Source organism: Candoia aspera, chromosome 6 (assembly GCF_035149785.1).
Source record: "Candoia aspera isolate rCanAsp1 chromosome 6, rCanAsp1.hap2, whole genome shotgun sequence".
Lineage (NCBI taxonomy): Eukaryota > Metazoa > Chordata > Lepidosauria > Squamata > Boidae > Candoia > Candoia aspera.
In genome coordinates this window covers 41,595,807-41,661,127 of record NC_086158.1, presented here as the reverse complement: position 1 = coordinate 41,661,127, position 65,321 = coordinate 41,595,807, and the positions used below count along the sequence as shown (strand labels likewise).

Genomic DNA, 65,321 nt, shown 5'->3' with positions numbered 1-65,321 from the left:
GTTTAAAAAGGACAAAACAGTTTGGAAAACAAGCAGAAAGAGAGAGAGGCTGCTCCATTCTTCTTAGCATTCTCAGCACAGCTGGCCCCAGGGCATTCACTAGAGTTGACAGTAGATTGCGGTATTTGTCATTTTCTTTGATTTTGTGATCTTAACATTTGTTTACCTCTTCATAAGTAACTCTGCTCTAAATAAGTGAAAAGAAAATAATACATAATATTTTTAAAAACCCACTATTTACAGTATTTAATTAAAATATAACTGACCTTTTTATTTTTTTAAAAAAATATTTATTAATCATTTAAATAAAAGGGGGCAGGATCCAGAAGTTGACACTACAACATTATGCCAAGAAACATCTATCTGAATAACTAAAGCAGCATACACATTTTTAATATTGTAATTTTTAAACAAACCAATGATAAATCAGTGACAAAATAGAGTAAGGACCAGAATGAGAAATGTTATTGCATTATTATTCTCTTTTCCTGACACAATCTTTTATTGTGTTATTCATGGTACTGTACTGATTTGGCAATTTGCATCTTGTGTAAAGTGTGGAAGATGCAATTTCATGAAATACACTTGTTATTGTGAAAAAAAATGGAAAAGTAAATCATGAAAATACATAGGAACATTCAGAGGAGCCACTGCTATGTATTGGGAAAGATGGCTAGTATTACCCATAAATACTAAATGCATTAAACAGAGGCAAATATGCATACATCCTATGGATACATAATATTTACTTGGCCGTGCCAGCTCTCATTCTCTCCACTTAGTAAAGTTTATAATTCCTCGGATTACTGAATGTTGTGAATTTCCCAATTTTCAGGATGTTCACTGAAAACTTTCCTTTATGAGCTCCAGTTTTGCTGCATTAGATGGGCTAAATGAAACTGGTTCTAGGTTCTGCATATGGTTGGCTGATCAAAATATGATGGATTAGTTCTTCCACCTGCAAACACCACAAATACACAAGCATTTTGAGTCGTGTTCCCCTGTATCTCCTATCCATGTACTATCTCACAAAGCTGAGCGTATCAAGGTCAGGATATAACCTGGCATTCCACTGTACAGTTTAATCAGCTGGAACCATTTGGAAGACTTTAGGCTAAAGATTGCACACCAATACTGAATATTACCCACTGGTAACAACCAATGTTTAATTTAACCTTAAAACGTAGAACGTGCACATAATCCACAGAATGAAGTATGAACTAAAAAGCTGCAAACAGGACCGAGTCCAACCTATCCCTTTCCACTGTTCCCACAAGCACTGTTTGGCCAAACAAGAATCTGGCACATTGACTATCCTTTTAAAGAACAGGATTGCTTTTCATCCCCTTGTGGTGATAGAAGGCAAATTAACTTGCATTTTCAGCAAGGCTGCAGGGATAGAAAATTCAGGATGGTTCTTATACATTTTTTGTGTATTGCTCTCAAGATGTCCAATTTTCCATTCCTCGTATTTTGACCTCATAGAGCAATTGAGGAACAACTTTCCAATTAAAAATCTTTCTTTGCTGGGTATTTTTCATCTTTGAAAAACAGGATTGTAAGGCTACCTCTGTCCCCAACTGCAAAGCCCCTGGCCAAGCTAGTCATGTTCTCCTCCCTGCCTCTCCCTGCCCCCCACCCCAACCTCTCACCCCAACCTGGATATTTCGCCTTTTCTGTTTTTCTCCCCTGACCTCCCTGACAGCAGCAACTGTAGCCAACCCTCAGAGGGGTCTATGCTTGGTCCGGGTGTGGCAGTGATGGCGTGCTCTTGGGGCCAGGGTTCTCTAGCAAGTGTGGAAGTAAGGGAAGTAAGGAGAAAGGAGCAGGGAAGGCAGTGGGAGAAGAGAAGAGAGGCAGGCAGCAGAGAAAGAATCCTCTTCCCTAATCCTCACTTTTCTGACAGCAGCAGCTAACCACAATCCCATCCTGATTGCTGTGGCAGCAGCAGTTCTCAGATGGACAAACTTTCCTCCCATCTCGAGGATGGAAGGAAAGGACATTGACATGTGCAGAGATTTCCTCTATGCGACCTTAAGAAACTCAACTAGGGATAACAATATAAAATTTTAATGCTGCAATCGTTTTTTTTTTGTTTTTATTTAATTTAAAAACTTGAGAAATTCTCCTTGAAGCTTAATTAGCATCAGTGCAGTCAATTGCAAGGATAATGAATAAACCTCAATCCCTGAATATTTAGGGGGATTTATGTGTTTATTTGTATAAGCACACCAGCATGGTGTACTGTGACAGTTAAGGTGTGGGACTTGGTGGAGAAACCAAGATTAAAGCTTGCTCTCAGCCATGGCAAGTTACTGGGTCAGTCATGCTGTCAACTCATCCTACTTCAAAAGTTTCTGTTTTGCTGATAAAAATTGGAAATCTCTATGTACGCTGTTCAGACTGGTGGAGGAAAAGTGGGATATACATTAGAGACATATATTAGATGTTGCCCCTCCAAGTCCTGCTGTGCTGCCTCATCATGGTGGGGTGGGGGTGTTCCTGGGATGGATGAGAAAAGGACATAGGGAGTGTATGCCAAGAGTATATACTCCCAGCAGGGTCACCCAGGGCGTGAAGGTCATCTCAGCTGCCCAGCTAAAGCAAGCAGGCATATATTGGGCAGCAGCGATATAGGAAGATGTTGGAGACAGATGATCACTTTAGTGACAATGGCAAAGTCACCAATTCATACTGTGCTGGAGAAGGCAATGGTAAACCACTCCTGTATTTTTATGAAGAAAACCACATAGATAGAAAATATAAAACAATTGATGATGTAGTGCCAGATGATGGGCCCCTCAGTTTGGATGGCACTCAACTTGCTAGTTTTTCAGAGTATTAATGGTGTTTATGACGTGGCTAGATTAAAGCCTTCAGGTCATTTAGTTGCTGATGTTGCAATACAGGAAAAGAAAATCCAAAGCTGCAAAGATAGAATTACGTGGAACGTGGAACATAGGAACGTGAGACATAAGAAACATGAACATAGGAAAGCTCAACACAGTGAAGGATGAAATGAAATGACTACAAATTGACATCTTAGGCATCAGCAAATTGAGATGGACTGGGATCAGACACTTTCAGTCAGAAGATCACACCATTAATTACTAAGGACATGAAAAACAAAGAAGAAATGGTGTTGCTTTTGCAGTTAGGAAGGGTACGGGAAGAACATTACTTGGTGTGAGGAATGCCTAAGACCAAATAAAAGACTCAGACTCCAAAGCAAGTTTAAGTTCTGGCTTTTATTTAGAATAGAATGCACACCAGTAGAAAGCTGAGAGTGAGGGAAGCGTGCCCAAAGTTGAATTAAATAGTCTCGCGCCAAACAGCGCTCCACCCCCACACTCCCCGGGTGTGCCCCACGAGTTCCACAGAGTGACAGGCCATCAATGGGTGGGAGGTCGTCCAGCCCCATTCGCCTCAGGCATTTCCCCGTTTATCCTTTTGCGGAGTAATGGTCCATTGCGATTTAGGCTTTGGTATTCCTCGAAAGCGCCTGGACGCGCCCTTCCAAACCTCGCCCTGCTCATTTCCTTGATAATGGTGTCAATGGTCGATTACCGGGCGATGAGAACTTGTAGATTTCCCAAACCCATTATTTTCTTTGTCCTGTTTATCGCCCGTCCCTCTCCAGTCATTGACAAGCCTCTGCGCTTTGTCATGCGAGCCGTTGCGATGTCGCAAACATCGCAACGGCGATCATGACACTTGGCTACAATGCAATTAATGACCAAATAATATTGATTAGACTTTGTGGACAACCCTTTAATATGACAATCATTCAAGTTTATGCTCCAACCACTGATGCAGAAAAAGAGGAGGTTGATGACTTCTATGATCAAGTTCAATTTGAAATCAGCAGAACATGCAAGCAAGATGTGCTGCTTGTGATTGGTGACTGGAATGACAAAGTTGGAAACATGAAAGAGGAAAATGTAGTTGGATTGTATGGCTTAGGAAACTGAAATGGAGCAGGAGACTGACTTATTAATTTCTGCCACTCCAATGAGTTCTTCATAGCTAACATTGTTTTCAAACAACCAAAATGATGCCTCTATACATGGACATCATCAGATGGAGTACATAGAAATCAAATTGATTATATTATTAAAGGAGGTGGAGGAGCTCAATTATAGTATCAGAGACACAGCCAGGTGCTGACTGTGGAACAGATCACGAACTGCTCATGTGCAAGCTCCAAGTTAAGCTAAAGAAGAAGAAGAAAGCCAGTGAGTTTCCACAATATGATCTTGAACATATGCCCACCATTTTCAGGGAGAACATCAGGAATCGCTTTGAAGTCTTGAACCTCATTGATAGAGAACCAGAGAAACTGTGGAATGAACTTAAAGAAGTTGTTAAGGATGAATGTGAAAAGAGACTGCCAAACATGAAGAAAAGGAAAGCAAACTGGATGTCAGGGAACAAACCATGGAAATTGCCAAGAAGAGAAAGAAGCCAAACCCAAGAAAGACAAAAATCTCAGAAAGGAATTTAACAAAGAGTTTCAGAGATCTGTTAGAAGAGACAAGAAGCAGTATTACAACAACATCTATAAAGACACTGAAGATGGAAACAAACATGGAAGAACAAGGAAAGTCTTTCAAAAGATCTCTGAACTCAGAAGGAGTTTCCAACCTCAAATTGGTATGCAAAAGGAAGTCAGTGGACAGATAGTAACCGATTCAAAGAGGTCAAAGGAAGATGGAATGAGTATACTGAAAGTATACAGTAGAGATATCAACATCCAAGATACCTTAGAAGATATTCCTTACTTACCAGAACCTCTAGTACTAGAAGATGAAATTCAATCAGCACTCCAGTCATTACCAAGTTGGAAAACTACAGAAATTGATGGAACACTCACTGAAATATGGTGAGCAACAGAAGAAAAATCAGTCAAGGTTCTAACCAAGCTATGCCAGCAAATCTGGAGAATGACACAGTGGCCAACCAATTGGAAGAGGTCAATCTACATTCCAATACCAAAAAAAGGAGACTTAACAGATTATGCAAACTATGGTACAATAGCCTTAATTTCACAGGCCAGCAAAATAATGCTTAGGGTCATCCGATGCAGATTACAGCCCTACATGGAAAAAGAGATGCGCGAAGCTTAATTTTTTTGTTAATTATGCTATCAATCCATAATAACTGCTGCATGTAGACTGCAACTATTTGTTTGGCCCAGGCTATGACAGATATATCGGGGATAGCTTTGATGGTGTGATCAGTGAGCTAGAGCCAGACATCCTGAAGAGTGAGGTTGAATGGGCCTTAAGAAGCATTGCTAATAACAAGGCAGCAGGAGACGACGGCATCCCAGGTGAACTGTTCAAAATCTTGCAAGATGATGCTGTCAAGGTAATGCATGCTATATGCCAGCAAATTTGGAAAACACAAGAATGGCCATCAGACTGGAAAAAATCAACTTATATCCCCATACCAAAAAAGGGAAACACTAAAGAATGCTCAAACTATCGAACAGTGGCACTCATTTCACATGCCAGTAAGGCAATGCTCAAGATCCTGCAAGGTAGACTTCAGCAATTCATGGAGCGAGAATTGCCAGATCTACAAGCTGGGTTTAGAAAAGGCAGAGGAACTAGGGACCAAATTGCCAATATCTGATGGATAATGGAAAAAGCCAGGGAGTTTCAGAAAAACATCTATTTCTGTTTTATTGACTATTCTAAAGCCTTTGACTGTGTGGACCAGAACAAATTGTGGCAAGTTCTTAGCGGTATGGGGATGCCAGGAGGCATCTTGTGTGCCTCCTGAAGAATCTGTATAACGACCAAGTAGCAACAGTAAGAACAGACCACGGAACAACGGACTGGTTTAAGATTGGGAAAGGAGTACGGCAGGGCTGTATACTCTCACCCTACCTATTCCACTTGTATGCAGAACACATCATGCGACATGCTGGGCTTGAGGAATCCAAGGCTGGAGTTAAAATTGCTGGAGGAAACATTAACTCCGTGAAGCGCCGAGCAGCACCACGACTGCAACAGAAAACAAATTTCCCCGCCGGCCCCGGTTCCGCCCCGGAGACCGCTATAACTGACTCCGCCCCTGCAGTCGTTGCTCGGACTTGTGCGCCGTCGTTAAGGGGCGTGGCGACGACGAGGGGCGGGAGTAGACAGTTAAGTTCCGCCTCTCATTGCCAGCCTCCGCTGCGAGTGGGATGGAGGTGATGGCGCCTGCGGCCGTCCTGGGAAACGCGTCGGAAGTTCCCAAGCCCGCCTTGGCGAGGAGCCCCGAGAAGCCTGATGGTCGTGCCGGGACCATGAAATTGACCCGTAAAGCGGTTCTGTCTCGAGCGAAGGCTACGAACCTCGGAGGGGTCCGCAAGCTGAATTGCTGGTGAGGAGGGCAACCGGTGGCCTTTTATATTAACTGCAGTTCCCGGCATTCTTCACTATTGGCCGTGGCGGCTGGGGTGCTGGTCGCTGTAGTTCAGCAGGGTTTGGAGATCTTCTGCTCCTCGCTTTTATTTGCTCAGTTTTCTTCGGAATGAGCACCAACAGGTTGAGATTTTCTACCAAGAGGTATAGTGGTGGAAAAAGCGTGCCTTGCAGAATTATTATAAAGGCTTTGGCCAGCAAAAAGCGAATTCCTGAAAGTTCACCAGGATGGGTAACAATCGTTATAGACTGTCTTCTGATTTCTAAATCCAGAGTTGTTGAAAAGTGAAAGAATGTATTCAGTCCTAGTAACGTTGAAAGCCACTATATAAATATTGATGACTAGTAATTAAAATGGTTACTATATCCCAATTCAGTATCTTTATTTTCTGTTTTGCAGTATTAAAAATGACATTTCATTATCTGGTCAGTCATTCATTTTTTCATCCTCTTTTATACATTTCAGTACATAGCCTATATTCCTCCACCTCTTCCCTTTTTGTTGCATCAGTTGATCAAGTGTGTAGCATAAAAAGGATGGTAAAACTTGACTTTTGTTTGAATGTCCAAGATGGAGCTATGGCCAAAAAAATTACTTTTGGCTCACATATCCCTTTCAAAACAAGTAGAGTCACAACATTATCTTGAAGTCATCTGGACCTGTCTGACATGCTGTACATGGAACTGTTCTAAATCTATTCAGAACTCAGCCAAATACAGCCTGATTAATATATGCTGTTCTGTACCTAGAGCATTGCTCGGCTGTTCGTTTTGAGTTCCATGGTTGCAGATTTGATGCTCAAACACAAAGCTTTTAGTGTTGTGTACTTGAAGCAGTTCTTCCTAATTATCTTCCTGAGTCCTGCAGACTGTTTATAAGAATTTTCTGGCTCCTTGTTGATCTGTTTTTTTTTTCATACTTTGAAAAAAAAGTATGGCATACATGTCTTATTTCTATATCTTTCTGTATTTTTCTTCTTTCTCTCGTTTTTCTTAACAATAACAGTGCCTTCACCTCCTTCTAAAAATACAGTTCTAAAGTTATCCAGAAATATCTTATACTCATCTCCCACCCGCCATCTGTTTTGTTTTCTTCTGTCTGGAATATCTTACAGTCCAAATTGTGTTGTATTGGCTTGTTACTGAAAAATCTTGGCATCCCCTTTTCTATACCCAATTTAAAATGCAGGATGATTACTCTATCTTTCTGTATACAAAGAAAGTGTACAATAGTCCTGGGAACTGCAGCCACTGTTTTTCTATAGCCTTCCACCTTACAATATGAATACTACCGATGGTTTCAGTGGTCACTACTGCTCACCGTTAGTTTGCATAATCAAAGCCTCTCTCTCTCTCCTCTTCCTGGACCTCAATGCTACCTTGTAAACTCATTCAGAGTAGAGACCTGTGCTATTCATTCATTCCAAACTATAGGATCCCTAGGGATAAGGACTAGAATGGCTGCTGTACTGTGATTATAGCTCTGTTGTCTGTAGATCCTTTTTCTGTTTAACCTCTTCCCAGAAATTTGGGCTTCACCTTAAAATATTGGGGCTGGGGAAATAGCTTTCTCCCATTAGGATGCACAAATTTGTGGGCCTAGCTACAGTCTGATTACATGTAGTTTGACTTGAACATAAATAGGGAGGCTTTTCCAGAATTGGGAATTTCACAGGCTTTCCAATTACATGGAGTAGTATCTGTGCACATACAGGCATAGGAATATTGCAGAGATGTTGACAAAATGTATATAGCAGGTCATGAGTAGGCCATACTGCCTTTCACAGGCTCACTAAAAGCATAAAGGGCATTTGTAGAGGACTTCAATTGTTCTTTCATTTATGGCTCTCCTTTTCTTTGGGTGAGTGTTGCTTTACTTAATATACTATTTTATATATGTCTGTTAAATATGTTTTTCTTTTTTAGGGGAAGCCGTATCTCAGATGTAAGTACCATTCCTAATTTTCTAATACGTAAGAAATGGGAATAATTATTACAGTATTGGTTCTCTCTCATAGTCTTTTCCCAGTAGGGGATCATGTGTGGTTCTTAGCTGTTCCCTGATTTGAGTGAAACCAAAAGATACTAAATCCAGGGAAGAAGCAAAAACTCATCAGTTGGTACTTTGCTTCTTTCTTACTGGAAAAGTAGATATTAGAAGGCTGAGGAGCTGGCGGTAGTGTAATTTTGAGCCACCTTTAAGTACAAGTACCTCATGCTGAAACTGCCAGTGAGAAGAGATCAAAGGATTGACTCATCATTTGGAGGTGTTATGTCACTGTGATTTGCCTTGCCTGATTTTGACAGAGGGTTGCTTTGTTTGCAGGAAGTTCAAGCCCTAGAATATCAAGGTAAAAAGATGTCTGCTATTCTAGGGAATACAGTTGCCTGAAATTCTGAAAAACAGCACCTAGTAATAGTGTAGGTAACTTTAAAATAGAAAAACCTCTTGATTCAGCTGACTCCTGTAGTTCTGGCAATCCGTCAAATAGTTGGATTCTGTGCATTTTGGCCTCAGTCTACAAAAGAGTCTGTTGTAATACAGTGCTTCTGTTACAGATGCTTAAATACAGTATTTCTAATGGGCTTATTAGCTCAGTCAATTAATTACATACATTTGTTTCTCCTCTCTGCAAGATGGAAGTTTTGCTAATATTTATCTGTTTCTTCTTTTTAATCATCTAGATATCAATCTGCCATGAGCTTCCCAATGTTGAGGTGGTCACATTCAGGTGTGTGTTAGAGCAGTGGCTGCCTAACAAAAAGCCAAGGAAAATCAGTGGTCTTTCTTTATGGAATCTGAAAGGAAATTCCTACTGGCTCTTGAGCATTCAGGCAATGTGCCTCTCAAATCATTGTGTTCTTATGTTTCATTTTTATTTTTAAATTCTAGTTTTTAGCAAATTTAGAACTTCCTTAGCAGTATCTATTCCTGGCTGTTCAGTGGGAACCAGTGTAGCAATATTATTTCATTATTGGATCATGCATGTGCAGTCTCATATTTCTGCGTGATGTGCCTAACCTACCACTCCAGCTATACCCTCTTTTCTATGCTTTAAATTATTATTTTTATGTAATAACACCAGATCAGAAGGAAAGAAATTGCAGATCTTTATTCCTCATTAAAATTGCTGGAAGAAACATTAACAATCTCAGATATGCAGATGATACCACTTTGATGGCTGAAAGCGAAGAGGAACTGAGGAGCCTTATGATGAAGGTGAAAGAAGAAAGTGCAAAAGCTGGCTTGCAGCTAAACCTCAAAAAAACCAAGATTATGGCAACCAGCTTGATTGATAACTGGCAAATAGAGGGAGAAAATGTAGAAGCAGTGAAAGACTTTGTATTTCTAGGTGCAAAGATTACTGCAGATGCTGACTGCAGTCAGGAAATCAGAAGACGCTTAATCCTGGGGAGAAGAGCAATGACAAATCTCGATAAAATAGTTAAGAGCAGAGACATCACACTGACAACAAAGGCCCGCATAGTTAAAGCAATGGTGTTCCCTGTAGTAACATACGGCTGCGAGAGCTGGACCATAAGGAAGGCTGAGAGAAGGAAGATTGATGCTTTTGAACTGTGGTGTTGGAGGAAAATTCTGAGAGTGCCTTGGACTGCAAGAAGATCCAACCAGTCCATCCTCCAGGAAATAAAGCCAGACTGCTCACTTGAGGGAATGATATTAAAGGCAAAACTGAAATACTTTGGCCACATAATGAGAAGACAGGACACCCTGGAGAAGATGCTGATGCTAGGGAGAGTGGAAGGCAAAAGGAAGAGGGGCCGACCAAGGGCAAGATGGATGGATGATATTCTAGAGGTGACGGACTCGTCCCTGGGGGAGCTGGGGGTGTTGACGACCGACAGGAAGCTCTGGCGTGGGCTGGTCCATGAAGTCACGAAGAGTCGGAAGCGACTAAACGAATAAACAACAAAATTCCTCATTTTATTAATTGTATAAATTAACAATCCATTACTCAAATCATTCTTGAAGACCCTATCTATTTATCTATTTACCTATTTGCTGTCTGTCTGTCTATGTATGTATGTATGTATCATTTTAGGGATTTATTTTTGATCCTCTTGATCTCTCTGTACCTCATGTCATAAGTGCACATTATCATAGCTCTGTACTCCTCCTAGACTTACCTTCTTTTACTTTCTCTTTATTCAGTATATTCTTTGTTTTTTGCCCTATCTCTACTCATAAGTTCAGCAGCAACAGCACACAAGGCTTGCACTCTCTTAGGAACTGAGTAATTTTGAGTATCAGTGGGCAGTCTGATGATGTAGTCTGGTTTCAAAACCTTGAAAAGGTAATGGACAATGTAAATGTAATGATCTGGTTATTTCTCTTTCTCCCCTCTTATTTTTCATGATTTCAGATGTTATACAGAACTATAAGAAAGGGCGACAAACATTTGTGCATCCAGTTGGCTTAGGATTTTTATGTTGCCCAAAGAATTGTAGTTGTTAATGCTGCCTTTGGTTTCCACTTCTTCTCTAGTGCAAATAACATCTCCAGTCTGGAACCTATTAACCAGTGCCAGAAGCTAACTGAGCTTTATCTCAGGAGGAACTGTATTTCAAACCTCCATGAGCTGTTCCACTTGAAAAAACTGCCCTGCCTGAGAATCCTCTGGATGTCTGAGAATCCCTGCTGTGGCTCTGACCTCCATCGCTACAGAATGACAGTGCTGCGTAATCTTCCTAGTCTCTACAAGCTTGACAATAAGAGTGTGTATAGCAGCAAATTCCTTGGCGGGGTGTGTGAGAAGCTTAAGAATTGTGTAGCAGAACGAGAGAGTACTTTGAGTTAATACTTCTTTGAGCTGATGAGGGGGAGGGTATTGATTTATTATTTCATATGAAAACAACTTTGCCAGAAAGAAGTGCACAAAGGCTCAGCAATATTGGCTTTCATGTTATGTAGATACCCCTTTAGCACACTGGTGGGCAACCTATGAGCAATATGCAACCCTCACCAGCATTCCATTTGGGGCCCGCAGAGAAGATGAGGCTGGATTTTTTCAATCTTTCCTTTGGGTGGGGCAGTTTGAGAGGAGGACCAAATGAGCTCCATGGGGCTCACCTTATTTGGAGCTCAAAAGAGAGTTAAATTATATATGTTGGGGTACAGTTAGCTTCAGTTAGCTTACAGTTAAGGCAGTGCTATTCTTATGTTAATAAATTACTATCTACTGTCAAAAATGCATAAACAAACTCCAGAAAGTTCAGAAAAAGTGGCAACAAATTACAGCTCCTGATCCTTTCCCTCTTCTCTAGTATTTTATAAGATTAAGGACCTGCTTATTAACGGAAAATATTTTTTTGTTAAATATATTCTTAGTTTAATATATTCTTAGTTTCAAATATGAGAAATGCAGTTATTAAGTTCCTGTGATCTTATCAATGCACAGAATTAACTGTGTTGGAAGAATGGCATATACTATAGCCACATCTTGTAAAATCAAAGGAGCCTTTCATATGATATGAATAAATATATCAAATATAATATATAGGACTATACCAAACATACTATGGGCTTGGATTTTAATATGATGAATCTGCTTGGAACAATCTACTTTTACTTTTAAAAAAATGTTATTGCTGTAAGCTGCTCAGAGTCCTCTGGGATGGGGCGGGTTATAAGCATCATACGAATAAATAAATAAGTAATATTGCTCCCTTTTTGGCTTTTGTTTGATATGTATAGTGGTGACAGAGGAAGAACTGTCACATGCCCTATTAGAAGGAGAGGAGATAACAACAGCCCCAGTTAAAACAGATGTAGACAGCTGCTGCCAATACTCTAACACTGAGTCCAGCACGACAGAACCTACAACAGAAAACGAACTCACGAACTTCAGCCTTGAGGAGACAAAGTGAGGCGAGCTCTGTTGTTTGTTGTTAGCATTTATTTTCTGGACTTAATTTATATAGAATGTTTGGTGCAACATGTGGTTCAGTCTTACCTGGAGCAAAATTGATTTCTCACTTACGTAAATCAATAAATAAGCATATTAGAAGGGATTCCATGATTTTTAAGTAGGCAGAAACATTACATTTTAATTTTTTGTGCTGTATCTAGGGGTCCCTCTTCAAATATAGTACTTTGCAGGGTGCTATGTTTAGAGAACTCTGCATTAATTCATTCTTTTGCTTATGTTCCTCCTCCTCTGCAGTAAAATCCGTGAGCAGCTTGGTATGAAGCCTGTTGTTCCGAGAGATAAATTTTCATCCCAAGAAGTAGGTGGTAACCAGAAAAAATGGGTGAGCATAAGAGTCTTCCCTGCCCCAGAAATCCAGAGTTCTGTTTATTTTTGGATCATACAATGTGTTGTCTTGCACTAAACAATGGTACAAAACCCAAGTAATAATCAGCTCAATTTTGCTGGCTTGGAATAGTAAAAGTCCTGTGCAGAAGCTGTTTTTATAGGCAGCCCAAGTTGGAGAGACAAAAGCATTTATTAGCCTTTCTTATTCTATGAATATAGGTAGGGGGAAAAAAACAACTCTTTGCTGTTGTGAGGAAATTATTGGTTGGCTGGGATTTCCAGGTTTGTTGTGAATTATGTGTAGCTAGTTGCTCCTAGTAATTTGAGAAAAAAGGGAGCAGAGCAGATCAAATTTCAACAGCTCTCAAAAAGTAACTGATTTTTACTAATTCGTTCACTTTAATCAATAACAATAATAATAATAATAAATATACATATACATATAGTAGTCCAGAAATGCTTCATCTTATAGTGATGCCCTGTGGTTCAGGTTGATTATGTGCTGTTTAATTTTGAAAGCTTAACATTACACTGGATTGCCAAACCAGGCGCTGCTTCATTATAATCTATCATATCTGGCATGTTTACTTTACCATTTTTTCATCACAGTTATGCAAGCTGCAGTGAACAGATGGCCCTGAAAAGTAGCCTGTGAATCTGTCAATGTTCTTATTAAAAGCAAAGTTACCAATGAATACAGCTTTCATTGTGCCAATTATATTTCTTTTGAACAGAATGAATCCAGCAAAAAGCTTGAAAAATAGTAGGTGCAAAGAATATATGTCTTCTAAATGGGTCTTTAGAAAACTCTTGTGGCTGAGTTTTCTCCCCCCCCCAAAAAAAAATACCTGGGACATACAAGAACAGTGCAATGCAGTACTTTGCTGGATTAGACTGAATGCCTGCCTGGCATAAGTTCTTTCCACCATACCAGGCAGATAGTACAAAAGCAGACTTCGTAGAGATAATGTAATTCTTCTCCAAGTTGATAATTAGAAGCACTTTGTCTCTAAACAAGGATATCATTTATTATTATTATTATTATTATTATTATTATAGCTGCCCACTCCAGTGGACTTCAGATCTAGTTTTTCTGTCATTGTGCCATTGCTAAATCTGTCCACTATGTAATTCAGTTCTATTCATAGAATAATTTGCTTAAATATGTGAGAACAGATTGGAGGAAAACATTGAGGTAGTAACGATAAGAGGACTAGGCTGCTTCTGCAGAGAAATTAATTCTATGACCTGCTCTGATTTTGTTTTTGGTCTCCTGGATTAACAGAACAATATCCTCAGTGCCATCATGCTACTCCTGGAAGAGCTGGATTCAGAGGGTTTAGAAGTCCTCCATCAAACAGTTGGAAACAAACTCCAAGCCTTGCAGAAGAAGGAACTCCATGAGGACCGATAGCACATCCTATGGAACTACTTGTAGATCAGCAGAGTTTATTTCACTAGTCCTGCTGGCATCCTTTGTGTGCTGTTGGGCTTCCCATGAGAATGTATGATTGTGTAGAAAAAACAAGCACATCCTGTGTTTCATGTGCTAGAACCATGTTCTACAATAATTTTTCATCTACACTTTATGTGCCTGCATTTATGCAACCAGTACCCCACCTTCCACAAAAGCTGGCAACAGAGATGGCAAATAAGCATGCATAGAGCTACAGAAAGTACTTGTCATTTGGAAGAGGATGTGCTTCACCTCCTGCTAGTACTTTCCATCTAGAATAATCATGCCTAGACTTGTTTTATTCATGGCTTTGTCAGACTAAGCCTGTGATACATCTGACTTGGTTAGCATGATGGCCTTTCCCAATATCCCAATACTGGAGCAAGACTAAGCTTCATGTCCCCTCCTCCTCATTAAATAGTGTTTGACAATCCTGGCCTCAAAGCCAGAATTTCATAAAAAGTTAAAACTAAAAAAGAAAATCATTGAATGTTTAAATTAAAAGCTTGAAGCTAACTCTTTGCTGTCATCATTCCTTCTCTACTAAGTAACTTCAACGTAATGAAAAAATTGTCACTTGCAGTAGATTTTGAATTATAATTCCATCCTAAAGCTCTGAATGTTTCCCTCTGTCTGTGCAGCCTTCTAAAAAAATTTATGTTATTGGAGGGGAGGACACAACATCAATGTGATTCTGTGAGGAAGCAGCATTAGACTGTACTGAACAAAATCCACTACAGTATTATCTGAGATGGTGGGTCCTCTAGCGTCCTTAGTCTGTCAAGCTATATCTAGTGCAGGAGCTTCACTTTGCTGTGAAATAGATAGAATTTTCCTTCCATAATATGAAGATCCTTTGACTAATGGCTGTGGTTACAAATTGTGTGCTTTTTTGCTGATTATTTATAGAACACTGACCCAGATCTGTGTTTATCTCTGGATAGGATTATGTGGCCCTTACTAACTTGGTTTGCAGCAAGTTCCATTTGTAACTTGGGATTTTTTGCTTCTGTTGATCAGCATTTCTGGGGTGATGTTATCACACAAATGAAAATGGCATAAAGCCCAGTTTTCAGTCCTCTAAAAACATTTCTATGAGCTAGGGTGGAGGAAAAAATGGAGCCTGTGCTTTTGGAGTATTGTCCAGCTCCACCTATTTGATTAATAATGCTGACAAAATTATGTGTAAGCTAAGTGACTTGGTGATGTATAGAAAAATACAATGTTCTAGTAACTCTTGAATCTTGATTTTTCAGGAGTGCATCTGGTGTTTCAGTCCTTGGTAATTAATTGGCCAATTAATTGGTATTTTAAGTATGCAAAAAGTGGTTATGCCCTCTGGTTTTTCCACAACTCCAAATGGTATGTGTCCTTTCTAGCAGATGTTTTAAAAACAGTGCTTCCTTCCTGTGATTAGGGCTTCAGGTTGCATAACATGAACTCTTATCCCTGACCATTACAGCTGTGTATCACTTTGTTCTGGAAGCATTATCTTTATCCAAGCCTACATAGGAATCAAGATTTTTGCTCAAACTATGATAAATAACTATGGCCTATCAAAAGAATAGTAGAAATTCAGAGGACATGGAGAAGATATTTGTAAAGTAAAGTTTTAAATAAAAAGGCACCAGCTATATTTGAATAGGTTCCTTATAGATAGCAAGGAATTGTTTAGGGGAAAAAACTGGACAGATACCAACCAACTGCATGTTTCTCAGAAAAGCTGAACTGCTTTCTTTTGAGAACTGGGCTATAGGGGGAATCCAGCATATAATCTTGTAAAAATTGGTTACATTGCATTATCTACTATAGAATTTTCTACTGTCACAATTGTGAAGTGTGATCACCAAAGGTGCTGTCTTACTATATTTAAGACATTGCTGGTGAAACTTAAGTATCTTCATAAAGGTATTATACTACAATGAAAAAAGCCTAATAAAGTCAAACACAAAAAAATGAAAGGAAAAAAATGAAACATGCCACATATCGATAAAGCAAATAGCTTAATCTTCACAAATGTCTCTCAAATCACGAAGTATCAAAATATGTGAAGTAGTTTCTTTAAACTAGGTAGGAGTAAGGAACCAGATCTTGTACGCATAATTTTTCTTGTGATTGAAATCTACCAGTTAGAAAGGAAGCAGATAATGCTGTCTTTATAATGTTGACTATCTTGTTAGTTTCCCCCCCGCTCCCCTTCTCCTCTGGTCCTGTTGTCTTAATCTTAATATTCATAAATGCTTGTGTAAAAGGTAAAGGTAAAGGTTTCCCTTGACGTAAAGTCCAGTCGTGTCCGACTCTAGGGGGTGGTGCTCATCTCCGTTTCAAAGCCTTGGAGCCGGCGTTGTCCATAGGACACTTCCGGGTCATGTGGCCAGCATGACTCACGGAACGCCGTTACCTTCCCGCCGAAGCGGTACCAATTAATCTACTCACATTTGCATGTTTTCGAACTGCTTGGTGTGCAGGAGCTGGGACGAGCAACGGGAGCTCACCCCGCCGCGCGGTTTCGAACCGCCGACCTTCCGATCGACAGCTCAGCGGTTTAACCCTCTTTTACCATGACACAGTTGAATTTATTTTTAATTATTCCTGCTTGTGGATATCTAATTGGCTTGCCTTCTGAAGTTTTGTAATCTGGAAAAATTCACTTACAATTAAAAAATAAGCGAAAGCTTCAACCTATCCTGTACTGGAATACCATCAACTCATGGAAGTTTTTACAAGTGGCACTTAACATATTTTAATACTGAGAAATATTACTTGTGAATAGTCTCAGTGTTTCATTTTTATAGAAGAGGGTAAGTATAGGGACGCGGTGGCGCTGCGGGTTAAACCGCTGAGCTGCTGAGCTTGCTGATCGGAAGGTCAGCGGTTCAAATCCGCGTGACGGGGTGAGCTCCCGTTGCTAGTCCCAGCTCCTGCCAACCTAGCAGTTCGAAAACATGCAAATGTGAGATTAATAGGTACCGCTTCAGCGGGCAGGTAACGGCGTTCCGTGTAGTCACGGCCACATGACCACGGAACTGTCTACAGACAAACGCCGGCTCTTTGGCTTTGAAACGGAGATGAGCACCGCCCCCTAGAGTCGGACACGACTGGACTTAATGTCAAGGGAAACCTTTACTTTTACCTTAAGTTCAGAATCTTAATTAAGCTTTAAAATTTTTCATTTGAGATGGATGATATATGAATTCACCATCTTAAAGAAAATTGGATTATTTCTTTTCAGCCCTATGAACTTTATGTAAACTGTAGGGGGGAGGTTCATTGCTATTAAAAAGCATAGGTGCTCCTAAAAATCTGATCTTTCTCTTGGATGCTTTTCTTAACCTAACAAAACAGCATTTACAGATAAAGGGTGCTGCCCCCCCTAATTTTCTTCATATGTATATTCCACTGTTAGAGCTTAACTTTCAAGCCTTCTGAATTGGATTATGGATGACAGAACCACACTTGCATTTTTGTTCAACCTACTGACAGCATTATGCTAAAATTTTGTACTATTAGCATGTTATTCTAAGGTTAATGAGTATATGCTACTATTATACCTCCCCGACCCCCCATTCCTTTTTATCCAAGAACGAATGAAATCCAGATCTGAAGCAACCATGACATTAGTTACAAATTCAAATTTCCCCATACCAAAACTGGTGCTGAGTTTGGACAACAGAATAAGCCTATGTTCACTCTGAGCTGATTTAAAGAGACACTCATGAGGGGAGTGGGGGTAAGGTGATGCCACATACACACCTCTTAATTCTCAGCAGTGACTTAGCTTGTGCATGTGCAGCCTGTCTGTCAGAAAGCTGCTGGAGCAGGGGCAGCAGTAATAAAAGTTTTTGAGTACAGAATAATTCATGTCTAAAAAGACATGTCATTTCCAAAAAGACGTCTTGATACACATACACTAGATGATAATCACTACAAAGGTGCCAGTGTGATATATTTAGATTGAAATATCAGATGGGGAAGACCAGAGTCTATGCTGCTACTCAGACAATACTCCAGTGGGGAAGACCAGAGTCTACGCTGCTACTCAGACAATACTCCAGTGGGGAAGACCAGAGTCTATGTTGCCACTCAGACATAGTCCAGTTATCTTTTGGGCTAAATGTAGCTTGACATACTTTGTAGAAGTGTTGTGAAGATAAATATGAGAAAAGGCAATGTTGGGGAAATAGTAATTTTAGTTAACATTGAAATGACAGTGTGGACAGCAAAGAAGCCAGGTTGTTTAAGATTGTGAGACTATTATTCATTGAAGAGGTCTGTATAGTTGACATTGTGTCCTAAAGCTGCAGCAGGATGTTTTATGTTGCAAATTGCTTTTTTGTAAAGCAAAGGGCATTACTCGCTAACGTGCTTGATCTAATGTAGAAAGATATCTAGTAAATGTATGGGGTGTTTTGCTGTGTTTATCACAGCACATTCTTTCCCTGAACTACTTACTCTTACACAAGCCCAGCAAAGAAGTCTACCCTAAATCATTTGGCTATTTGCCTAGCACAGAAGTCTCTTGGACTGTGCAGTGATTTCTTTTTCTAATTAAATAAAAATTATGGTATACGAGTTCCTAGATTGTCTTCATGAAGGCATGCCTGAATGCACAGACAACTTTCTCCCAACAAAGCAGGAATGGCACTTGTGGAGACAACCAATGAAAACCTTCAGCGTAACTGTGCTGAGCCTTCCACAGAATGCAACTGCCTTCACTAACACCAGTGTTTTTTGTCAAGGTTCCTTTTGAATGCTTTTTATGGTGCTATTAGATATAACTCTTGTCTGCTGCCCAAGTTTGAGAAATGGTGCACTTTGATAACCTTTGACATTATAAATTCCACTAATAGTTCTAGTGGAGTTTAGTCTTCATTTGTTACAGCATGTACAACTGAACCAACCAGCTATTTTTTTCTCAACACAGAAAACTACTTCAACACCAACTTGCCCAATAACTTTGCTGTAATCTTTGTAGAACTAATTCTAAATCTGTTATAATTTCAGATTTCTTAGTATGAAAGCTTATAATTCAACACTCTCCTGCCTTCTGTCTTTTATTCAACACTACTTAGCAAGGTTATTCTCAGTGGACAATCTGGAATGCATGGAGCTGGAATTTAAAACCTCTTCTTAGCATATCACTTCTTGCAGATCAGAGGCCAGTCCCCAACCAAAAACACAAACAATTTTAGCATACACAGGTTGATTCAGTGGATTTTTAATATCTCTACAGGACAGAAAGCAATGCCACAGACACGCAATATAGGGCACTGAATTCACAGAAATGCATCAGAAGAGCACAGACACAACACAGTCAAGAGCTGTGCTACCATCACAACACCAGCCAGGGATAGTGAATTAAACACACCCAACAGAATGAAGAAGGGGATTCTACGGAAAGTGATGGCATACCAGCAACTCCCGCTGAGTACCCAAACATACTGCCCTTTCCTGGTTGGCATGAACTACCTTGAGGGAGGGATGGGCAGAGAGGAGACCTCTCCTACTGTTTGCTGCTACACTGCAAACAAGATACTTCTGCTGAGTGGGATCTTTGCTGGGTGTCAATAGTGATGGCAACAGGAATTCTTGGTGGTTTTAGAGCATTTTCCCAAGGAGACATTTTGGGAAGCTATTTTCTCCAAATTACTGGAAGCCCCTTTCTGAAAACTTGCATTCTTCGTGGCACCAGGCCAATAAGAATCTAAAACTAGCACATTGTCCATGTGGCAATCAGTACACACTACTTCTAAGTAGTGTAGGATGTTTTAAAAAACCCCATGAAATAGGAACAAATTCTGTCTGGCATTAGCCTGCACTCACCCTCTACTTCACGGGGCAGCAAAGAGGCATGAGAAGGGATAGGTGAACCCTGTCCACACTCCTCAATGGGCAGGGAAGAATGTAAGATCCTGCTGTGGGCATGGAGTAATTCTGCAACCACATGCAGGCTGTCCTCTGGCCACACTCTTGCAGGCTCACAGTGGCATCAGCTTTGCACTCAAAAGGCATGAGAAGGCCAGAGAGGGAGAGAATTATACAGAATTGATCAGAGACAAGGCTAGGGGAAGACTGTAGCTAGAATCCCTTCTCGATGCTGAGTGTGCGTCGGGTGACATGCTCCAGCTTCCCAGACACATATTCAGTCAGACTGATTTGGTAGTGGGCCAGCATCTTCAGCATAAGGCGCAGGTTCAGCCACCACTGCTCGTTAGGAAGCCTGTGCCTGTAGGTAAAAAAAAACAACAACTGGATGAATGCCAGTCTGGCATATGTGGTGTAACAACAAAGCAGCTCTGAGTATATGTATGCCATGTCTCTCTCATAAGTATTCTTAGGATATTTCAGTCATGGGGCACAGCTTCCAGGGAGACCTGTATACTTCCTACCTCTCAAGAAAAAAGTAGATCTATAATAGTCAAGAAGCACCTGGGTTCAATGTATGTAGTAAGTTTATGAGAAGGCCTAAAAAGGGGATGATTAAATGTAGTGTCTACATCTACATCAGCAGACAGAAAAGAAATCCAAATGATTGACCAATGCATGAACAGAGTGTCTGACATCATTCTGTATGCCATAATTTCTACCATATCAGTGTTGAATTCCTCCCTCAGAACTTTGGTGATACCCCACTGCCATTTCACTTACTCAAAATCGGTGACCTTTTTAAGCTCTGTCACAGGACTGAAGGATACAGTCTTCCTCCGCAGGCCAATGACACAAGCAGATTCTGCAGAATTGGCAAATACACGGCCTATAGAAACAGAGTGTTTTTATTTGTAATGCCAGAAAATGATCTCATCGCACAAATGCCTTGTTATTATATGAGGCTATCTGGATATGTTATTCTGGATATTGCAACAACTACAAATGACTGAAGGCTTCCTAAAGTCATTTGTACTGAGAATTTTCAAGGAAAATTATTACATAATTTACCAATTTTCAGGCAAATGCTGAAAAACTAGCTTCATGATAAGCATTCTGATAAGAATTATTGATCAATAGCCTTCGATCATTCTCCTTCATTGCCCTGCTACTCCTCTAATTAGAAACAAACACTGAGAAGCAGGCAGTTGGAAGCATGCAATTTGTTGCTTAATACAGTAGTTTCACCTCCTTCTGCCAATGGTCTCCTGAGCATCTTCTCTTGTTACAGGATGCAGCAGCATCAACAACTTGCATCAACAACTTTCTATCACAGAGATGATAATTCTGACATACCCTTACGGTAAACATCCTTCAGCTTCTCTGACATCCACAGAACAGCTTTCACGCCCAGTTTGGTGCCATAGTTGCGGTCAAAGGGGGTTGGAGCACCTCCCTAGAGAAAGGAAATTGAAAGTAGAGCCAAAAGAGTAGCCATGCCAATCCTGTTGTAAGAGAAGCTGAGCTGGTGTATAGTTGGCTGAGACCATTCAACTCAGAAGCCATTTTGCAGGTATGTTCTGCAAAAGTGGGAAATGGTTAAAAGCAGCAAGGTCTAGGCAGGTGCAAGATAGAAAATATCTATCAATTATAATAGAGCCCTGAACTGAGGAAGCTGTTACCAAATACAGTATATATTTTCTTGATGACAGTGGACACCAACTGTTGATGAATTGAGAGCCAGTTTGGTCTAGTGGCTAAGGTGCTGGGCTAGAAACCAGGAGACTGTGAGTTCTAGTCCCCCCTTAGGCACGAAAAGCCAGCTGGATGACCTTGGGCCAGTCCCTCTCTCTCAGCCCAGTTCACCTCACAGGGTGGTTGTTGTGGGGAAAATAGGAGGAGGAAGGAGGGTTAGGTATGTTCGCTGCCTTGAGTTATTTATAAAAATAATAAAGGCAGGATAGAAAATAAATAAATAAATTGTGGTAGGACTGGGATGAGGGGAGTATGACCCTCCTGGTCCTGCTCGATCTCATAGCAGCCTTCAGTACCATTAATCACAGTATCCTTCTGGACTGCCTATGAAGCCCTGGGATGGGGGTTACTGTTTTTCAGTGGTTTTTCTCCTTCTTAAGTGGGTGGTTCCACTTGATGGTGGTGGATGGAGTGAGAGGTATCTGATAATTATGGTTTATATTGTATTTTAAACCTCATCATATAATTAGCAGTGTAATCCTCTCAGATTCATTTTTCACTGGAATGGCATGTAAGCTTTAGTAAATAAATAAAGACTTCTTTATCATATAGTGTCTGCCATTATTCCCTCCACAAGTTTTAATCAGCTAGCCAATGCCTCAAAATACTAATGCAGTCTCATGGCCTTCCTCTCTACATACCTGTTGGAGATGGCCTAAAACATTGATCCTGCAATCAAATATTCCTTTCCCCTCTGAGGAGTATAGGTTGTACAGGAACTCAGTGGTGTAATGTTCATGGCACTTCTCATTGCTAAAAAAAACCCAGAAAGAATAAAATATTGTGTAATATTTTATTACATAAAATATACTGTATGTAAGCAACCATGACTAACTCTTTTGCAGAAAAAGCAGCACAGAAAAAAACTGTCAGGCAAAGGACATCGTGTACTGACTGTAATGGTAATCATGTGATTGAGGAACACTGCAAACACTGCACAAATGCAGGCATTGGTCGCAAAGTTATTTTTACAGCACTGTTGTAACTTTGAACGGTCACTAAATGAGGCAGTCGGTAAGTGAGGTCTACCTGTAATGTATATCATACAGTATAAGGTAAATGATAGTAAAACAAACCACTGAACATTGACAACGCATTAACCAAACTACACTAGCATTGCACTTGAGAAATCTTCAACTCCCTTTTTCTCTGCAGCCCATTAGAAACCCACAGATCAAACAAATCTCAGATTTGAAAATTATTAATTTCTCTTCAATATTTCAGAGGCTGCAATGACTTCCTTTCTGTTGAATCACTGTTCAGCTACATCGAACTCAGTCCCTTCAAAGAGCTCCTGACTTACAATACATTAAAAAGGGTCCAAAGTTCACACTCAGTGTCATGTTGCAATAAGGATATGCACCTTCTTTGACAATTAGAACATGGCTTTGTTAAAATAATTTCTATGACTTACCGGAGTACCAGGCCTCTCTGAATGTCTGTTTTCATTTTGTCAGTCAAATGTTCAACATTTGCCTGGCAAGATAAAAAATACAATAGTTTTTATTGGCTCAATTTTTGCTGGTAAGAGTAAAAGCAGTTATTTAGACAAAAGGAGGAGGAAATGACATTTCTGAGCTACACAGAACAAGATTAGATTAAAAAATAATAATGCTTTGTTCACATTGGATAGAATGAATAGTTATCAGCGTAACAACTATCTGACAAGTCCAGATCAGCCAAAAAGGTTAAAGTGAGAAATTTAAGAAACCCAGATCCTGTTTGTAACTTTGTTCTGAGAGTCCAGGAGCGTCACCTCTCATGCATCACTAAGAACATCAGCTATAATGACAACTATGGAATTCCTAAATAAATAAATATAGATCCAGTGTTTTTAGTCCTAGGCTTCCATGGCACAAATTCAGAACAAACAATGAAATAATCTAAGTGGGAGAAGCACTGACGTTGGATCATCTTGTTTTTCTATACAATTATTATCTCTAATCACACATTTATCACAAAAACAATATGGTTTCACCCATATATAACTCTCATCTGGATATAAGATGCCTTGTGGGCTTAAATAATATAAATTCCATGATTTTTAATCACAAATTTGAATGGGGTAAGTGCAAGCTTTTTCATTTGCTATGTTGGCACTAAATTAATATGTTAATGTCTGTGTCAGCTAGGGGTTTAACTTGGATGGTCAGTTCCGAGAGGAGTATTAATGAACTAGAGGAAGAATTTAAGAAATATTTTTTTCTTCTCACAGAATGCAATCAACAATTTACTTTTTTCTTTTTTAGCAATGACAGTGGTTTAAATCGGTGCAAAACAGGTACGTTAAATCTTGCATAGGCTTAACCTGCCTGTATGTCAGTTTTCCTATATTGGGAAAATACACACTATACTGCCAAACTGCATGTGTGCATGTATACTGCGTGTACAGCCGAGTTCCAGGAATTGCATAGGGGGAGTCACAAAATGGGGATGGAGGGAGGGGCATATATAGTTCATGAGCAGCCCAGCCTGCCATATGCTATTCTATATTCGCACATAATGTTATCTACACAATACTCAGCAACAACATTTCTATGCATTTTATCTAATCACAGTTTCTTTACCAGCACACCTTTAAGTCATGAATGGTGAAAGGGTCTTCATAGATGTAAGCAGCATCTGCTCCCACTGCAATTCCAGTCACTGTTGATAAGTAGCCACAATAACCCCCCATAGTCTCCACAATGAAGACGCGCCGTTTGGTGCCTGAAGCAGACTGTTTGATGCGGTCACAGCTCTAAAATGGCAAGAAATGAAGGGAAAAAATTACATGTCCAGATATTGGAGGGCATTAAACAGTGACTGTGATTATAGGCTGCCAAGTCATGCAACCACACTGATTCACAATTGCTTAACGGAAGCAATCCTGGCTTGGTTCCCAGCACAGCATGCCCCAAACTCAACAGAAACTGAGACAGATGACCTCAGTTATCATCACTATCCCCAGCAAATGTGGGAGGAAAAAACATTTTGACATCACTAGTTAAGCCTCCAATTCTCAAGGATCACATGTAGTGTAATTAGAAAATGGGCAAATATCACACAACGTATCTCCTCTGAAGTCCTTAGATATGAAGTGTGCTGGAAAATTTTGCAGAAACCAAATTATTCAGAATGGTGAATAAATTTAATGTAGTGAAGTGCTCTGTCATGTATCCCATTTCAATGTTCTGTTAACATTGTAACGTTTCACATGTCAACTTCTTTCCCGTGTTCCTTCACCCTCCAGGGTTTTTCCATACCTCCGCCCTCTGTTGTTTAACAGCGCTGGAATGTATGTTTGGGTTTGCAATCCTGTTCAAGGTTACTTTCCCAGGCGTGTGTAACGGTTCCTAACACCTGGGAGGGGGTGCGTGCTGACGGGCGCTTGGGGCGGAACTGGATTGAAGGCAAGGCTTTTAAAGTTTGTATTTGGCGCGCTTTTGCTCATTCTCAGCTTTCTCTGTATTTGCATACTATTCCTTTAATAAATCAGTTATCTTTAAGCCCGAGCTTGTGAGACTGAGTATTTGGGATTAGGCAACCATTACATAAAGCTGAGAATCAATTTCAATCATCTTCCGCTAGCCCCATCCAAACGTTGGATAAGAGGGAACGCTAGCGATGACCGACCATCCGCCTCACGCGAGTGAAGGGAGCGAGGAAGAGCTAGAGGCGGCAAGGACCCGGCCAGCTCTAACTTCGAGAGCGCAAAGAGCAGCATGTCGGGAGATGCGGGATGTCCAATTGGATGAGTTACTGATATCTATGCAAGAGAGCCTGAGGAGTGAACACAAAACTGTAATGGAGAGGGCAACGGGGAGGGGGTCTCCACAACTATCCTGGGAGCCCGAAATCCCCTTGTCACCGAGGGTGGTGGTAACCAACCAACCCCTTGAAGAGCCGGTCACTCCTGCTCGTATGAAAGCACTCGAGGACAAAATGAATCTAATAGTGACAATCCTGAAGGATCTCCCCAGGGGTGCAGAGCCAAGTCAGGAAGATTGGGAGGAAGAGCCGTCACAAATGGCTTACCCCAGGCACAGCACCCTACCACCCAGGGGAAGAAGCACGACTCGAGCATCCCGTCAGGTGGGGGGGCGAGAGGCAAGACCTCCTAGAGATCGGGCACCCCTGGGGGCTCGGCGTACCCTGACGTTTACGGAGCCGCCACAGCCAGCTGAGCTGGTAAGAAACTTCCCACCGTTTGGAGTGAAGTTCGATGGAGATCCCACTACACTCTCCTTCTTTATCACTAATGCTAAGCATTATATGGAGGATTGGGGCCGAAGCTTTCGTTCGGAACACGGCAAAATCAATTTTATTGCCAATAAACTGAGAGGGAGGGCAGCCGATTGGTATGTGCAACTGTGCCAAACCGAGGCAACAGAGTTAGAGGACTTCGATTACTTTTTGTGGGCGCTTAAACAGCATTTCGAAGACCCTCTAGCCCAAGAGACAGCCAAGAACTCCCTGAGGAAACTCTACCAAGGGTCCCTCACAGTTGCCAATTATGCGCTGGAATTTAAAGCTTTATCAGGGAAGGTGGACGACTGGTCTGAGCCAACTTTAAATGAAATGTTTAAGCAGGGGCTAGAACCAGAAATCCTCCGTTGGGCACTAGGAAGAGACGACCCTAAGACACTATACGGATGGATTCAGTTGGCGGGCAGCGCAGAAAATGCCCTGCAGACCTATGCCCATACTAAAGAGCTTAGACAATCCCGACTTGCCAGAGGAGCGCGCACGACTGGACTTGCTAGCCGCCCCAAACCAAGAGCCTGGGAAGAGGAAAGGGAACGACGATTTTCCAAAGGTCAATGCCTGAGATGTGGAAAAGAAGGGCATCGCGCCACTTCGTGCCCTAGACGCCGTCCAGAAGAACGGCAGACGAAACCTGCAGTGAAGTCGCCTGCTATGCCGCGGAAACTGAAAGCTGCCATCGCCGAATTGGACCCACCAGAACTGCCATTCGGGGAAGAGGAAGAAGAATTGCAATTTGAACAGCCGGCGGGAAAAGCCTACCACCTGCCCTGAAAGGCGCCCTAGGGCAGGTGGAAGAAACCGGGCGTGACCACGATTCGGTGAGTGGAAACTTCCCTACACTGACTGTAAAAGTTAAACTGGGATCAAAAACCAAAACTGTAGAAGTTTGGGCCATGCTCGACTCGGGCTGCTCCCGTTCCCTTATGCACCCTGATGTTGTAGCGGCTCTGGAACTGCCCACGTTTCCTTTGCCAAGACCTATGATCTTCACCCAATTGGATGGAACTATGGCGGGAGGGAAAGCAGTCACTCATTCCACGGGACTGGTTGCCTTGCAGATGGGTTCCCATCGGGAAAAACTGCCATTTGTTGTAGCTCCAGTGGGGGGTCCTCTGGTTATTTTAGGTATGCCCTGGTTTGTACAACAAAACCCTTTCATCAACTGGCTACATAGAACTGTGACTTTTGCGGATGGATTTTACAAAGTACCCGAAAAGGATCTCCTAGACGACATGGAGGGTGGAGGGGTAGCGTACACTACTGTACAAATGCTTCAACCTCTTGAGGGACTACCCAGTCAATATCAGGATCTAGCTGATGTATTTGGGGAAAAGGAAGCAGATCGCTTGCCACCCCACCGAAAAACAGACTGTGCCACTGAATTCTTACCTAATGTAAAGTTACCTCACCCAAAAATATACCCCATGTCTCCCAAAGAGCTCACTACACTAAGGGAGTTCATTGACAAAAACCTGGCTAGGGGTTTCGTTGAACCTGCGAATTCCCCTGTAGGAGCTCCTGTCCTATTCAGACCAAAAAAGGATGGGTCATTGAGGCTTTGTACCGATTTTCGCGGGCTCAATGCGGTCTCAATATTAAATAAATATCCTTTGCCCCTGATCAAAGATATGTTATCACATCTGGCCAGAGGCAAAATCTTCTCAAAACTGGATTTGAGAGAAGCCTATTTTCGTATTCGCATAAGGGAAGGGGATGAGTGGAAAACAGCGTTTAACTGTCCTCTCGGGGCTTTCCAATACAAAGTCCTACCCTTTGGTTTATCGGGGGCACCTGGGGTTTTTATGCAACTAATCAATGAGGTCTTGCATGACCACCTATTTAAGGGAGTACTGGTGTATTTGGATGATGTATTGATTTATACTGAAACCATGTCAGAACATATTCACTTGGTGCGTCAGGTGCTGGCTAAATTGAAAAAAGCAGAATTGTATGCTAAACTGTCTAAATGTGCCTTCCATCAATCACAAATTGATTATCTAGGATATAGAATTTCCGCTAAGGGCATTGAAATGGACCCTGCTAAAGTAGAAGCCATTGTGGCATGGGAGCCTCCTCGTACCAGGAGACAATTACAAAGTTTCCTTGGATTCGCCAATTTCTATTGGGCATTTGCCCAAAATTTTGCTGAAATCGCCCTCCCCCTCACTGAACTGTTGAAAACTAAGGCGCAGGGGGATACGCGGCGTTCAAAAAACCCAGGAGCGCTCCTTAAATGGACACCAACCTGTCAACAGGCGTTCGAAGCGCTCAAACAAATCTTCACCACTGAACCAATTTTACAGCATCCAGACCCTGCCAAACCATTCGTTGTACAAGTAGATGCTTCTGATTTCTCAATCGGAGCACTCCTGCTGCAATCTGACCAATCTGGCGCCTTAAAACCCTGTGCTTACCTCTCCCGCAAGTTCACCGAAACAGAGAGGCGATGGCATGTTTGGGAAAAAGAGGCTTTTGCGGTAAAAACTGCTTTGGAGACTTGGCGACACTTATTAGAAGGGACTTCAAACCCTTTTGAAGTCTGGACTGACCATAAGAACCTGGAGGCACTAAGCACCAGTCGTAAACTCAGCCCCAAACAGCTTCGCTGGGCTGAGTTTTTCAGCCGCTTTGACTTCACCCTTAAATTCATCCCAGGCAAAAAAAAAACTTTTTAGCTGATGCGCTCTCCCGCCGACCCCAAGATGCGGGCCCAGGGCCAACAGTCCAAGGTACCGTCTGGACCGAAAAACAATTGAGTTTGGCAGCGGTGACACGCAGTCAGGCGCGAGCGCATCAAACGCAAACTCCACCCGCCCCGCCTCCCAGCCGCTCGCCGCGCTTGCCGGTTCCATCGGATTTGCAACAAAAGTTGCTCCTCCACCTTAAAACTGACACTTGGTTACAAACAAATAAAAACATTGTAACTTTCACCGACGATTTTGCTTGGCACAACGATCGTCTCTATGTGCCTGAGGCTTTGCGTAAAACAATCCTCCAGCGCTGCCATGATGACAAGCTGGCTGGGCATTTTGGTTATTTAAAAACACTCCACCTCGTGCGGCGGCAATTCTGGTGGCCAACATTGCTCAAAGACCTTAAAGCCTATGTCACAGCATGCCCCGTTTGTGCAGCAACTAAGCGCAAACCAGGCAAACCTCAGGGTCTCCTGCAACCTGTCGCCACCCCATCAGTCCCCTGGCAAGACATATCCATGGACTTTATCGTTGACCTACCCCCCAGTCAACGAAAAACCGTCATTTGGGTGGTCAAAGATTTTTTCTCGAAACAAGCCCATTTCATTCCATGCACTTCTATCCCCACCGCGCAACAACTGGCACGCCTCTTCCTCATTCACGTGTACCGCCTTCACGGTATCCCCGCCCGTTTGGTGAGTGACAGAGGCACACAATTTACGTCACAATTTTGGCGGGCATTTTTAAAACTTCTAGGCACCAAGCAAGCCCTCTCTACCGCGTGGCATCCGGAGACGTACGGATCTACGGAGGCGGTCAACTCTACTCTAGAACAATATCTGAGAGCTTTTGTCAATTACCAACAAGACAACTGGGTCGACTTACTCCCTTTTGCAGAAGTCGCTTATAACAATGCCGTTCATCAGAGCACTGGCCAAGTACCTTTTAAAACTGTCTTTGGTAGAGACTTTGTTCCTATTCCTGAACTTCCCCATCCACAACCCCTGCCAGCCTCACTCACTGACTGGGCTGACTCTCTCAAAGACTCATGGCTCAACATTCAACAAGCTCTCCTCCATTCCCAAGCCACTTACAAACGCCATGCTGATATAAAGCGTTCTCCCGAACCTGCTTTCGCTGTGGGGGATAAAGTCTACTTATCCACCAAATTTATCAAGTCACCACAACCTTCCAAGAAACTTGGCCCTAAGTTTGTGGGTCCTTTTCCCATTGTAGCACAAATTAACCCTGTTACTTTTAATCTTGCTTTACCTCACAACCTCAAACGTTTACATCCTGTTTTCCATTGTAGTTTACTCAAGCCCTACCTGCCTTCGGACCGTTGGCATCCCCAACCCGTGCCACCGCCTCCTCTCATGATTGATAACCATCAGCACTTCGAGGTGACGGATGTCCTGGACTCTCGCCGCCTCCGCTCGACTTTGCAGTACCTCGTCCGATGGAAACATTTCCCTCATCCTGAATGGGTCGCTGCACCTCACGTGCACTCCCCTCTAGTGGCACGCTTTCACTCTGCCTACCCTCATAAACCAGCTCCATAGCAATTTTTTTTGGGGGGGCAATATGTCATGTATCCCATTTCAATGTTCTGTTAACATTGTAACGTTTCACATGTCAACTTCTTTCCCGTGTTCCTTCACCCTCCAGGGTTTTTCCATACCTCCGCCCTCTGTTGTTTAACAGCGCTGGAATGTGTGTTTGGGTTTGCGCTCCTGTTCAAGGTTACTTTCCCAGGCGCGTGTAACGGCTCCTAGCACCTGGGAGGGGTTGCACACTGACGGGTGATTGGGGCAGGACTGGCTTACAGGCAAAGCTTTTAAGTTTGTATTTGGCGCGCTTTTGCTCATTCTCAGCTTTCTCTGTATTTGCATACTATTCCTTTAATAAATCAGTTATCTTTAAGCCCGAGCTTGTGAGACTGAGTATTTGGGATTAGGCAACCATTACATGCTCCAAGATAATCCCTTCAAAGGGGCAGGATGAGTAACCAAATGGGAGTCAAAGTAATTGTAGAGTAATATATATAGAGGCAAAAATTACTGACTCGAAACACTTCACCTGTGTTTAAATCTGTGGTAAATAATTAGTAAAGGAACCTTGGGTTATGGTGTATAACAATGAAAACTCAGAGTCTGAAGTCAACGGCAGCAAAAATGCTTTTATATAAATCAATGATCAAAAACATCTGAGAATTTGTATACTGTTTTGGTCATTCCACTTCAAAATGAAGTTAGAAAACACACATATAACGGCAATCAAAATGACAAATGCCAATGGCAGGCACCCAGGAAGCGTGCCTTCTCTGTAGCAGTGCCTGCCCTCTGGAATGAGGGCCCCCTGAGATGACTCCACCCTGCTGGTGTTTCAGAGGGGCGAGGGTGGCTGTCATCAACATGCATGCCAGACTGTCAGACATCTCCTGGGAGTTCCCTACCTTCACACCTCCTCTACCTGAGTTCCAGGGCATCTGGGTATGGCTAATTCCACAGATAAAAGAGTCCTACCCATGCAGATAGTTTTAATTCCACCACTTGTTCTCATACCTCTGGAATTTGGAGGCAGAAAAAGAAACTCCTCTTTACCAGGAATAAGATTTTAAATGAATAGCTCAAGTTTTCTCCTTTTTACCAAGTTATCAGACCCAAGTGGTTTTTGTAGTACTAGAATATAAACTCAACATTAGGATAATCAAGAAAAGGTTGTTATTTTAATAAAAGCAACAGAGCAAGGATTTGAAAGAATAGGTTAACTGACATAAATTACAGGAGGCAGAGCTTTGAAGATCAAAGTTCAGCACTCAGTATTCTGCAAAGAGTTTGAGCAGAGAAAAAGATACAGAGGCAGAGAATCGGAGCAGATATAACATTATTAAAAACTGAGTGAGCAGCACTGAAGAATCCATTGCATAACTAAAGAAATGTTTCTTGCCAGCTTATCTTACTAGTTTCAGTTCTTTCAGGCCTTTTGGACATTGGGTCTGAATTCTTTGGCTCAGTGCATGAAATTTGTTTTCTTAAGGTGCCTGGTTCTCTCACAGGCACCCAGCCAATACTTACTGAGAACAATGAAACACTTCACTTCCTCTCCTCTTGAATCCACTATTTCCTCTCCCTCTCACTGGAAGAGACAATGGCTGTGATTCGCGAATACTTAAAAGTTTCCCAGATGGCCATTAGGCCACTTACAATTAAGAATCCAGTTTCTTGATCACTACTGTACAAAATTTTTAAAAACTGATAAAGTGGTTGGAAAAAAAGAATTTCATTAGTTTAATATTTTTCCTTTTCTCATAAAACCGTTGGGATTACTGATTGAAATTAATTACAGACATACGACAGAAGTACTTTTCTCTCACAATAAATAACCAACCTATATTATTCACTATCATAAAATAGGACAATAGCCCTTAACTTGACTGGCTTTAAATAGAAATTATAGAAGCAAGCCCGTCAGGCATTTTATAACATTTTTACTACTTTAAGTTTTTTTTTTAAGTTCTTGTTATTTGCACTGGCTGTTTTGTTTATTGTTGTTTTACCTTTTTCCTGGAGATCAACTAGAAATTATTAATAAATGCTAGCTATTATAATTAGTAAACAGTTGATTATCCAAAGATAGGGAGATGAAACATCTGTGAGCGAAATACCCCAAATAACTATACCTTGAATTGTGAGAACTGGGCTTCCTGAGAATAGTTTAACTAGCTCGTACACTTTTGAGGAAATGCCTGAAAATATGCAGTATCGGTTGAAAGGTCATAATCAAATGAAGTCTGGATAGGATATCTACAGATCAAATTTATGAGTACCTTTATCTTCTCAGAATTACTCCATGTTCCTCCTTTTTTTGGCTAGATTCCCAACTTATGGAAAAGAAATGCACTGATGTAAGGAAGTTTACACAACTCATCTGCCAATCTGCCCTAATTCCCTGGAATCTACAGTTGCAATATCCCCAGCTGACCTCCATGGCAGCGTTGACAGCTGTATCAGATCCCAGACTGAAATCAGTGCCAGGAACATTGTTACTGATGGTGGCTGGTATCACACACATGATGATACAAAGCTCATCATACTGCCCACGGGCCTCCACCAACTGCAACACTCCTTCATATGCCTGCAAGAGAGAGAACAAAGTGTGAGTATGAGCCACAGCAATGAATCTAAGCACTGGAGTGCAAGGAGTGTAGGGGAAAGACAACTCTGACTTTGAATAAACCTGCTTTGAATTCTGGGCTTGTATTATGCAGAGGTAAATTTGATATTCTGCTAGAATGACAGCAAAAAGCATGATACAAAAAAAAGATATGCTGATTAGTATGAAGACTGTATAAACACATCAGCTGCCTTATATCATCAAGACCACAGAATTATTTATCTCAGTACTGCCTATATTGTGTACTGAGTGTCTAGTCTTTCACCCTCATCATCTAGTTATCAGGAAATCAACTTCTTGTTTTCTGTTGCCGTTAATCCATCTGTTGGCAGGTATTGCCATTAGAAATCTGCAAAGGTGACTGGAAGGTAAAAGGAAGGCCCATTCCTTACCCTTTCTTCTAAGAAACCCTGCCCAGTATCTGCTGGGAGAAAAAGGGAGGAAAATGTATGACTGATATGTATGTGTACAAGTGCATATGAGAAGAGGTACATATGAATGGGTATATTGGTAGCTGACTCAGCAATCTGTATCTATCTACTGCCTATACTGACTTGCAGAGTTCTAGCCCTACCTGGAAACCAATGGGTATAGCTTGGGTGTTTTGTGTAAAAAACTACATATTCTACCATACAGCTGTAGCCAAAGAGGGATTGTATAGAATAATCTTCTCTTCAATGTTCATTTAATTCCAAGCCTGCATTCTATCAATACACTGTACTAACACGGCAAACATAACTGTTCAGCAATGCCTTTCAGAAAAGGGGGTGGGGTGGGAAGCGGGGAAAGAGATAGTCTTCATTTAATACTGAAATGGCTCAACCAGTTTCTCCACACCTCAAAGCCTCCAATGACCAGCAGGGCTTGGATGTTAAATTTCCGAACATTTTCAGCAATCTTTTCCATGCATGTCTTTGGAAGAGTTCTGGCAAAACAAGAACAAAACAAATTTTAAATGAAGTTCTCTCCCAGTAGCTGTCTCTTTTATTTATAACCTTGTTTGATAGAAGTATGACTGTTTCAGCACCATGAGGAAAAAAGAGGTGTTTAATCTATGAGGCAAACAGAGCTTCTGCTGGCGTATTAGCAGTCTCTCGATAACAGTCCAGATCAAATATATCATATGAACCAATGGCTAGCCTTTGAAAAATCATGTACCCTGCAAGACAGTAGTGGCAGACTTTCACAAGATGGCATGTGCAAGCCACTTTGTCACAATGTACACTGTATATTGTTTCCTGTGGAATGAATGGCTGCATGACCCACAGTGGATACTGTAAAAAAATGTTTAGGAAACCCACTTGCTCCTACTTCAGCTAAGATTACAAGTGTAGTGCATACTCCTGCTATAGTTGCAAAGATTGAAAGACACTCAAATGTTCAAATAAACAAGAGCTTAATGAAAGAGAAATGTAGCCAGCTAGTTCATACAAGAGAGTGGCTAACTCTCATCTCTCTGTGCAGGATCATAAATTCAGTGAAATTATCCAGACATTTCTTATTACTCGTGCTTATGATGTCATTGTACAAATTAAACAAAGCCTGTATAGAAAGGGAGAAAAATATAATATGCCCACTTGTTGCAGCATTTCTGCAATATACATTGTTGATTCAGCAATATACATTTCTGCAAACAGATGAAGCAAAAGCATAAAGTGGATGATCTGCTAAGGCAGGAGTGCAGAAAGTCTGTCCTATGGGCCACGAATAGCTTTCCAGGATCCCTTTTAGGCCCCCAACATTCCCAACAGTGATCAGGGTCCAAAAATCTGACCAGCTTTGTGGGGTGGCTAAGGGGATTAATTGGTGTGTTAAACCTCACAGAAGTTTAAAGCATCCTTTTATCCCTTAAAAACACTACCCCACATAAGGTCCCTTTGGGATCCTGTCCTAGCATACTTTTGGAATGCAGCCCTTGACACATTATGCAGAGCACAAGGCAATCCTTGGGCCACCTTTCTGATAAGGCAACAGCAGTAGCATGGTTCAGACTGAGAATTGCCTGCTAGGTACAGGTGAGGGATTCTTAATGGGTGAAACAGCCCAAAACTCAGCCTATAGCAGGTGTTTGTGTTTAACGCTTATCAAGCAAAATAAACTCCTTCTGCAGACAATATGACTGGTATATTGTGCCTAACAAAACTGGTGGGTTACAGTTCAAACCTGAAGCTTTTGTCCCAGATCCAAGTCTTGGCTGGGTAAGAGCATCCATCACTTCTAGACTTTCAACAAACTCTTCTGGAAGAGTTGGCAGCTTTAACATTTGACATTCCATAATGGAATATCAATATTTATGGGTTAAAATTGTTCCAAAAGGGACAGGAAATAGAAAATGACAACAGAATACCAGAAGTTAGAGATTCCTTCCAAATGTAACAAGGAAGACTTGTTAGTGGATAAAGAGAACCCACTATAGTTGTTCGTTATATATATATATATATATACAGTACATACATACATACAGTAGGCAGACAGAGAGACAGGAGTAAGAAAGGCCCCTACATAACACGGCATACAAAGATTGTCCAAAAATATTTTTACATACTCCAAGGCCATCTATTTCAGAGAGGTGAAAAACAAGACAAAACAAAACTGCCATTGCAAGGCAGTGATCATTACAGCTGAAGAACAATACAGTAAGAATATGCATATGGAAAAACTATGTTTTGAGATGCTTCCCAGTTATTAAGCACAGATTTATGCAAGTAATTGAGCATTTTTTTCCACAAGAGAGCATTTGAAAAACTAAGTACTGAAATTCCATAGCAGAAAGACAGACAGATAAGCTTCTTAATTACAATTGTTCAAAAATAAAATAAATAGCAATAGATTATTCATGGTTTTCATGGAGATAGGAAAAGGTCATATAACTTGTTTTAGGTTGAGGGCAGACTAGATCATTCACATATTCTCTAAGTTTATGGAGAGTTTCAGCTTGACCCCAAATTCTTTTTGTGCTCAATCTATAGTTTCTTCTAAGTTTTTATTGGCTTTGACAGCACTAACCGTTTGGTCCCCAACATGGATCCTCCACGGCCCAACCAGCCTGCAACATCATGCCAACCCAGCTCTCTGATCTGTAAGAGGAAATAATTAGATCTGTTGTGATTTGCTCTATCAACCTCAGATAAATCAACCAACCCACCAGTTTTTCTGCCATACAAACCAGTGGCATATCAATATTTTATTGCATGAGAATTATTAGTACCAATTCTTGAATAGCCTTCAATCTGAAATTTTAAAACTCTAAATGGTGCATAAAGAATTCATAAAGTTCCAAGAAATATTGATGTTTAGTTGTTCTAATGTCACAGAAAGAAGAGATCCAGGAGAAGGAGCAGCCTTTCATCTAATCAGAACAAGACTTACCTGTCCTTTGCTCAAGCCTTCAAAGCCATCATTCACCACATACATTGTGTGACCCTGGCAAATCCCAACCCGAACAGCTGATCGGACTGCTGCATTCATGCCTGCTGCTGGGGCTCCTACATTCAGAATGGCAATGCTGAAATTGCTCTGGTGGAAACAAAAAGAAAATTAGCAAGCCATGCAGATCCTGAAGACATCAAAGCTGTGGATACATTTTTAAGAGGGATTATATTAAGGAGAAAGTGGGTGCGTCTTAAGTGTCTTAAAGAAAGGAGTCTTAAATAAAAATTGGTTCTCTTTCTCAACACCCCCCCAAGTCTTTTTAGGATTGAAGCAGGATTTAGAACAAGCCAGGCTGTCTCAGGTATGCTTTCTTCTCCCCTTTTCCTATAAAGACCTTTAAAGAACGATAGAGGGCAGGTCATCTTAGCTGCAGTTGTCAGTTCTCTGCCTAAATATTAACTAGAGGAGAGTACTACAAGGCTGTTCCAATCAGTGCCTATAATTCACAGAGCATTTTAATCTTTTTTCGACATGTGAATTGAACATTTACTGAAATAAACAAAAACAATGCAAAGCTTGAGTCACCATCAGTTTTGGGAACAGGGGTCTTTAAATCCATACACAGAACATAAATGCTGCATTTCTGCCTACATTTAGGCATACCTAAGTGTCAAGAACATATACACCATTTATACATGGTGTGGAGCATTAGCACCATTCCTCTTACCTCCAAACACAAGCACTCAGATAACTCCCTGCCTCTTCTTCCCTTACCTTTTTCTGAGCTGGTTTCTGGTGCGCAAGTAGCTTATAAATGTTCCAGTTGTTTTCAAAGCTTCTGTAAAATAATTTACAATCATACTAGTCACCATTTGGTTGTATCTTTTTTTCCTTTTTAAATTAGTAATTTATTTGTTAAAACAATAAGGAAGAGAATCAATAGCTACATAAAAGAAAAAAAGAAGAAAGAGACATGGTGTATAAAGAATAAAATATCAATAAATAAACAGGGTTTACAATTATACAATTTAAAATTCATTATTTCATTCATTCATTCATTCATTTTATAGAACTAGGTTCACTGTGTCATCTTAAAAAATAACTGAAAATCTCTATAAAACTCTAAACATTATATTAATATCAATATCACCACTATTTGTTGTTGTTCCAAAAACAGATACACAATTATGTAAAGGAAAAGGGAAAAAATTGAAAAAATAAAATAGAGAAAAAACAATGAAAACATTAAGAAACTACATAGCTCTAAATTGTCTCCAAATGCACCTGACTGATTATTGCATCAAAATATTTATAAATACTGAAACTGTTCTAATTACTCTCTTTACATCAATTCTTTGCCCCTTAAAAACTTTATTCAAAGAGTCTGAGTTTGCCTTGTTGTGTGATACATGATATGGGGAGCAGCATTCTTGCTTAAATTTAATCAAACTTCTGTTCTGGAAATATACCATTAACTTTGCCATTGCTGTGTATTCCCCAAGTTTGGTTTCCATTCTGTTGGCAAAGTGTCTCTTTTAGTTGTTCTATCTCATAGACTTCACCAACCCATGGCTATTTGGTCATGCTATATGGGAATTCTGAAAGATATGATCCCAGGACATCTAAAAGGTACCAGGTTTCAGAAGACCACCAAGCAGCTATCCAAATCCAGACAGTGAGAAAGTATTTCTTTTTATCTCCTTACATCTGGATTCAGGAATGCTTTTAAATTGTGGTAGGTGATAACATAACTGATGAACAGCAGTGGTATGTGTGTGGTGTGCAAAGGGGTTCATACAAAAACCATGAAATATTTATCATGATGTCATAATAAGTATACAAGAAGTAGAATTTGTGTTACAATGTTTGTTTCCTCACTTGACCCTGCCTCCCCATCAATATGTGCATGTGCATGTGTATATGTGTAATTTCTATGTATTTCAGCTTTTCCTTGGAAATCAAAAGTGTAGGCTAATGGAAAACTTTCACATCTTTAGTGAATGAATTCTCTGCCAAACTGCTGAAGAAAATCCTTAGTCTTTTAAGACTATATTTACCTAAACAACACACAAAACATTATTTATATTCTCAGAAAAAAGGCTCAAATTATTTCTCCTCAGACCACCCCCCCCAAGGCAGCAAGACAATTTTAAGAGTATGGAAATAATTACTACCTCATTTTATTCAGGCTGCAATGTGTCATTTCCTTAATGAGCTATATCATGTTTTAAAATAGTCTGGCTGATAATCATCTCAATTTTCAGTCTGATTTAAATGCTTTAAAGGTTTTTTATTGGAGACAGGAAATAGCACCAGCTTGAGGTTCTTTTCTTAGACGTCAAAGATTTACTTGAAAGAGTGACGATAGTATAAGTCAAATAAGTCAAATAATTCAATTTCCAATGTTTAGTCTCTGACTAAATGGTTAAAATAATTCTATCCTCATACAAGAAACTATGTCATTAAATTCTGGAAATGCCCGCTATTTTCAGAAACATAAACTATTTAGGGAAAAAAACACCAGAGGCAAAAGATTCCATCAGATAGTTAGAACCGAGCATGCTGAAGGCTATGGAATGTGGGCTGGGTATGCCTCTCCAAGGGGAGGAAGGTAAGAACGGCCACAGCACCGAACAACAGGATTCTATATTGCAACTATCTGAGTAACTTCTTTCCAGTTTCAGTGTGGCATCTATGAATGCCAATGTGCCAACAAACCACTTCCTTTGATGTACACTCTGCTCTAGGCCTCAGTTGTTGCATTCTGTTTCTTTTTTACAAGATTTTTATCTGGAAAAATAGAAACTAGGAAAGCAAAGTGGCAGCTCAAGCGTAATCTGTATTTCCAAGAATGTTTAATGTCCCTGTGTTAAAAATAAGTTAAAAATACAGGGGATTGCAACCCTGTGCTTTGTTTGTCTGGGGGTGCAGAGGGGGAGAGGGGGACACAGATATACGCTGGGATGGTAGACAATATCCTGGGATGCTAGAAAGCCGGTAGGGTTAGGCTTAGGATTGGCAAATGGATGCTTTTTGAGTGGCCAGACCCTATAGGTTCTTGTGAAAGTGCCCGTAACCTGTTCTAAAAATTTAGGGATCCCTACTATAACATTATATGCCTATTGAGAAATCCAATGACTGAGCACATTTCTCCCATAGCCAAAGCAAAACAGGCTTGAAATAGAAAGGAAACTGAATTTTCTGGTTTGTTTGTTTTTTTTTAATCGTATAGCATAGCAGTTTGGTGTTCATGCTGCTTTTTCTTGCTGGGAAATCCTTGTGAGGTCCAGCAGCCAGATGTGTAGATTATTTAGCCATGACAAGTCATGTTGCCTGGGGAACACCACAAGTCTACATTGCACCAAGTTGGGCAGAGAGAGAGTGATTGGCCCAAGGTCACCCAGCCGGCTTTCATGCCTAAGGCAGGACTAGAGCTCACAGACTCCTGGTTTCTAGCCCAGAACCTTAACCAATTTTCTGGTATAACTGTTAAATTTCTTCTAGCCAACTGAAAACAATAACAACAATAAAGAATATTGGTCTATAGATATTTCAGTATGTTTACCAATATCACTATTTAATTGGTAATATCACTATTTGAATACCACTATTTATTATCAAGTCAGGTTCAGCTAGAAAAGAGAATACAGAAATAATAACATCATCCCAAGCAAATTTGGTTAAAAAATACGAAGCCCCAGCTATTAAATGATGAGAAGCCCTGGACAGATCCACTCACATTCAGAGATTTCCTCCAGCTGTAGATAATTTTGGGAGTATGGGGGAGATACTGAATATTTATATGACTGGGGGGTGTCTTGGCTCTTGGTGACTGCATGGACTTGTTTTCTTGGTAACATTTTTGGCAGTGACTTGCTGTTACCTTCTTCTTAGCCCTGAGAGAAAGTAACTGGTCCAAAATCACTCAACTGGCTTCTGTGCCTAACACAGAGTTTGGGTTTCTCTGTTCCTAGTCCAGCACTTTAAACCATTAGATGTTAGAGTGCTTTAATGAACAAAGAAGACCAGGTAGCTTCTACAGTGTTAAGATCTGCAGCTTACTAAAGATGTTTTGCCTTCTCTTTTCTCATTCACATTGAAGAACTTCTACAAGCAGGTAAAAGAAATTCAATCTCCTCTCAGATTCAGAGATAGCTCTCACCTGCCTCTGAGCTGGATAGCTTCATCAAACCTTTTCTCATCCATAGCTTTCTGGACATCTTTGGTCTACAAGGATAAAGAATCAGAGGGAGGCTCTTACAGACATAAGTCACAAAAGAAATCGGGTAATACCAAGTATACAGTGAGATTGATTATCTGTTCATTCCAATTCAAGAACCACCAAGTTAAGTCCACTCAGAATACATTACTGTTTCAGAAAAACATACAAAGAACAAGAAAAATAGTTTGTGGATTGGCAGGAACACATGGAAAAAATGATTTCCTTTTAAATGAGGGATAGGGAGACTTTAGATCAGTGTTTTTCATCCTTAACCATTAAAGATTTCAACTCCCAGAATTCCTGCTTTAGATCTTCCAGATTTGGCTGAACTACAACTCTCAAACTCTCCCCCACTGGACATGCTAGGATAAACTGTTGGGAATTCAGGGTCACAAATTCCTCAACGCTACTTTAAAGGAAGCCCAAGCTGGGCCAAAAAGAGAGGCACCCTCCTTCCTGGAACAAAATCAGGAATGATTCATAAGATATGACTCTGTACTCAAAATTCTAAAACACTACACCCAAATATCACAATCTGAATGACTGTGACAAGTTATGCAAATAAGGTAGGCCTGCAATGTTTAAGAAACATTGTTTTGTTATTTCTTTAAATTAATTTGATCTTGCAGAAACCCAAACAAAAATTAACAAAAGAAAAACCTCTTTATACTAATTATTTGATCTTATAGAGATAAAGATAGGACAGGAATCAGTAACCTTGTCCTAGCCTTCAATGCTATTGTCTGATCATACTCCAAGGCCTGTCTTTCCCCATTCATCCCTGCCTTGTGGATGCCATATTACTGATCCACAGGCTAGGGCTTGGGAGAAGCAGTTATCTGTGATATCCTTTATCTCCCAGTCCACATTTTTTTATGTTTCCAGTAAAAGCAGTCAAATTGTTTTCAATTTTCTTTTTGTAGCTTTTTCTCAAGTGAAAGCTAAGCTTTTGGGCATTGCATCTCAGATGCATATTCCAACTATATCTGCAGAATTGCCACACATATGTCCTGAGTAGCCAAGACTGCCTTCTCTAATCTGGAGACTTTCAAATATAGAGACTCAATTTCCCAGAATTCCAATCAGCACTGCTAGGAATTTTGTGAGTACTGTACATGTTTGGAGGGCATTAGGATATCAGCACCATCAGTGTCAATTGTCAACCTCCTATCATCTCCATTTATATTTATATTTATATATATATCCCCTCACCCCCAAGATAAAAACAAAGCCACAGCATTCTATTCTGAACATAATTAGCTTCTGTGTTTCTGTGAAATACTCACCACTTGCACGCATTCCATCAGAGGTAGGCGCACTGACTGGTTCCCAGAGAGACTCACCACACAGGCTGGAGTATCTGGTGTTGCTTCCAATAATGCCATCACTGCTTCCATGCCCATTTTGCTGCTCTAGGAGACACAAGTGCATTTTTTGTAAGCAAGTTAGCTCACTATTGGTGTTGGAAGTTAAGCTGTGAGCCAGAGTTTCTCAGTGCAGAGATGCTGGTTATGTCAACAATCAACAACCACTCAGCTTCAAGGCTGAGAAATGCAGGAAAAAAATCTATTAAAACATGGGTGGGGGAAAGAGAAAGAAGTACTGCAATTAAATTACAATGGGCATCAAAAGGAATTGCACTGTCAGGTTGACAAAGGGCAGTCAACTGTTTTACGGCTTCTTCCTAATGTGTAGCAAAGGTTCTTCTCTAGACATGCCATGCTATGTGTCTCAAGGCCAGAAGCATCCTCAGTGGTCTGTGATGGTTCCTAGGTTTTGAGGTGAAGAACCTGCACCACCAGAAAAATCTGTTCACTACAGAAAGGCCTGGATCATGAACTGGTGACAAAACACATGAAAAAGCAATGGAGGAAGCTTCAGAGACATAGTTGTCGCCCCCGATACATCCAACTGAACCCTGCATAACAGAGAGTGGGACAGAGCCCCAAGATCAAGGGCAGCTGCTAGACTGTGGGGTTGCAAAGCATGCAAGGACAGAAGCTCCATTTCTAATGGAGGAGAAGGTGGTGATCTTTGGGTGGGAGGCCACAGAGAATTGGAGTTTGGGTATGAAAGCTGCATTGAAGGGCATCCTGAGTTTGTGATGGGTATGAGAGTGACACCTGAATAAATTGCCTGGTACAGATTTGCTCCTGAGAAAGACAACCTTACTTAGACAGATAGTCATGGTACTCAGATAAAAGCCTGCTTTTGCATGGTTTTCCTGATGCCAGTGTTAAAACTACAAAGTCCTGGGGATTCTCAGCAAGAGAAAAAGATTTTACTTAAATGTCTTCAAGACAGGGTGTGATAGGTGCCAGCAACTAGTGAGACATGGTAGAAACTTTGGATTAAGACAGAGGCTATGATAGCTTCAGAATCTGATGTCCTAAGAACTTGTTCCCCCCAAATGGCTCATTGCCAAGAAGAGCAATTACACTCAGGCTGTTCTGTAAATATCTGGCTGTGCTTAGAAGTGCCTACTGCATGGCCTTGCCCAAGTCCCACAAGGCAAAGATTGTGTCCATCTGAGGGAGGAATTTGCTACCACAGTGCTGGCACTTGTAGAATGGGGCCTTCAGAAGCCTTATGTACAAGGCCAGAAGGTACATGAACAGGACTGATATGGATCCTACATAGGCAAATGAACAAAAGGTAAAATAAAATTTAACACAAATTAAAGAGAAAAAGGGTGACAAAGTATAAATACATGAAGTAACTATGAGGTCTGAGCAGGTCGACTCAGTCTTCCATCCTTCCGAGGTCAGTAAAATGAGTACCCAGCTCGCTGGGGAAGGTGACGATTGGGGAAGGCAATGGCAAACCACCCTGCTATAGTCTGCCAAGAAAACGTCATGAAAGCGGCGTCCCCAAAGGGTCAGACATGCCTTGGTGCTTGCACAGGGGACCTTTCACCTTTTCACAGAAAGCAAGCCAGAGATTGAGCAGCAGCTGCATCTAACTGTGCATGCTATGCACAGGGCAGGGATCCTGCTAATACATTTGGTAAATTATAGAACATTCTGAAAGAGCTCTGCACAGGCATATAGCTCATGAATCACCAAAGTTTCCTCTGCAGTCAAACACAAATTCTTCCAACTGTCACATATTATGAAGCAGGTAATGTCTACGGCACACAGTAATCCTCTTCTGCTCAGTTAAGTTCTGCAGTAACGTGTGCAACCTGTTTCACAACAGCTATTCTCTAAACTATTTTCACCCTCACTGATGCACTGGTTCACAGCCATGGAACAACCCCTTCCGAGAGAAAAGAGGGAGAGGAGGAGATGGTTATACAGCTAGCCTGGAATGTGACATCTAATTGAAGAAGAGAAATTAGCTTTACTTGGTAGTGTCAGGGTAGAACTGTCTTTACTTCAGGACAATGCTTTTTCTTGGCATAAGATCCGTAGGCAAGGATGCCCAGGAAGGCACTGCCAAATTATGTCAGAAACCGGGTAAGAACTCCTCCCATCCTGTAGCACTAAATAAACCTGCAGGCTGCAAAATAAGATCTCAAAATACCAAACTATTCAACTGCTCTTTTAAAAGTAGGAATTTTACTATTCCAAAAGGAGGAAACCATGGAGGCACAACACAAAAGGTTAACTTCAGGACTCAGACTTCCTGACCTAGAGGTTCTCAAGCCGTGATACATGACCCCTTGGGAAGCCGTGAACAGATGTGATGGAGGTTGCAAATTTGGGCGGACTTGAATAGGCAAACACAGTATTTAGTCATACTGTGAAAGATCAGACTTACCAAGACACGATCAAATGCAGAAGGGGTCCCACCACGCTGCACATGACCAAGCACAGTCACGCGAGTGTCAAAGCCAAGGCGTTTCACAACCAGCTGATTAAAAAGAGGGGAGGAAAGGATGATACTTTTTATATCTTGCATCCCCTACCAACACAATGCCCTTCCCCTAATAAAGTCAGAGACTTCAGTAGATCAAAAGTTTCTACAAGAGAATCTATATTAAAGCTGCCCAAGTTGAGTTTCTCAGGATAGATCAAAGGCTGAAAAAAATCCAAGAAACACAGTAATCTGTGCAAATATTTCTAGAATTTAAAAGACCCTCCCCCCCCAAGTTCTATTTTCAATATCTGTTTCTAACCTATTAATTTGTCTCTTACCTCCTTCACATAGTTAGAAGTGATGGATTTCCCATTCCTGTCTATGGCACCTTCAGCAATTATGATTATATTCAGTCGGGATCCTCTGCTTCGGGCCTGTCCAGATAAAAATATAAGAAACCTAACAGCTGATGGACTGGGCCAAAGCAAGAGACTCCAAGGCAAGAGACTTACACAGTCCTAATATTAACACTCCAGGGTTTTTAGTCACATAGAAATGTAGTCCCTACATATAGAGAAAAATGGAGACAAAGCTGACCACAGTTGAATGGTCCTGAATTTCTTATACCACAAACCTCGAATTTGGAAGATTTCATCTCTTGTCCTTCTTTCAACAATTTCATTTCTCTGTTGGCCAGCTTCTGTTAGCAGTAGTGGGGTGCACAGTATTCAAATCCAAGCAAGCAAGCAAGCTAGCTGACCTAGATTCTACCCAGGCAAATTCCTTACCTGTCAGCTGCTCCTTAAAAAAGTTACACTTTTTTCTAAGAGTGCCACAGTAAGCCATATTAGCTCAGGAAGTACATATCTGAGTTAAGGGAGTATTAAAAGCACCTAACATTCTGGAAAAATCTGGAATTCTGAGGAACATTAGAAGGTTCTGTTCCTCCTTCAGATCATGCCATACCTTTTCTGGACCATGCCATTTCAGGGACAGTTTGGCAGTTTCCAGAATTACTCCTCCACATGTTCAAGAGGTGCTCTGGCTCCCAAACAGGCTTATTACTTCTGGAAAATATTGTATGAGCCCTGGAATGGCATGATGTCAGAGGAATAGAATGTTACAGAGTACTACAGAACATTCCATTCTCAAATCTATGAGTTTTGCACACCCTTATAAATATAAGGTTTTTTTTAAAGCAAACTAGGGCGGATGTTTCCTGCTGTTTTTCAGCATACCTTTGCCTTTTTTTGAAAATATGCCCAAATTTTTACAGCCATGTCTTATTTTTATTTTCTAAAGAATCTCTCTGGGTCTCATGGGGCGGGGTGGGGGAGTCCACAGGAGCTTTTGGAAATGATGCTGAACACTGGTACTTTGCAATATGACAGCATCCATTTTTTATATAAAAACAATAATCTATTGTGATGGGAAGTCAGGGCCACCTTGGGGAACAGAGGGAAGAGATGCTGCCTAGGGAACAATCAAATAAAAAGAAAAGGAATCCGAGAGAGGGTAACAGTCTAAAGAAGAAACTTAGGAAAGACCTGCCCTGAATACTCAAGCAATAGATAAGGAGGGCAGGAGATTTGTACTTGCAAGATTGTTGCCAGTCCTTATAGGTAAACCAGACAGGAAACACAACTAGAGGAATTAATTCAACTTGATTGTAAGGCTACATTAACACAATCTTGCAAGTCTGAAAGTACAAATCTCCTGCCCTCCCTATTTACCACCTGAGTAGTTAGGGTGGGTCCTTTGTAAGTTTCTCCTTTAGACCGTTACCCTCTCTCGGACTCCCCTTCCTTTTATCTGATCGTTCCCTAGGCAGCAGCTCTTCCCTCTGTTCCCCAAGGTAGCCCTCACATTCCATCACATCCATCTTTTTTCAAAGCCGGGTTAAACAGGTTGCAAAATGGACACTTACGATGGTATCTGTAGGCAGACTGAATTCCACAAGCTCTGTCTAGTGTGAGCTAGGTTTATGTAGTTGAACATCAGACATTACTAGTTCTCACCTCACCAAGTCGTTCACACATAAAATCCTCCCAGCCATCCTCAGGGGGCGACTCAGGAATGAAAAGCCAGTCAGCCCCAGAAGCCAGTGCTGAAACTAATGCTAGGTATCTGGAAAAGGAGAAGAGCGTCATCTTGTGAATGGCAGCTCTGATGTCTATCAAAGTGAAAGAACTGGTCCTGAAGATTGAATGAGGTACACATAGCCTTTTTTTTTTTTAGATTAGCCCTCCCCAGCTAGGAAACTGTTGATTCTTTTCTCAGTTCAACAAACAAAGCAGAACTCTTACCCACAGTGCCTGCCCATCACTTCTAGCACAAATGTTCTCTGGTGACTGCAAAATAAGAGAGGAGTTATCACCCAGTGCTACTTGGATGAAGATATGAGTGCCTTACACTAATGAGGTGCTTTCATAATATGAAGAGAGGGGAAAAGGGAGAGAGGAAATTAAACAAAATAAAGCCTTCAAATTACAGAGAATAGTTAAGCAGCTTCATTAAAACTAGTCACACCTAGGTAAAAGGCTGCTGCTGTAGGGGGACATGAGGTTAATTGCAGATTGTCTCAAGCAAGTCTTATATATAGTGCATGGTTGTAACAACGATAGTGAAGAAAAGATATAGAAAATTTTGTGTTCACCTCTGGGCAGTCGTAGTGATGGCATCAATCACCTCCATGATGCGGTGCAAAGCAGAGTCAGTGCCAATGGTCATATCAGTGCCACAGAAGTCATTGTCAATGGAGCCCACGAGGCCCACAATATTTAAATGACGGTACGTCTGAGATATTTCCTCAGTGATCTTTCCTGGATGGAAAATGAATGAGAGATTGTAAGTCTTAAGAATATCTCAAATGAACTATTTCCAAACACATTTAGACAGAGTTTGTCCTACAGCAAACTACAAGGGAGCTATTTTAACTAGAATCAGGTAATTGTTAATTCTAAATATATATTCTAAAACCAGGATTTTCTTTTATTGTGTCTTAAACAGTATTCTGATAAATTGTTCACTATGGTCTTTGCCTTGATTAACAGCTTAGCTGCAGAATTATTTTTAAATGCATAAAATAATTAGAAAAGAAACAGGACAAATAGGTTATATGTATCATGAAAGCACTGATTTCACTAACTTGTGTTTCATGGGGTGCAGTTGACTATAAAAGAGATTCAAATAAAGGTGCAACAGTCTTAAAAGTGAGGAACTTTTTACAAAAGCAAACAATAAATCATAGGGTTGGAAGGGATTTTGGAGATCACCTGGCCAGTGCTCGAATCTAGAACCACAGAATTCCTAACAGATCATAAAGGAATTTAGAGTTAACTTTGGGAAAAGCCTGAAAGAGCTGCTAAGGAAGATAGGAAGGAACAATCCATTAAGGAAGGACTTGAAGAAGTGATTACAGTTTAGAGATTGAAGCAAGCATGGGAAAGAAACGCAAAATAATCCTGCCTTGATGCTGTTTGGTAAAAAAGGGCTTTTTGACCGGCTTTCAAGATTCTGTTATTTTACCCTACAACAAAAGTAGCATTCCTAGAATGTTTCTTGACTGGGCCTACCTTGAAGGGCTAACACAGATGGTCTTCTACCACTTCTGGTGGGAATATGGTGATCTGAACAACTGTGCTCGCGGGCTCCACGGGCAGAACTGACAACATGGCAGTTTTTTTGTGGGCTCAGGCAGGTTTTCCCTGAAGCCCTGGAGTGTTTCCATGGACAGAAATCACTCGGAATCATCCCATCTGTCCTCCAGAATGGCATCTTGCAGCCAGAGGATTGCAAACAGCATTTGCACTAATCTGGTAAGAGACGCCGGGAGGCTGGGACGTCACCATTTCCAAGCCACGCTGTAGCCTTAAAGGGACACTAAGATCAGCCACCCCATTTCTAATCACTCAATTTATTTATTTTTTTAAGTTTACGTACCCTAAGAGAGGCTTTCTACAGCAAGGAGAAGCAATCTGTCTTGGTGCTTATTATTTTTGGGATTTTTAATTTTTTAAAAAAATTTTTGGCTTGTTTCCCATCCAAATACTAGTAAGGATTGGGAATAAATAATTGCCTCCATGCTATTATTTCTGTACTGAATTTGAAGAATGTAATATTTTCCTACACGTTGAATCTGTTTTGAATCTTCAGCTTTCTGTTGCCACTTTCTCTGGGAGCTGCCTGTTAGCATACTTTCACTTGGGTCAACATCTTTCAGAAATTTTCTATTAACTCCTATTTTCGCTAGTCAAGTATCTAGGGGGCACCATAATCTACTGCCTGAAACATGGAGGATTTCAAGCAGACTTTCTCAGAGTTCTGTTGTGAGCTTAAACAGATTTTTAAACAGATTTTTTTCTATTCCTGCCAAGCTATTATGGAATATATTCGGGACATTGTGGAAAACATCAGCTTTAAAATGTGTCATCTGGTTGGGGATGTCATGGAAGAGGTTGAGGAGCTCAACAGCAATAGAAATGTTTCTACTGACAGCAAGATTGAGGCTTTTGCTGACAATGACAAAGATTATGGAACTGAAGGAATTAAAGGGACTGTTCGAATTGCAAACCATAAATGGAATTGTTTTCCTGATGGAAAGTTATGGGAAGGAAGAGGGCTTTTTCTATGGGAGGTTTTCTGCTGAGAAGTTGGGAGTTTTTAAGGGGGGGAATTGGTCTGTTTGATATTTTTATGAAAAATGCATTGTGTGCAATGCGGAGATATGTGAATGCTTTGGTATATTTTGAAGTCGGGTAAAGATTTACAGATGTTCATTTGGATTGCTTTTAAGGCTTGTTTGACTTCATACTCTTTTTTAATGACTTGGATTAAGATTAAGGTATAAACAATAAATGCTTGGTTTTAGGTTTAATAGAATTAAGATTGTTATAATTGCAGTATTAATTATAAGAGCAACATAAAATTTACATGTTTTTTAGTTTTTTAGTTTTATCTTTATTATAGTGGACAGAAATGTATAGAATAGTGGTAGGAAGGAAATAATTAAATAAATGTTTTTTTTGGGGGTGGGTGGAGTTGATTAGGAGGTTTATATATTTCTTTTTCTTTTAATATAAGGGGAAGGAGCAGTTGTATTTAATGATTTTTATAATGTGCTACTGGAATGATTTATAGAAATAATGTGATTTTGGTTTGATATAGAGTAAGGGATTGATTATGGAAATTACTGTATATTCTTGCTGCTAAAAGTTGGAAGTCACCTCTTTATGTAATCTTTAAAATTCTTTTTTCTTGTGTTTTCATACTTTTAGTTTTTTCATTTTTCTTTTTGCAGTTTTTTTTGCTTTTTTGTAATTTTTATCTTTGCTTTAAATCTAATAAAATTCTTATTAAAAAAAATAGAGTCTTCTAGCCTGTTTAAACATCCCCAGGGAAGGAGAATCTCCCACTTCATGACACAGTCTGTTTTATTGTTCAACAGCTACTACCATAGAAATGTTTTCCATATGTCCAATTGAATCTTATTCCTTATAACTGAAACCCACGGTTTCTTTCCATTGCAAAACCACCCTGAAAAATTCTGCCAATCTTCTTCATGACAGACCTCCAGATAATACAATGTCTCCCCACAGACTTTTCCAGGTTGAGCATATTTAACATGTCCCATCATTCATCATTTCTTTTTTCTTCCAGGTCTCTTGTCATCTTGGTTGTTCTTCTCTGGGGATACTCCAGTTGGTTACCACTCAAAATACTGTGGTCAGGACTGGGAGCACTCTGACCAAGGCAGAACAGAGAAGAATGACTCTTCTTGATCTTGACTCCAGAGTTCTGTTGATGCAGCTTAGGATTGCATATGTGCTTTTTTGTAGCTGCATCACACTGTTGGCTCATTCAACATGATCCAAGGCATCCACATCCAGATTTTATTTTTTATTTTTTGCATATGCTGCTGCCCAGTATGATTTTCCCCAACCCTGCAATCCCAAATTTATGTCTCTGTTTTTTCCCACTCAAACAGAAGACTTCGCATTGTCCTTGTTGAAGGTGAACTAAGGCTAGGAAGAGGAGACTGTGGAAATTAAATATTTAATACATAACAACTCTTCCAAAAAAGGTTTTTATTGGTACAGTTCTCAAAACACATATAGTACCAAGGACAATAAAAACAAGTGCTGCTGTTGTTACTGATACGTAATGTGGCTGCATGTAGGAAAGGTAGGTAACAGATTTTGCTTGCAACATTATTAATGATCCTATTCAAACTACTGAACCTTTCCTTCTTCTGCTTACTATAAATTCTTCCAACCAATTTTTATTCAGTTTCTATTCTATCTGGAATAGTTTTCTAGTTTTCTTCTCACAGCAAATGTTTTTAGCAGCTACTGAATATGTTCAATCCTCATGGATGGAAAGATTATGTGTGTCCATGTGCATATGTATGGGGGTAGAGGGGTTTATGAAAACTTTCATGCTCTCTGGTTTTAAAGGAGCAATATAAATTGAATAAATAAGTATGTTGATACTACCTTTCATCCTTTGAGGCATAGTTTGGTTCTAGTCTGCTGGCTGTCAGCATCCAAGTTCACTTTTAGAGAGAATAACATGAAATGCAGGTAGTGGTCTAGCACTGGTACCAGGAGGTGAGAGCAGGTTTGCACCTACCTTCTTTGACCAGTTCCTCCAAAAGACCACCCCACTCTGTGCGGAAAATATTTGCACCAGTCAGGCTGCCATCCCCTCCAATGACACACAAGTTGGTGATGCCATGCTGTACCAGGTTGTAGGCAGCCCGGAGGCGGCCCTCTCGTGTGGTGAAAGCTTTGCAGCGGGCACTGCCTATGATGGTGCCACCCTATAAACAGAAAGGAAAGCCTTATGATAAATAAGAAATTGGATGACTCCAGAAATTAATAGGAAAAAATGGTCTTTGAAAGTATATGAGTTCCAATGGAAAACTGATATAGGCATTTTCTAAAAGGGGACATAGGAGAAATAAAAAGGCTTTGTAGCTCTGTTAAACAGACCTAGGTTAGTATATGCTCTTGCTTCAGAAGGCACAAACTAAGAAGTTATAAGAATACATACATTTTCTCAATTTTCTATTTTCTACATTGTGAAAATTGCCAGGAGCAGTGAAAATGTGCAATCTCTCACAAGATACTATTTTGACACACCAATACATTGCAGAGCTGACTGGAAAATATGCTACATTCTTGAGGAAGTTATTTGTTTCTCTGTTAGATCTCAAGCATGATAAGAGGAAGTTCTAAGGATTACTATGGTGATATGTGCCACTGAGCAACATCAGCCTTGGTAGCCCTGGACAGTGAAACTAGGAACCGAGGGTTTGTTATGTTAACATTTGACCTTTTCTGTTCTGCCCATTAGAAACACCTCTTAGTTAACCCAATCTTTTGTTGCTCTGCTCAAAGAACTTCTTAGCAGGTTCTGCTGTGCCTGGTATTGTGAACAGGACTGTAATAGAAGAACCATCTTCTGAACACCTGTCCCTTCAGCACAGGAAAAGACAACTGTTTTGAGGGTTAGCATAATAAATCTACATCCCTTGACTTAAAGCTTTGGACTAGTATTTATAACACAAATAGGCCAAAACCACAAAAATTATGGATTTAAGTTGTTACAATACTGGTAATCTGAAGAGAAATATGCTGAGAAGGTCAGTAGTGGAGGAGCATGCTGCTAGAAAGGTTACTGTTTTTTAAATAATTAAATTGGACTGCTGCAAAACCCAGTTAAAGGGGCGCAAAGCAATCCAAAAAACTGGCACAACTGTTATATGTCCTCTTTAGAGAACATTTTGGGATAATCTATATGGCACATAAAAGAAAACACGGCATAGACATACCAGCCTTGCTCAAGCCTGTATTTATTACTAGCAGAAGCTGCATCAACAGCAGACAAAGAAGGAACCATCCTATAGAGACATGCAACACCAGAATGTTACCTGACAGAAAGGAAACACACCAGTCAAACTGGGAAAGGCTCTAAGAAGAAGGGAAAAAAACAACACTTTTGTAAGTGAGCTGAGTGGGTCTACTTCAGAGACGTTCTGACAGTCAGATCCATCTAATAAGCAATTCTAGCATAATACAACCCTTACTTCCTATAGCTCTAGTTAATAGTTTTTAATAAAAAGAGCAATCCCACAATGTTCACCAAAGGCAAGCCTTTCCATCTTTCAACGATGGAACACAAATTGAGGACTATGTTACCAGAACAACAATTTCTAAATTGACCTTCTTTAGAAGTATTGAGACTGCAATTCCAAGAATTCCCAGTGATCCTGGCTGAATGCCAGTCTCACTGGAAGCTGTTGTCCCAACATATCTGGAGGGTATTGGATGGATTTGGGAAAGCTGAGCTAGGACAAAGACACTGATTTGGTTACTAGGGTGAGGGCATGGGTTATTAACCAGCACTATTAAACACCTATGTTAAGTGTGTGGCGGGGGGGGGTGTCCAATAAAAAAAATTGTAAGACCTGTTATAAAACTTCCTTGCTGAATCTGAAAAAAAAGTGAAAAGCCAATGTAGCAGCAGTTTGAAAAATTGAGGAATTGAATCATAGAACAATTTAGAGTACATGAGAAATCATTTCTTATCATTTAGGGTTGCTTGAAGGGATAGATCAAGAACATTATTATCCTCTCTACCTAATATAATTGCTCTTGCTATGCAACAAGCCGAACCTTTCCCAAAAGTGGGACAAAAGGGAAATCATAAAGAGGAAAATAAACAAATAAACATGCAAGAGAGTCAGAAGAATCACACAGGTTGCTCTGAAAGCTGGACGAGGAGGAGCTATGTATCACATCTGTTCAGGAGATCTGGATTGGTGGGATATATGAGGCAGAAAAGACTGGAAACCAACCAATTAGGAAATTTATCTGACTGGATTCCTTCCTTCCATCCCAATGGAAGACACTGCTAATCTCCCTAGGAAAATAATCTTTCCTACACAAGCTGCAGCAAAGTTTACATGAAGAATTTCATTCAGGAAGGAGCCCTGCTGGACTCAGTTCATTACCAGGATCTTCCCAGATAGCAAGGCTGGACAAGCTCTCTACCTGAGTTCTTGAAGAACTTCTATTACCTTGGACAGACATTATTAGTCTAGAATTATTTTATTCAACAGCCATGGTCACATATAGCAGTAAATTAAGGATCCTAACTTAGTAAGGCATAATAAGAACAGGTGGCATATCAGTGTCTGCAGTCCCTTTGCTCCTTAGTCTTTTGTCTGCAAGAATAAACAGATGAAAAATGAGATAGTTTTCCATTACATCAGAATCATAGATCCTGGGAAAGGAGGTTGTCTGTATAAATCAGGATTGTAAACCAGCTTTAAGCCAGTGTTTGTTGTTGGCTTATAACTCCTGTCTTTTTGGGTTGAATAATCCATTAATTCCCTACTTCACGTTTAACACAAAGCTGGGTTCTTCTTTGTTTACCTGATCTTGTGAATGGATGAATGAATAAAAGGACTGTGTGCACCAGTATCCTACTTAGTCACACCATGTTAATCAAGCCATGATTCCTGGTTCACAATTATGGGCATTGCTAGCTAATATAAGGTAGTTATCTCTTGCCATCCTGAAGCACAAGAGTCACAATATTCCAATGCTTAGCAGCATATAAGATTTTACTACTCCGCAATTTAATAGGCTGAGCCATATCTGTTTATCCTGTACTGAATTTATGTAAAGTACTGTAGACTTTTCCTTGAATAGATTCTTATTTCTTCCCAATAACATGGAAACTTTAAGACGAAAAGTGACTCATGTCTTATTCAGTAAAATTTGACGGTACCACTGCTATTAATAGAAGACAAAAGAAGGCATGAGAGCTGAGGCAGCTCATAGTGATCTGACTGATAAGCACTGACTGATAAGCACAGCACATAGGCAGACTGTGTTCTAGTACAGTATCTAATTTCAGTTCTTCCTGAAAATGGGAATCAATCATCACCCAAATTCAGAAACTTACATTTAATCCAAATTGCTCAGAGAGTTAAGTCAAAGTTCTGTGCCATGGAAGGCTTATGTAGCACAACAGAAATGAACATAAGACCTGTCTAGTTACAGAGTAAGAAGTCAGGAAAGATTAGCCTTACCAACTGAATGATATTGGACACACTAAGCCAGTTTGCTTGCGTGATATTTTCTCCTCCTTCCACTAGTCCCTCGTAACCCTGAGAAGAAAAAAGAATGTGATGCAAAAACACCACTACTGTACTACCAAGAAAATTTACAACTTTATTAAAGTTAATTTGCAGCATAGGGAATTATCTTGAAATATACCCCAATGTCCCTGGTCTTACCCTCTTGTTCAAATTTACTGCAGATGGCTACAAGAAGCAAAATGTAAAGCAGGACACATCACTAACTTGCTCCACATGCATTCCATCTAACTGCTCTTCATAAAATCACAATCATGCCAAAGATTGACAAATAGGGGAAAAGGCTTAAATTAAAAATGTTATAAAAGAATGTAATAACACATATTATCAAGAAAAATATCCAATATGATATAGCAAAGTTGGCCCAATGTAGCAATACAGCACCTTAACTGTTGGAAGCAAATGTTTCCACAATACTACAATTGAATTTCTTGTGAGGCTAGCTGAACTGTAAAAACAGTCATGGAAAAAAAAAAATAGTCCGGAAATACAAACAGCTCAGCAAACAAGTAGCCTATTATCAGAAACAGGGAATCTGTGCCCCAGCGGACATATTGTTTGGATCTGATGGGAATTTAAACTGAAATCCAGCAGTATTAAACTGAACTTAGTTTGAGTCCCGCTTCTGCCAAAACTGCCTTAATATTTTATACTAAAAGCAGAACGTATTCTGCATTTACAGTTAGCTGTTATCAAAAGGCTAAAAACATTCTTTCCTATTTAACTTGTCAGTGATATTCCTCAAACTTTTCTTAACTCTCTTAAAATTTTCCTAAGCTTCCTAAGATTATACTATAGGTCTGTATTAATTGTTCAATTTCTGCAGCATTGTAAAAATATTCACACCCTTACAGTTTCCCAGAAGCCTGCAGCAATCTAAAAGGACTATTTCTATAAACACATGCACAACAGAGGAAGAAAACATTCTGATGATGAATAAAAAATGTGAACCTCATAGATCAGGAACACTTTAGCTCCAATATATATTCCCATGCGAGTTACAGCTCGAACAGCAGCATTCATACCTGGAAACATGGAACACAAGTAAATTATGGCCCAGGTTTCAGACAAACTGGTGCAGTATTCTGCACTATAGCTAAATTTGGAAAAAACAGCCATCCCAAAACTAGCATGCTCCAAATGTGTTGCAGTTAGAATTTCCAGAAATAAGCTCAAGACACTAGAAGACGGTAAGTTGGGGAAGGTTAGCACATAACAATACTGTAAAAACATTCCTACTCATTTTTTGCTAGATAATGCATAGGGAATTTGCAGTTCGTTGTAGCTGAACAGAGGCAGTGTACAAACTTCAACATAAGCAAGGAATAAATATCACTGAATACCCTCGCACTTCTGAATAAGCAGTGAAAGGGTTGCCTTCTTATGTGTGTACAGAATAGCACTTGTATTGTCTTACCTCAGTAATGAGTAAAAATTCCTTGGGAAGAAAACTTTATGCACCCAAAAATGAAGTAAAAAATATAGTGGGGAAAAGAATAAAACAGTATACATGAAATCCCACAGAAACTGCACAGCATGAGATCCTTATGAGTAAAATACTTGCTTGATTGTTAATCATGTAGGTATGGTTTTATTTATGTTTAGCTGCTAAAAGAAAATGCCAAAAACTGTTGCCTATTTCTTCCACTTCAGAGAAGAGAAAATAAACCCTAAAAGAAACTCACAAAAAAAGAATTAAAAGTTCAGAGAAAGAGATCCAACTTTCATTTAAAAATAAATAAATCTGTCATTGCTAACAGAGCAAGTTTTTCCTCTCATCCATTACATCTGCAGAAATTTCTTAACTGGAACGAAAGCAACAATATTCAGAATAGGTGGCAAAGATATAATGATGAAAAGGATACCATTTGCAACTCAGATACCATTAATATTGGACCCAGCCGTGATGTAAGTGAAATTGAGATGCATAATATCAAAGAACATCACATGCTATTTCTTAATTCATCTGCATAACAGTGAAATTTGCTGTCTATATATTACCGTTCATTAAGACTATCAGATTTGGGCTGCAAAAATCTAGACCACCACTACTGGCAGCAAAGACTTTAGGGTTCTCTGTATCTCTTTGCTGTCATATCATCTGGATATTTTTAATCCAGATCTGGTAGCTCTACTTTCATAAGAGCTCCAAGTGCATCAAATTTATTATTAGAAAAAGTTTAGCTTTTCAAGGAAGGCTCTTACTACCTCTATAATGCAAATTAGAAATGTTGGGTAGGGCTAATGTAAGAAGGAATGGCTTAAAGTTATCTGATGAATAAGTGGCTGTGATTTGTGAATTTTTGGTTTATTACATTATGTAATTAAAAAAAAATTGGTATTGTCTCAATTTCTGACACCGGTATCACACAATTCAGTTCCACTGATTAGGCTTTATCCTGAGAACTCTTGCCCTTTCCACTCTATAATGCCCTTTACACATACACACAGTGTGGCAGCTTGAACCGCTGCAGATTCTCAGGAGTCTCCAAACCCCCCTCCCCTCCCTGTAGCTCTGAAAGAGTCTGAACTTCCTGAAATGGAATTTCCTCACATTCACTACACTCTCATTTATCTGAGAAGGAAAGGCTTATTAGAAAGCAGGGAATTTAAATGGGTAAGTCTTCTAAAAGGACCATTTTCCTTAATAAAACAATGAGGCACGTTCCTGCAGGATGTAGACGGTTCCTTTTATATACATTTCGCTGATTCTTACTTGACCTTGACTGAAAGAATCTAAGTCTCTTTCTCTCATCAAGAGATATAGTGAAAGATACAGTTATATGAACCAGGGAAGTAGAAGGGAAATAGAGCAGGAATGGGATAGTATAAGGATAGCGTACATACTTTCCATCTCAGAAACATTAATCTCAGTATTCTGCTTTGTTCACCTCCTCCTCTATATTTTTTAAAAAGATGTTCTTTTTTGGTTTCCAACTCCCTCTGCTTTCTATAATTCATATCCTGCTTTTTTTTATCTCCATCTTGTTCTTTCTTTCTTTCTTTCATTTCTCAACAAGTGACTCTACCACTTGGGACAGATTTCCCCAATCTGAGATCTCCCAGAAGAGATTTTCTGCAAATTATAGTTAAACACATTTGAAGGGCACCAGATTGGAGAAGGCTACAGCAACATAAATTAGCAAAGGGATCTAGATGACAGCAGAGGGGTACATGATAAGGGGGAAAAAAGGAGTACAAGGCTTATTTTGGCATTCCTCAGTGAGATGTGATTCCCCTGATACATACTTCTGTTCTTCAAAAAGACACAAGTTACTTAAAACGGACTGTCACTTTTCTCCATGCTGTTTGAGTGGACTGTTTGTTTACTTGTGTTTTTACTTGTACTTTAAACACCCTTCCAAGAAGCTGTAAAAGCAGCTGTTCAGTTTTTAAATATTTTTGTTTAAATGCAAAGGCTTTGAGAATGCAGTCTTCTCAAGGTGGTTCACAAGAAAAATGCAATTCAATAAATATCAATATCCTGCTGTTGACACAGCAGCAAAGCTTGTACACAAGCAAATCACTTACTGTTGTTATGGCCTTTTGAGTCAATCTTGACTCCTGGCGACTACGTAGGTAGGTCCATGAAGTTTTCTTAGCAATATTTTTGGAAGTGGTTTGCTGCTATTTTCTTCTAGGATAGTTTTCAATTTCCTAGTCTAGGGCTAAGAAAGAGTGACTGGCCCAAAGTCACCTCATAGGCTTCAGAATTCAGGTCCCCCATGGTAATCTAGCACTATTAACTACTATATTATAGGCTAGATGGGATTTTCACTGCAAGGGATTTTTCTATATGCAGAAGAGACAATTTATCTCTTTTCAGTGAAAACAAAGTCATCATATTCTAACTGTATGTGGAAAACCATCTGATTATTCTATATAGGTGGGTAATAAGTCCACTGCTTTACAACCAATCCTCTTTGACACCACAGTAACTTTAGCAGATTCATCCAACAGCAATGATAGGAAATTCTATTTGAGATACAGGTACAAATTGCTTTCTTGTCTTTGATCCCTGTGCCAGTGCCCTTAGGTTAACATTCTTACGTTCTCTGTGTAATGTAACAAATAGCATTTCTTGGCCGGTGAACCATGTAAGACTGAGTTTTATGAATGGAATAAATCCTAGATATCTAACTAACCTGTCACACTGAGCCATATCTTGTTACATTGTTAAGTGTGATCTCAAAATAGTAAGCAAACATAAAGTAGTATTACTAAAAAGTATGCTACTTACATAGCTGTCGTAAGGACTGCCTTCGATTCTCCCACATATTACATTTTAATGTGAGATTATACCATGAGATTTTTTTCTCTTCTAGTTTTTCTTCTACAATGAGAATTAACTACTTAGAAGGTCTTAGGTTTTACACAAAGCTATAACAAATCAGTTCAGTTTTAGAGAAAAGAATGGTTGAGTACAGTACAAGTATTATGTAGGCCAAGGTTTGTTTAACAATGGTATGTGGAAAAACAGTACTTTTGTTTCAACAGTTTTAAATTACTACTGTAGTTAATTTTTTTGAATTTTACTGTAAGCCACTTGAGGTATTTAATGAAGTGCAGAAGGAAGGGAGGGAGGGAGGAAATAGAGACAACACCCATTACCATCTACAAAGCATTTGAGCCATCACATCTAAAAGACATCAGGAAAAGATTCCTCTAAAAGATTTACCAAAGTTTCGGAATGTGAGTCAAGATCTCTTTTGTTTCTTTTGGCCAAACCATCTTTCTTATCCTCTGCATGAATCTCAGAAGCCAACTGAAGCCAAAGAGAAAGAAAAAAATAACTTCTTGGCCCAGGCCCTAAGTAGGTCACATACCAGCTTCAACTATAGCAGATTAGGCCAAAACAGTTACAGCATTTCTCACAGAGCTAAAATAACAATTAAAGCTAAATTATAGAATTCCCTAACACCCCAAATCATAAAATAAATGAAGCCAACGTAGTCTGGCTATTTTATGAAGCCAACGTAGTCTCCTATTTTATATAGTAGTTTAATTATCTATTTTTTCTCATTCGAGACTCCTCCAAAGAGTGGTGTGATTAGACATTTACTGGAGCTAAGACTGGCAAAGACATGGTCAGATATTTTTCAGAGATGCTGTAGTTGTGTCCTACACTAAGCAATTCTATAAACCACTGCTTCGAAGTGCCATCATTCTCATTCTGCCTGAACACATTAAATAATGCTCAGTTTGCATGTCAACATTCTGGATTAAGATGTTAATGCTTTGTCCAACAATAAGCAAAATCCTAATCATTCTAATAGCACACACTACAGTTACATCACTAAGCACAGTCCAGGTTATCATTTCTAATTATCATAAAGTCATCCCCTTACTGAGCTATCCTGTTCAACACTTCCCAAGTTTAAACTGTATATACCTACTCTAGGACAGAATTAGGACTCTGTTGGCTCACTGTCCACCCTGCTACCAGATTCCCTGCCTTAAGCTGGCAAGGCAGCCTTGAAAGTGGTCTTATCTTATCTCAAAATGATGATGCTGGGGATATTCAACAGTGGTCCAGGGGGAAACCCTTTTAGCAGGAGAAGCTCCTGGATTTCATGGCCTCCATGGCTCTGCATTAGTCAACATCTAAACACACAGATAAGCTTACTCTCAATTTATTTTTGATGGAAACACTCTGTCATGGAACAATATAATTAGCTTAACTGTGAATCTGAACTTCTAACAAAAATGAAGAAATCTGTTCAGATGGTCCTGCCACAACACTTAGATGGTACTAAGTACTCTGGAAGATTTTCTAGTTACTTTACCTGGTGATTCTGTAAAATCCTTGGTTGGCCTGTGGAACTGAAATGACCCAGATTGTAAAAAGAATTATTCTTGAGCACTCTTCTACTATGTACAGCTGAAGTTCCTTGATTCCCTAAACATTTTCATTAGACAGCTGGAGCATTCATGAAGAAAAACTAGCAGAACACAGCCAAGAGCCTCTTTTAAGGTTTATTCACTGATTCTCAGTGAAGTATACAGTCTTCACTTCCACCATTACCTACACAGTGAGTTATACTGAGTTGGAAAGGACTGATGGCATTTGGGATCAGAGTAGAGAAGAAGAGTTTTCAACACTACTGTTACAATTGTACTAAATATTTTGCTGATATAAATTGCTTGGTTCTGTTGTGATTTCAAACTCTGCTGAGAACAGGCTCAAGAAGAAGATAGCTATTTGTCCACTTTTGATTATCTTTACCTTCTTCATTCTAAACATGGAGGGCCAACCATTTATTTAGTGGAATTTGGCCCATCTTATTTAACAAACATAGAATAGCCAGCTGAATGAGAGAAACAGAAAACTCTTCCTTGAGGAAAGCCTATGTTTCCTCTGAAATACTGTAAGACTACTGGATTCCACCATCCTACATAACTAACAAACACCCCAATATTTCTCTTCCATGCAAGGACCTCACCCTTTCAATATAGTTTTAGGCCAGTGTCTGGTTCAGAAACCCCTGTATATGTCCCACAATGAATATCAGGTATGTTAGTGGATAGACAGGACAAAAATTTCTCTACAGTGGTCAATCACTTGTGGAACCCTCACATAAGAGAATTAGGCAACTCCATTATTTGTTTCATTTTAAGTAGGCTGTTGTCTTTGTTCTACTTAGCACTGTGTTTGATTTAAAAGGTAGCCATGTCTGCTGATTATATTATATTTAAACTATAACTCACCCAGGGTCTACTTCTGGGCTGAAATTTCAAAAAATGAATAAATAAAACAACCAAACAATAAAAGAAAAGTATAGAATGGGAGTAGAAGATGATTTGGAAGAGACTTTACATTATTATCTCCTCAGGGATCTGCCACAAACCCCAGTGGAATAGACAGAATTGCAAACGTAATTCATAATCAAAACACACATTGTTTGAAAGGGTAACATATAATATTTTATAACATATAAATAAAAGATAGTGCAACCCATGGCATACAATTATATCCTTGACTGATTTAAGTTAAGAGACTTCCTCTCAAGTAGATTGCTGTTTCCAGCTCAACAGCTGATTGTTCTTAACACTAGAACATTTCCATGTAATACGGAAAAAATGTCAACAACAGAGATTAGGAAGCATGTCATACAAAGGGAAAGGGAGAATATAGGGGAATAAGGGGACTTCACCCAACAATAATTCTGATTGTCCCAACTCCCTGAGATATTACATTTACTCCACTGCTAAAAGAAGGATATTGCTTCAAAGGTTTTCCCTACCCCCAGGCCAGTTTCCACCTATTTATCCTGAGGGAAGAAGCCTTGAGGAGGGAGGAACCAAGGGAGGCAATGATTACTAAAGAAGACTGCTCAGCTGGATTCTTTTCAATGTCTTCTCTTCTCCGTCACTGACTGACCTATGGGAAGAATCCTAGAAGTTTTTTTTTACTGATTTTAAAATAATATTTACTGTGTTTAATTTACAATTACAGTAAAACTTCAATTTTACTCAGTTTAGTGACCTTTGGATAGAATGGACAAAGTTGTAGTTTGGACTTCATCCCAAATAATTGGACAAAGTGTTGCTTCTAAAGCAGCCCAGCTGATTGATGTGAATTATATCAGTTGCATAATTGCATACATGTTGAAAAACTTTAGATAGAATTTATCAATTGCAATATATATATATATATATATATATATATATATATATATATATATGTTATGTAATATATGAATTTATGCAAATAACAAATTAATTACAGACATTTGGCTTCAAAGGACACCCTTTCCCCAGTTAGTCTACAAAACTGAGATTTTACATTGTTTATATAGCCTGTATGCCACTTTGGCTTGTTATCCTGAAATAATAAACAAATAAAAAAGATTAAGCTGCTATAATTCATAGCACAGTATTTTGCAGGCAACATCTGTTGTAACATTTTTCATTCTAAATTAGACAAATTGTTTCATTATAAATGAGGACATTACATAGTAGAAAACAAGGGCAAAATGAAGGCAGTGTAAGGGCAACAGCTGTCCTAAAATAAATCACACACATAAAGTATGCGTACCCATCACATTCCATTTTTCTAGGACTCATTTGAGAAAAACACAAGATTCAGGAATGAAAGTTTGTTACAACTAACCTGATTCTGTCATTTACTGTAGATTACAATGTTTCTTTCAATTTTTTATATTCCACTGTTGATTTAAACTATCTTACTGCTGATATGCTTGAAAAGATAAAGTTGGATATTTAGAAAGGGGTTAGGTTCATTTTTAAAATACAGTAAAAGTTTTGTATTAAAAGTTCTATAACAAAACATGTATCATTAAGCAACATTGTATTATCCAACTAATAGCCAGCATTCCAGCTGAGTATGCAGTATTATTTTCAATTTTCCTTGACCTGTGTGAGTTTGTAAGTCATAACAAGTACAGTATTTTAAATTAACCATTTGAGTCTGTTACAAGCAAAAGAGTAATAATATTTTTTGAAATTATATTTCCTTCCCTACCCACCCCAAGATAATTAAATAGTATCTAACTTCTTTATTTTTAAAATGGAAAAATTTCATGCTATCAAGATGAAATTTATTACAGGCATACAACTACGTCACATAGATTCTTCATTATGTATTCAACGTAGATTCAAAGGCAGTTTGTCCCTTGAAGGACTAAGGGTATTAGTAATAATACCCTGGAAATAATAGCTATTTGTCTATTTCTAATCAATTTCTGTAACAGTAATGGGAGGACTGCTAAATATAATATAGGACATGACCCTGTCAAGTTTATAAGGAGAAAAAAATCATTAGTCAATACAGCCAATGAACACAAATGCAGCTTTAAAGTGCATACAACCAGCTTTAACAATTAACCATCAGCCTAAGTTGTTTAAGATATTCAGACAGGAAAAGATCCAAGGCCCCTAAATCATGTTACAGGTCAAATGCAGTCATGAAAGGACTCGCACTGACACATCCCAGTTGTCTAATGACTAGGCTTGCTTCAAGAAAAGCTCCTTGTATCAATTAAGAGTTTGCAATATATTTCAGAAATTAGCACACAAAACTTATATACATCACTGTACAATAAGCCATTTTCCAATTCTGGAAGCAAAAGAAGCAGGTGGCCCTATTGCTGATTCTCCTCTCAAATCCTATGCCTAATATACAAGCAAATGATGCCACTTTGTATTTAATATTCAAAATACTCTGCATGAACGTTCCTTGTAACCAGATTATGTTAGGGCTGCATTATTAAGCAGACACGGGGGAGGGGGGGATGAAGAATGACAAAAATTTAATGGATCCATGTTTTGGTTCAAGTGCAATGCAGTGATACGAGATCTGGGGTTGCAAAAATCCAGATGACCACTAATAGCGGAAGAGAGTCATCTACATCTCTTTGCTATCCAGTCCTCATCTGAATTTTTGCAGTCCAGTTCTGGAAGCCCTAAAAATGTGGAAGTGGAATAGGAAAATTTCATTGGCTCATCATGGAGGAAATTCCCTCCCCTTCTGCGAATGTGCAGAGGCTGCTTGCGTCAAATGAGCACACTCGTCACAGACTCGAGGATACTCCTGTCACATAGTCTATTCCAAAGGTGACCCTCTTAGCCCGTCAGGTCTGAATAATGCACCGCTAGCCTCCGCCCCAAGCACGATGAGAACAGTCGCGGCAGAGAGCAGCGCCCTCCGCCAACCCCCGAGGCGCCCTTTTGCGGCACCTCGTAAAACCAGGCTTTGGAAGGAAGGCGGGGCAGGAGCTCCCTGGTGAAGGACGGTTTCTGGGACGAGCCCTCAAGCGCGGGCTTGCTTAGGGTTTTCGATCGGGCTCTCCGGTATCGATTACAAAGATCGTTCTCCGCTTAACCTCCGTAGCGTAGGGGTTCCACTGCTCAACCTAGCCGGCAGCCTCGCTCCTGCTCAGTTCTTAGTCGTGCGCATTTGCACGTTCCATGTGGCAGCACGTGAGATCGCACGCCCCCACCTGGCGTTTTTGAGCCGGCTCGACTGAAGGGAAGCAGGGGGCTGGTGGGGTGGTGGGGTGGTCCTCTTTTTCACTGACCTTGTGCGTCGCCGCCGCTGGTGAGCACAGCTAACGCCAGACCGGCGCCCGCCATGCGTAGCTTCTCTAGGTCCAGCCCCGTCGAGCTTAGATCGGTTCCCGCCATTTCCGCAGCCGTATCCGGGGTGCAAAAATCTAAAGTAAATCACGAGCAACAACAGCAATATCAGGATCCCGGCTTCTGGAGGCCCCGCCTCTCGGCTGCTCTTGGCCGCTGGCTCCGTCTTGGGGGAGGGGCTACCTGGCCAGCGCAGGCGCTGTGGAGGCAACGTCACCACTGTCAATTTCTCTGCGCTAGGTGTTGCTTTGACTTGACTGCTACCGGGATTTGCCCCTAAGGGACTTAATTTAGGTGCGATGGACAGACTTGGAATCTCTATTTCTTCCAAGGATGGCCCTATAAATGCCTTCGATTGTCCACCCACCATAATGGCTGCTTTCCACTTCTTTCCTTAACCCAGCCCGATACATTTTTTTTTCCTAAACCGTCATCCACTGGCATCACATGCACAAAGTCTGTGAGTTCTCTGCTTGCTGTTCATTGCCCCAGTATTTGATCAAGGGTTGATTGGTTCTTTAGTAGTAGACCTGCTTTTGGGTAGTACCCAGGATTTGGTGAGAGAAATATATGCAGTTGAGATCGTCTGTCTGTCTGTCTGTCTCCTAACTGATTAGGGGAGATACACACACACACACACACACACACACACACACACACACACACACCATTGATTAGGAGATTGGATGGATGGATGGATGGATGGATAGATCTTCCTAACTGATTAGGAACAGTGACCATAATGCACTAAAATTCAACATCCGAAGAAGTGATAA

At 40.1% G+C, this 65,321-nt stretch overlaps 2 protein-coding genes across 3 annotated transcripts; one reads left to right on the top strand and one right to left on the bottom strand.

Moving 5' to 3' along the window:
* The first annotated feature begins 6,194 nt into the window (after window positions 1-6,194).
* CFAP410 (cilia and flagella associated protein 410) lies at window positions 6,195-15,215 on the top strand. Its single transcript, XM_063306831.1, has 7 exons — window positions 6,195-6,372; window positions 8,340-8,358; window positions 9,099-9,145; window positions 10,921-11,150; window positions 12,130-12,298; window positions 12,599-12,686; window positions 13,977-15,215. Exons 1-7 carry the CDS (start codon window positions 6,203-6,205, stop codon window positions 14,103-14,105), a joined length of 852 nt encoding a protein of 283 aa, XP_063162901.1. The 5' UTR covers window positions 6,195-6,202; the 3' UTR covers window positions 14,106-15,215.
* A 4,134-nt stretch (window positions 15,216-19,349) lies between these two features.
* On the bottom strand, window positions 19,350-64,688 carry PFKL (phosphofructokinase, liver type). 2 transcript variants are annotated; one of them, XM_063306829.1, is made up of 22 exons: window positions 64,488-64,688; window positions 55,399-55,472; window positions 54,382-54,459; window positions 50,910-51,099; window positions 46,936-47,101; window positions 46,586-46,630; window positions 46,298-46,475; window positions 44,618-44,713; window positions 44,241-44,333; window positions 41,765-41,890; window positions 40,419-40,483; window positions 37,031-37,094; window positions 36,254-36,400; window positions 35,891-35,961; window positions 33,722-33,809; window positions 32,693-32,845; window positions 24,343-24,507; window positions 23,182-23,243; window positions 22,409-22,520; window positions 21,369-21,468; window positions 20,796-20,901; window positions 19,350-20,373 (listed from the first exon to the last, which is right to left on the bottom strand). In XM_063306829.1, exons 1-22 carry the CDS (start codon window positions 64,591-64,593, stop codon window positions 20,226-20,228), a joined length of 2,433 nt encoding a protein of 810 aa, XP_063162899.1. In that variant the 5' UTR covers window positions 64,594-64,688; the 3' UTR covers window positions 19,350-20,225. The 2 variants fall into 2 exon arrangements, with proteins under 2 accessions (XP_063162899.1, XP_063162900.1); XM_063306830.1 differs by having other exon boundaries at window positions 46,298-46,406; window positions 64,488-64,687.
* Window positions 64,689-65,321: the final 633 nt, after the last annotated feature.

Coding starts and splice junctions, on each gene's coding strand:
- CFAP410 (XM_063306831.1), top strand. CDS start 6,203: ATGGCGCCTGCGGCCGTCCTGGGAAACGCGTCGGAAGTTCCCAAGCCC. Junction 9,146..10,920: donor GTTGAGGTGGTCACATTCAG/GTGTGTGTTAGA, acceptor CTTCTTCTCTAG/TGCAAATAACATCTCCAGTC. Junction 12,687..13,976: donor GTGGTAACCAGAAAAAATGG/GTGAGCATAAGA, acceptor CTGGATTAACAG/AACAATATCCTCAGTGCCAT.
- PFKL (XM_063306829.1), bottom strand. CDS start 64,593: ATGGCGGGAACCGATCTAAGCTCGACGGGGCTGGACCTAGAGAAGCTA. Junction 40,484..41,764: donor TGATGGAATGCGTGCAAGTG/GTGAGTATTTCA, acceptor TTATCCTTGTAG/ACCAAAGATGTCCAGAAAGC. Junction 20,902..21,368: donor GAAGGATGTTTACCGTAAGG/GTATGTCAGAAT, acceptor CTGTTTCTATAG/GCCGTGTATTTGCCAATTCT.